The 72,089-nt window shown below is 36.4% G+C and overlaps 2 protein-coding genes, 1 non-coding gene and 1 pseudogene across 4 annotated transcripts; 3 read left to right on the top strand and 1 right to left on the bottom strand.

Moving 5' to 3' along the window:
• The first annotated feature begins 28,696 nt into the window (after positions 1 to 28,696).
• LOC143447025 (b(0,+)-type amino acid transporter 1-like) lies at positions 28,697 to 33,141 on the top strand. The gene is made up of 10 exons (XM_076946933.1): positions 28,697 to 28,818; positions 29,049 to 29,185; positions 29,274 to 29,496; positions 29,561 to 29,743; positions 29,845 to 29,978; positions 30,051 to 30,185; positions 30,587 to 30,787; positions 30,906 to 31,055; positions 31,267 to 31,435; positions 31,687 to 33,141. Exons 1-10 carry the CDS (start codon positions 28,767 to 28,769, stop codon positions 31,746 to 31,748), a joined length of 1,446 nt encoding a protein of 481 aa, XP_076803048.1. The 5' UTR covers positions 28,697 to 28,766; the 3' UTR covers positions 31,749 to 33,141.
• Positions 33,142 to 34,779: 1,638 nt separating this feature from the next.
• Positions 34,780 to 63,784, top strand: LOC143446203 (BCAS3 microtubule associated cell migration factor-like). Of its 2 annotated transcripts, XM_076945736.1 has the most exons (21): positions 34,780 to 36,378; positions 36,666 to 36,720; positions 37,942 to 38,103; positions 38,839 to 38,926; positions 39,123 to 39,189; positions 40,105 to 40,137; positions 40,673 to 40,857; positions 41,119 to 41,195; positions 41,370 to 41,453; positions 42,138 to 42,344; positions 42,624 to 42,881; positions 43,300 to 43,427; positions 43,631 to 43,764; positions 43,941 to 44,192; positions 60,004 to 60,175; positions 60,334 to 60,778; positions 60,912 to 61,024; positions 61,228 to 61,344; positions 61,480 to 61,580; positions 61,941 to 62,153; positions 62,260 to 63,784. In XM_076945736.1, exons 1-21 carry the CDS (start codon positions 36,287 to 36,289, stop codon positions 62,355 to 62,357), a joined length of 3,081 nt encoding a protein of 1,026 aa, XP_076801851.1. In that variant the 5' UTR covers positions 34,780 to 36,286; the 3' UTR covers positions 62,358 to 63,784. The 2 variants fall into 2 exon arrangements, with proteins under 2 accessions (XP_076801851.1, XP_076801852.1); XM_076945737.1 differs by lacking the exon at positions 40,105 to 40,137.
• On the top strand, positions 49,290 to 59,184 carry LOC143446204 (guanine nucleotide-binding protein G(i) subunit alpha pseudogene; annotated as a pseudogene).
• A 1,601-nt stretch (positions 63,785 to 65,385) lies between the features above and the next one.
• On the bottom strand, positions 65,386 to 65,458 carry Trnav-aac (transfer RNA valine (anticodon AAC)). Its single transcript has one exon. It is a non-coding gene; the product is annotated as a tRNA-Val (tRNA).
• Positions 65,459 to 72,089: the final 6,631 nt, after the last annotated feature.

Raw genomic sequence — 72,089 nt, 5'->3', positions numbered from 1 at the left:
TTGTATTTATTCCTATCAACTGGAAAAACTGGAAGATGTTGTTTGATTGGTTGTAACGCCTATAGTACTATATTTTGCAATAGAGTGCACAAAAAGTTCGATCATGATGCCCTACGCTTTAAACGACGATACTAGGAGGAATAAAGTATTTATGTGACTATACTTTATATCAAGACTTCTCAAACGTTTTGGTTCTGCGACCTCATTATAGAAAATAATTTTTTATGCGACCCCTTGAAACGTAGCCTATATGATAAAGATATTAAAACAATAAACACCTAATTACAAATCTCAAGTGGTATTCTGTATCTAGCAAAATCATACAAGTGCACAAAATCCACCGAAGTACAGTGACTGTAGCCTGCAGTAATAAAAGAATCTCGTAATGGAAGCAGTAACGCGAATAAAAAATTAACAAAAAACAAGTCAATTTATAAAAATTAAATTTGTTTCACAACACAAAAATGGCATTTTATGACCCCAAACAGGGTCGCGACCCATGGTTTGACGATCTCTGCTCTATATTATGCATCTTCAGTAAACTTACATACAATGTTGCCATGAAATTCCAGATTTAATTTAAATACCTTAAATATGTTTAGGTAGATATACAACACGATGATAAAAATAAAGCTGACGAGTCTGAATGTCCCAGTATAAAAAGCAACATACTCACGTTTTTCCAAAGAACATACACTGCTTCGTCATGACTGATATTCATCATAATTATTCAAAACATTTAAAAAACGGAATCGAATGGTCGCAACTTATTCCGTGCAAGTTTCTGGAAAACTCGATCAATTGATTACATAAAACTTTTGAAGAAATTATTAGATGTTGGAAAATTACATTTGAAGTTTCTGATCAATGGTATTGGTAGTTGTTGCAAATGTATCGCTGTAAACAACTTTCTATTTCACAACATACAAGTCGTAAAATTCAGAACAGGAAATGGAAAACTGTCTGAAGTTATGTCCTATTCTGGCAAACTTTTAGTCAACTCAATATTTTCAATACTTGTTAAACAGTAAGAATTTCAGAATGTTTACTTCTTCATACATACGGAGCTATAATCGTGACGTATAGTCGATTGAAGTTTCTGAATGCGATCACCATGATGCCAACTTAGAGATACAACTGAAAATGACTGACGATGGCGTAATTGTTAAATTTTCAAAAGCTTTTACACGGTTGTATATGACACGATTACAGGAGTGCAAATTTTCAGTAGATAAATGCAAAATTAAGTTTCTTCAAAATTAAACGAGAAACAGTTATTCACAAGCTGAAAGCAAGCCCGATTAAAAAGTTTGCAAATAGATGACTATACATTTCCCCAAAACAAATTTTTTTATTGCGTAAACAATTGCCTTGACCCTGGATCAACTCAAAAATCACTGCAAAGTATATCATTAGAACTTCAAGTTTAAAAGGAAACTTGTTTCTGCTCTTCCAAACTAAAACAACTGAGTGTTATAATGTGGTCTATGGACGTTGTTAGACAAGTACGAATAAATGTTTCTTTCAAGGTTCAAGTCAATGTGATTTATAAAAATTGAAACATTTTTCATGATTTGAGAATCAAAATTTAGAATCATGATATAATACAGTTATTACTACTAAAATAAATTTGTAGATGAAGAGAATTGCCATACGTGACGTAAAAGTTTCGTGATTTGTTTAAAATAGCGAATTAAGGAAGTTTTAAATCAACATTGCATCATGATATGGACATTTTGTTTAACATTTGTTACCTGAAAATCAGTTGATTTGCTGCTGACCCAAGTGAGATATCATCGCGTATTTTTGGAATTTCAACTGGAAATGTGAAGATTGGTCGGAGTGGACTGATAGAAACAGTTCGCACACCGAACATGTTTCTGCTCTTCTGATATAAAGAATAAATATACTGGCTGCTACTCCAGGATTGACCATGGTTGTTGGATGAGTGTAAATTGTGTTATGCAAGGTTCATGTAAACACGGTCTATTAACGTAACATGCTTTTAAAATTTCGAGAAGATATTTGGTAATCACTTACGTAACGAGCATAAAAGTTAAAACTTAATTAACTTTCATGCTTTTTCCGTCGCTACTATTACCATTAAATAATATCACGCAAAGGTCAATCAATTTGACACATGAACAATCGCGTATCATAGCAAAGAATTGCAGTAAGTTGTTAATGAAGTTGGAAATTTGCGAGAAAAAGCAATATCTTTCAACTCTTCATAGCAGGTTCCGGCGTTGCTCTTACCACTAAAACAAGTTATTACGAGAACAATTGAAGAATTAACTGACTCCAAAGATTATTAAAATAAATAAATATTGAAATAACGAACTTATTATCGTTGAAATAAAATTTAACAGATATTACCAATGAATTATTGTTGTGGTTAAAAGGAATTGCCTATCGATACTTAAAACTTGTTTTAATCGTTTAAAATAACAAATTAAAGAAGTTTCAACTCTCCATAGCAAAAAGATGTAGATACTTTAAGTCAACTGTGAAGTCGATGAAAGTGATAGAACTAAAGAAGTACTTTGCCAGATCAAGCAGCTTTAAACTGCTGCAAGATCAGAGTAAGTTCCAGCTCGTTATCATCAACAAATTCAACATAACTGAGGTAAACACAACATGAGATAAACATATTGAATATTTGGCCTTGCAATGTTATTTGTAAATTTCGACACATGGACTCTTTCAGCTATCCCGGTGACGATAGCGACAGCGAAGACAACTGAGGATGTAGGCTAAATGGTAGATCAAGCTGTATGAAAAAAGCTGCATGATCAAAACAAGTTCCATCTCATTACTGTCATTAAGTCTCCAGAACCGACACAAAAGAAAGTTGGGAACAGCTTGCTAATGGTTGAGTTAACAAAGTTCCGATCTTCTTCAAAATTAAATAAGCAAAAGACAAGCTTGAAAAAGACTACAGGTGAAAATTAGACTTAAACCAGATAAGATCTGATGCGTAAAGAGGATTTAATTGATACGATACTGGTGAGAAATTGTTGTGATCATGGCTGTAATTTCAAATGAAGAAGTAAGAACAGCTCAAAGAGGATTTATATCAACAATCCTATTTATAGCGTGTTCCTGCTCCTCCCAAGAAACACACTAATTTGTCCTACAAAGTGATGAAGGATGTCTTATTCGAGAAATTTAACAGGACAGGTCTAAGGTCGTATAACTTACTTAATTTAAGGGTTTAAGGGTTTAACACGGTTGCAGCTTGTTGAAAGCAAATGCCTCAATGTTGTTGTCGATCGTAATGATTGAAAACTTGCAGGAAACAGTCGTAATAGTGCGACCTACTTCGGGCAAGTTAGATGTCATTGCAATCATTCTACGGAATTACTTTCAAGTGCTTTTCCTACAGAACAACTAGTTAGTTGTCAAATTCAAAACAGGAATTGGATAACTGCCTAACGTCGAGTCCTATTCTGGCAGACTTCCTGTCAACTCAGTATTTTCAATACAAGTTGAATAGAAAGAACTTAAAAATTTTACTTCTAGATACATACCGTGCTATACTCGTGAAGTATAGTCGATTGAGGTTTCTGAACGCCATCACCATGATGCCAACATAGACATTCATATGAAAATGAGCGACGACGACTTAATTGTTAAAATTTCAAAAGTTTTTAGTCCGTTGTTAATAACACAACTGCAGGAGTGCAAATCTTATCATAACATATATAAGTTCAAAATTAACTTTTAGAATTCTTTAACATAACAAATTAAGGTAGTTCCAATTAGTTTTCCAAATCACCATTGCATCATGAAACGGACATTTTGTTTAACATTCATTACGTGAAAATAAGTTGATTTGCTGCTGGACCAAGCGAAAAATCACTGTGTTACTGTACTTTCAACTGGAAAATTAAAGACAGTTCAGATGAGACTGATAGAAACAGTGGTACAGAAGATGTTTGATAATGAACTACGTAACGAGCATAAAAGTTAAAACTTGATTAACTTTTGATACTTGTTCCGTCACTACTATTACCACTGTACAGTACCACGCAAAGATCAACGAAATTGACATTTAAACAATCGCGTATCATATCGAATAATCGTTGTAGGCCTAATTTGGAAATGAACTTCGAAATTTGCGAGAAAAAATAATATCTTTTTACTCTTCAACGCAAGTTCCAACGTTGCTCTTACCATTAAAACAAGTTATTATAAGAAAATTTGATGAATTAACTGAGTCCACAGATTAATAAATTACACAAAGATTGAAATCGTTATTTAACAATGATAAAGGATAAATCTCACGTGAAGAATGTCCCAATGATTGCTACTTATTCAATGTAAGTTTCAGGCGAACACGATTAATTGATTTTATAAACATTTTTTAAAGGGTATTAGATGTGTGACAACTACATTTGGAGTTTATGAACGAAGTAGTTAGTGACATTAACTGTAAGTGAAAGATACCGATTTAACGCAAGTTCCAGAGCTGCTTCTATCAAGAAGTATATAAATACCAAATCAAACAAAAATCTTCTATTAACATATCTACTACTTGATTTTGGAAAATTGAATTAAATTATCGACCTATGGACACTCTCAGCTATCCCAGTGACGATGTCGACAGCGATAGAACTGAGGAAGGACATTGCTAGATCAAGCAGTATGAAAACTGTTGCAAGATCACAGCAAGTTCCAACTCATTACTATCAGTAACTTTTCAGAACCAATGATCATATGAAAACTTTGAGCAGCATGTTAATGGTTAAGTTAACAACCTTCCGATCCTTTTTAAAATTAAATAAGCAAAAGAACAACTTGTTGAGAATTACACGTGGATCTTGAAATAAACCAGACACGATGAATGGCGGAAGAAGCACTTAATTGATGTAATGCTTATGAAAAATCGTTGCAGTTCTTGCTGTAAGTTCAAATGAAGAAGTAAGAACAGCTCAAAGAGGATTTATATATACAATCCTATTTATAGCGTGTTCCTGCTCCTCCCAAGAAACCAACTAATTTGTTCTACAAATTGATAAAGGATGTCCTGTTTCTGAAAGTTAAGACGATAAGACTACGGTCGTATAACTTACTAATTTTAAGCGAAAACACGGTTGCAGATTGTTGAAAGAAAATGCCTTAACATTGTTGTCGATCGTAATGATGGAAAACCTGCAGGAAACAGTCGAACTAGTACGATCTATTTTGGGCAAGTTCAATGACATCATTATAATTTTTGCACGGAAATAATTGTTAAGGTTTTTTTTTTACAGAACAACATACAAGTTGTGAAATTCAGAACAAAAAGTGAGCAACTGTATGAAGTCATGTCCTATTCTGGTAAACTTTTTGTCAATTCAATATTTTCAGTACATTTTAAATTGAAATAACTTAAAAATGTTTAATTCTTGATACATACCGTGCTATAGTCGTGACGTATAATCGATGGAGGTTTCTGGATGCAATCACCATGTCGCCAACAAAGAGATACATTTGAAGATAACCGACAACGAAATAAGTGTTAAATTTTCATAAGCTTTTACTTCGTAGTAAATGACACCTTTACAGGAGTGCACGTCCTACAATACTTTTACAACATATAAATGAAAAAAAATACCTTTCTTCAAAAAGTAAAAAACGACAGTAATTTGCACTTTGAAGGCAAGACACAATACAAAAGTTTGCAAATAAGGGACAATACACTTACGTAGCCAAAAATGGTCTATTGTGTAAATAGTTCCCTTGACCTTGGATAAACTTAAAAATCACAGCAATATATATCGTTGTAATTTCAATCCAAAAAAATCGGGCTCGGGAGGGACTGACAAAAGCAGTCGCAAACAGAAAATGTCCTTATACTTTCAAAGAACCTTCATTCACTGCTTTACAATGGCTGAAGATCGTCTTTGCAAATATTTCATGCAAATTTCAAGTTAAATAGATCTTTAGAAACGCTTTTTAACTCGTGAAGAAATTTGGTAATGAGCTTCGGAACATACAGAAAATGCAGCATTTGTACAATTTTCGAAGCATGTTCCAACGCTGCTTGTACCAACAATAAATATAACTTGGTGGGAAAAGACAATTCTATGGTGGCTGGTAATTGTGATGATTTAAAACTTACAAAGAACAATCGAATGAATACGACTTATCCTGTGCAAGTTTCAAGTCTGCACAATCAGGTAATTTTATAATTCTTCTAAGAATGAAATGTGAAGAAATCTGATAAGAAACTTAGAAAATTGTGAGAAATGGTAACAATAAGTTACCAGTTCAACGTAAGTTCCAGAACTGTTTTACCTAAAAAATATTTTGGAACTAAAAACGTTTTACTCATTCCAGCCAAGTTTCATATCACGACTTTATCGGTATTCCGACATTCTCAGCTAGCGGTGACTTTGTGGACAGCGATAGAATTGAGGATGGACATTGCTAGATCAAGCAATATAAAAACTGCTGCATGATCACAGCAAGTTCCAGCTCGTTACCATCAGTAGGCTTCCAGAACTGATATAGATAAAACAACAATATTAGAGCAGTAACTAAAATGTTGACCTATCTTACAACCTTTGGACAATGTTTGCAATAAAATAAGAATAACCTAGTAAAGTCCAGATTAATAACAGCCTAAATATGATATTTTCCGTCATTTCAAAAGCTCTATCTTCTGTAATAACACTTATGAAAGCTTATAAACTTGTAAAGAAAGAACTTCTTTTAAAACGTTTATGAGGCCTCGCTGTCTACTCGAAACTCTGAATTACACGTTTAAAAACATTTAGTTGTACATAAAAATATAGAAAACTACGATAACGAAATTTTTCAAGCATCCCAACATTGGTTAGTTTGAAATAAGTTTCATAAATCATTTACTTCTACGTTCAGGTTTGCAAACCTCACACGGTCAACTGTCCCAACCACGAACCTTTGCTAACCGCAACTAGGTTTGCTATGTTGGAGTGAAAATTTGGTGCAGTATTTATAGTCCAGAGACCAGTAGGTCTTGTTTGCTAGAAATGCAAAGGTGCAATTGTAATTCGTGTGAGTGCCAGTCTTACACATGGGTTATCTATTTTCTGGATAAAGACAACTACAATGCTCAAAGGTTTAAACAAAATGCTCCAGCAAAGATAAAAAATAAACAGCTGGTGCAAGCGGGCAAACCGACCCCGCGCTATTGTCCACAAATTTTGCACTCGCCGCTGATAATTGCGCAAAACCTTAAGGTTTATCAGTTGGTGACTTTAATTGCTTTTTCAAAGGAGCTATTATTCACTTCTGAGCCTTAGAGACGTTTGTCTGTCGTATTTAATCTTATCAACTGGAAAGGTGTTGTTTGACAGGTTGTAGCGTCTATAGTCCTGTATTTTACAATAGAGTGCACAAAAGGTTCGATCATAATGGCCTTTAAACTACGCCACTAGGAGGAATAAAATGTTTATATGACTATGCTCTGTCTATATCATGCATCTTCAGTAATTTTACATACAATGTTGCCATTGTCATTATGTGATTACATTCTATTGTAAAGTTGGAAATCACTGGTTGGATTGTTTACATTGTGCTGTAAAGCATTTATGAGTGTTAGCACATAGACTTATTGAAAATGGTCATATGCAATACGCAGATCTAAAGACATTTTCTCAGTTTCGAACGGTCTTCAACCGAATATTATTGACTCTTTGCAAAATCTTAGAGGACTGATATAGCCAGTCACATAGCGAAATTTCTCCTGCTCATCCTAAATATAACCATACACTGCTATAACCAATGCCTTTGAAAATATGAGAATTATAACTTTAGATACATGTTACAAGAAAATTGTTACCACTAAAATGAATTTTTGGATGAGGGAATTGCCAAACTTGACGTAAAAATTTCTTATTTGTTTAAAATAACAAATTAAAGATGTTTCAATTCACCATTGCATCATGATATTTTATATTAACTGTGAAGTCGATGAAAGTGGTATAACTGACTAAGGACTTTGCTAGATCCAAGCAGTTTTATTCTGATTCATGATCACCACAAGACCCCGTTCGTTAACATCCAGAAGTGTCTTAACCCATCTGTTAAACTTAAAGAGCTTTTCAAGATCTGAGAAGAAATTTGATAAAAAACTTCGAAGCATGCACAAACTGTGACATTTCTTTGTAACTTTTAAAGCATGTTCAAACTCTGCTATCAACACTAGAACAAAATATTGCTAAATGAATACCATTATCCAGCGTGACATAAAACTTTCTTGAAAAGTTTGAACTCACAATTTATTCAGCATAGATTTACAACACGATGGTAAAGATAAACCTGACGAGAAGCCTCATTGTCCCAGTATGAAAAAGCAACATACTCACGTTGTTCCAAAGAACATAGGAACGAAAATACACTGCTTCGTCATGACTGGTATTCATCATAGTTACTCAAAACATTGAAAAAACATAATAAAATGTTTAAGAAAACAAAAGTGTGTTATTGCGTAAACAATTGCCTTGACCCTAGATCAACTCAAAATTCACAACAAACTATATCGAAAGAACTTCAATTTAAAAATTAAACTTGTTTCTGCTCTTTCAAAATAAAACAATTGAGTGTTATAACGTGGTTTACGGACATTGTTAGACAAGTGCGAATAAATGTTCCTTTCAATTTTCAAGTTAAAGTGATCTACTAAATTTAAAATCTACTGTGCACTAAAAGGCATTTGTCATTTTCATACTAAGATACTATTACTGAATCAAAGTTAGGTCGATACTACAACCAAACTATCAGTGTAATGATGTAACATGGAATTTTTTCTCAAACGCACTTGAATCATCTTACAGTTGGGTCTGTACCAGATGAATTTCTTAAAAAAAACTTTCAAATTCCTAATGCGAATTACCATTCGTCCTATTTATAGATACTCTGCTTGAACTAAGTTTTGTAAAAAAAAATCTTTCAACATGTACATCCTAAAATATCGCACATTTATCTCTTTGACCACCCACCTTTGCTAACCGTAACAAGTTTAGATATGTTGGAATGAAAGAGTGCTGCAGTATTTGTATTCATATGAGTAGTTACTTGTTTTTGGGGAATGCAAAGATGCAAATGTATTGTACCTGAGGTGCCATTTACCTGGATTAAGGCAATTAAAGTGCTTACATTATGAAACAAAATGCTCCAGCGACGATACAATTGTAAATAAACTGGTGCAAGTGGGTAAATCTACCCCACGCCATTATCCAAAAACTACACACTTGCCACTGATAATTGCCCAAAACGAGAAATGTGCTGTTTTTGGTGCTATTTTTCACGTCTCTGTAACTCTGAACATGTTTCGACTCTTACAAAAGTAAACAATAAATTTGACAGTTGACTATTCACCTAGCAAACACCACGAGTTCGACTTATTCTTGGCAAGTTTAAGGTCAGCACGATCATTTAATGAAATTTCTGACACTGCTTGGTACAGTTTTTTCATATTCCCTTATGTGACAGAAGTTCAAGACTGGAATTACGATGAAGCTGCCAAGTGCAAACATACTCCGTTTCATGAAGATCATTAAATGCTTAATAAAAGTAAGCGAATAAATTTTTACTTGTTTAATAATTAATTTAATAATTAACATAATTTAAAAAGTTCTTTACAAGTGATATAAGCTACAAGTAATATCCTATATACCAGACATAACGAAAACATGTCCGAATTCTTGATTTATTCCATTAAATTCATATCACGATGATTATACTGCGAATTCTTGTCCAACAACATCATAAAAGTAAAATTCCATTATTTTAATCATAATCTTTACTTGACTTGCTTAGCGTTTGTCGGGCAACGTGTTATATGAATTAACGATACAGGCTGTTTTAAAATGGATCATTGTACTGGCCGTTTTCACAAAAACATCATATAAAGATCGCAGAAAAAAACTGCGATGAAAGTGCTAGATTTAAAGTTGGAACTTGCTTGAAGACGCAATTCGAGTTTGCGAATTCAAAGCAAATTCAAACGAAAACCAAGCAGGTGAACGTCTGTTGCTTTTCATAACCTAAAGCGAAAGGAATAATGTTGGTAAAGGATTTTTCATGTCGACAATAACTAGTAATGTGAACTCAAATGGCGTGAAAAACATTTGAAGTGATACTGAATCTTTCAAAAATTATGGGAAGGTATCATTGTAGTTTGCAACGGAAAAGTAAGAACATCTCAGAGAATTAGACATCAATCAACAAAACTACTGCATTTCTATAGCATGTGCCATCTTTACCAAAGAAAAGAAGAACTTCTTTTTCGTAATTGACAATCGTAGTTATGTCAAACTAGCCGAGTACAATTGGGCGAGGACGACCAGTTCAACGCAAGTGTAACATAAAAACATTGCTTTTCGAAAATAAAAACCCTTGTGAAAATGAATGCTAACCTTTCTTTGATTTCTGATTTCATTGCCTATTCAAGCTTTCTCAACTTAGTTTTCCCATAACCAACGAGATAAGGGTTTATTCTAAACAGGTTGTGAAGTTGCATAAAAACTGATTCAGCAGGCCTAATTCAAACGTAATTGTAAACGTCAGTGGATAATGTTTACACATGAGAATATTCATTAGCAAAACACGTTCCATCGGAGATCAGCTGCGAACAATTGCAATAGATTTATGTAAAGTGAAAGCAAATTGAAAAGTAGTGAAAGAAGTCAAACTTGCCGAGAATAATCACGAAGAACACTTTTTAACACGATATTTTGAAAACAAGGTTTTTATTTATCTTTGTTTAGACTTCATCAACTCTTCCGAACTGTTTCATTGTATATATTCCGGGTCAACTGGGATATCACTGAAAAGTTTACCACTTAAGTGAGAAAACTAAACTTTTGCTAAAGTCGTGCCTTATCCTGGCTGATGATGATCGTAATGATGTAAAACTCGCAGGGAACATTCTGACAACAACGACATATTCCGGGAAAGTTTCAAATCAACACAATCATTTGGAAAAACTATTACTTCCGTAAAGTATTTTCATCGAGACAATATGCAGGCTAATAAAATTATTATTTGGACATCAGGAGCTAAGAACATGAAGTTTTAATGCTCAAGAAGATTTATCATGCGACCTAATTGGCCAACTTGCTGGATCAACTACCTAATTATAGAAAAGTAATCTTGGAGTCAGTAAGAACAGCTCCAAGTGGATTGATGTGATTTGCCATAATGATGATGTAAAACTTGCCAAAAACAACCTGATTCTGTGCAAATTTTATGTCAATACGATCATTTAAATTTTAAAACAATTGGATTATAATATCAAAGCTTTTTTTTAAAACGTTAGCGCTTAGATAGATATAGATACCAGATATAGCGATAAGACGATGGATCAGCTTGAATACAAGACAGGCGAAACCCCTTCGTTTAAAATTGGCAGCCGTGATTAGAAAAAAAACCTTGTTTCATCAATAGTTTCATCGGAAGAGTTGATGGGACAAATATATATCCTAATAATTCTGCTTCAAAGGCGAATGTACGGTCAGAGATGTCGATTTTTTTTAAGGGAAAGGTATACGAAAATGCAAAATAGAAAGAATTATGCAAAAAGTCAAACAACTAAGATTTTCCGGTTTTTCTGTAATTAATGTTTGGCTGCTATGTCGTCGTTATAGTTAGCTGAGAAAAATATGACTTGTAGAAAAAATATGCTTTTAAAGGTTCAAGTCCATACAACTTATAATACATCTGAAGATTTGAGAGTAAATTAGACTGTACGACTGATCAAATTGTCGATAGCGATAGAACTGAAGATGGACAATGTTTGATCAAGCAGAATAAAAACTGCTGCGTGACCACAGCAAATTCCAGCTCATTACCATGAGGATGTCTCCGGAACAGTTATAGATAAACGAATAATATTGGAGCAGTGTGTTAAAAAATGACCTTCTAACCCTTAACAGGCTTGTTCCGATATTTTTCCAATCTATTCCAAGACTCAAGATATCACTGTATATTATGTAAATTATGGCAAATGCGTTTCTAGGACACAGAGTTTTAAAAACACATTTACTGATAGAGAAGTATAGAAGTAAACTGCTGGAACAAGCGAGCAAACTGAACCCACGAGAAGATTGATGTCAGTTCGATCTTTCGAATATCTAATACTTCTCCAAATTTGTGTAGAAATTTGGTAATGAACTTCGGAGTATACGAAAAATAGTAATTCAATTTACTCTTTAAGTTCCAATGATGCACTTACCACGAAAACACATAACATTAGCTTAATTAAAGCTTTGTTGAATCTACCAAACTCACAGCCTATACAAGTAAGTTTCAAATAATAGCATCATGCGTATAAACTAACCTAACAACGTGGTGAATAAAAGGAACCGTCCTCACACAAGTACAGCAAAGAAATAAGAACATTACTTGAAAAGCAAAGAGCAGTAGAACTTTGGTTCGTGGCTGGCTACCATGGACATTATGGACGTTATTATATATCGTGAGCGGTATGACAGGAAGATAAAAGTACCCAGTAGTCTTAACTCAATCAGACCTGTTCTGCTTCGTTGTTACTGGATCAATGCGACAAAAATTGTTTTATCGTGGTTAACAATCGTAATGGCATATAGATTGTAGAGGAAAGTCTGACAGATGCAACTTATTCTGTGCCTGCTGTACGTTAACAAGATCAATTCATTTCTAATAGTTTTTTAAATGCTTTCGTAGAAATGCAGAAATAAACTTTGGAAATGGTGTGAAAAATAACTAAGTCAGTAAGTTAATTTTCAACTCAATTTCCACGGCTTTTATTCCCAAGAATAATACGATAACGATATACTTTATATAAAGCCTAAATAAAATTGCTGATATCACTGTTTATTCAAGCAAGTTTCAAATTGCGATGTCAATGACATACGGTCAAGCTCAGAGTTTCAGTTAACAGTGTTTCAGTCGACAGCGATAGAACTGAACACGGACTTTGCTAGATCATGCAGTATATCGAACCTGTTGCATGATCACAGCACAATCCAGTTCATTACTACCGGTAAATCACCATGCAGAACCGATAAAAAAGTAATAAGTTGGAGCAGTGTACTAAAGATTGAAGTTAAAACATGTATGTTCTGATGTTAATTGCGCCGATTTTTAGGAAATTTGAAATAAATAATAACATGCAAACAAAAAGGTTATAACTTATAAGGATCCAGTATAGGCCTATTTTATCACAACTTCTACTAAAGATATGTCATACTATCTCCAGCATTATACTAACTAGCAACTAAAAATATTTGTTATTTTTTACTAGGATATTTGCTATTAGTCAGGCGTTTCGATCGATACTAAGCGATGATTATATACAAATAAACCAATATATTAATTATGGTAATGCTCTTCAAACTTACTTCAAGAATCCTACCGCTTGGTCTGTTCCAAATGAGTTTCTTAAAAACTTTTTCAGATGCGAAATCTCAAACACATGTTGCTATTTGTTGCATGGGTTAATTAAAACATTTAAAGTGCTCTAAGCTGCAAACAAATACTCCAACGACGATAAAGAAGTCAACAGCTGGTGCAAGCTCACAAATTAACCCCATGATAAGATTTCGTGTTAAAGCTAACTTTAGATTATGTAATATTTTTCACAGAAATTTGGTAATCAACTTCGGAATTTGCGAAAAATTGTAATAGACCACAATTTACTTTTTAAACGCAAGTTCCATTGCTAACATTTCCACTGAAACGAAATATTGGCCTAATTATAGTTTTGTTGAACTAATTGAACTCAGAATATTCAAATAAGTTTCAGATAATGATCATACGATTTTACGTATAGCCATGACTATAATGACGTGGTGAAATTAGAAGAATCATCTTCAAAGATTAACTATTGCAGTGGTCCAGTTAAAGGCTGGTGTTAACATGATAGTGATAATATAAAAAACTATTCATGATAACTACTCTCCTATCGTGGTTGGCGATCGTGGTGATGCAAAACTTGTTGAGAACAGTCGATCGAACATGACTTATTCCTTGCAAGTTCAAATCAACACAAACATTTGTAAATGTTCTGAATTTCGAGTGCAGTTTACATCGGAATAATTTACAAACTACAAAATTTTTATGCTTGCTCCAGTACTTTTATCAAATAGTATAAACAAGCCTCAAACAGGATGTAGATTGCGACAAACTGGAGTTCGAATTTTAGAGCGGGTGCGGGTTTTGGAATTTGTCGGTAACCGTAGCAGAGCTGTTTTCTAAAGAAGTGCTGTAAGTTGGTGAAAGTAGACTTAACTAGATTTAAAAATTATTTAAAAACAGTTTTAAAATAAACTTCACGGCTGGATCAAGTATGAAACAAATACGTCACATAACGAACATATCTCTGCTGTACTAAACTGAAACTACTGACTTCTCTATCTTCATTAGCTTGCTGAAAACAATCGAACGGTTGCGAAATTTGTCAGGCCAAATCAACACTAGACTAATTTGAACTTATGCTGCCCTTGAAAATTTGGGAGAAAATTTGGCAATGAACTTTGGAAAATGCAAAAAACGGTAAAATTAACTTACCGTTTAATGCACGTTCAAAAGCTGCTGTTACCAACAAAATAATGGATGGATATACTGTGACTTTCTAAACATGACGTAAAAGTTCATTAAAATGGTTGACTTCACTGCCAATGCAATTCAAGTAAAATTCAAAACACGTATTTCATTAACGAATGAAGACACTCTTAACTAAGGGTGACATTGACTACGATGGAACTGAGGAAGACCTTTCTTAGACCAGGCAGTATAAAAACTGGTGCATGATCAAAGCAAGATCCAACTCATTTCTATCAGGTTGAAGTTACTGTATTTTGAACCGGTAGGGTCCGAAATTATTAAAATTTTGTCGCTTTTTACATTGCCAAATGTCTGATTATCTCAGTAGTCAATAATTTTCCAAAAAGATTAAAACAATCCAATTTTGACCAATTATTATGTAACGACATTATAACATAACAATCACATATAACAACAACCTATAACAATCAACGTATAACCACCTTAAACTATAATACGCTACTTTGTATGCTATTTCCAAGACTATATATGTCACATAACGTTATAGTATTTTTTTCTGTGCAAACACTAAAATACATTTTTCGTTTTGTTACCAGGATATTTCTGAATCAAAGTTATCAATATAACATAGAATTGTTCCTCAAACGCACTTGAACGATCTTACCGTCGGGTCTGTGCCAGATGAATTTCTTATAAACGCTCTCAACTTCCTAATGCGAACTCTCATGTGTCCCATTCATATATACTCTAAGTCTGCTTGAACTAAGTTTTATAACAAAGACTTTTCAACATAAACTTTCAAAAAAATGATCACAAATTCACCTGTTTGACCACCTATCTTTGCTAACCGTAACAAAGTCTGATATGTTTGAGTGCAAGAGTGCTGCAGTATTTGTAGTCCTAAGAGCAGTAGGACTAGTTTTTGGGGAATGCAAAGATGCAAATGTATTGTACCTGAGGTGCCATTTACCTGGATTAAGACAATTAAAGTGCTTAAGTTATCAAACAAAATGCTCCAGCGACGATAAAGATGTAAACAGCTGGTGCAAGCGGACAAATCTACCCCACGCCATTATCGAAAAACTACACACCTGCCACTGATAATTGCCTAAAACGACAAATTGTCTGTTGTTGGTGCTATTGTTCACTTCAGTGCTACCCGGGAAATATTCCGGTTCTTTCAAAAGTAAACAATTAAATTGATAGTTGACAATTTCGAAGTAATTAGAATATGAAGTACTACATTTTATTTGAACAAAATGGCTCAGTCTGAATAGTTCGACTCTGAGCTTGTTCGTTGTAATGTTTTGCTATTCCAAACGAAAGCCACAGTTGTCTGCTGCACAGTGGTAAAGCTGACTCCAAATCGACGGAAACTTGCGAACCGTTTTGCAAGTTTCATGTCAACAAACATCTTCGAGTGCTATATATGGTACCAAGAGATGTATTAAAACATTTTATTGTCTAATTTAAAACATGTTTGTTTGTTTAATATGTGTTACCAATAAAAGAAAATCACACGATTGGAAGCTAAATATCTATGGTAAATTTTTTCACAAGATGGCAAACAATGGCAAAACAACTTCTGTTTTAAGTCCATTACATTGCTGCTTCTATGACACATCAAAATCAGTCTAGTTTACTTTCAGTTTTCAGCTTTGTAATTGAAAGAAAAAAGGATCCAAACTTTAAATTCTGCGACGTTGTTGCTTTTCCATAACTTTGATTTGGTTTTACTTTGATGTCACAATTGATTTTTTTTGTTATCTAATATGTTGTGGAAAGAATCAGAGCACAAACTTCGCAAATGTGCAGATTTTTTGTCCGTCAGTTTGAAACAAAAGTCAAGCCTGAGAACGTACGTATACTTCGCGCAGACAATATCAGAGCAACAGATTTTGCTTGCATTTCAAAAAGTTTATTTGGGTAACGGAATTTCCTAGGTTCGCTCTGTTAAGTTTTTTGCTGATTAACGGCTTGTCCTTACAGTTAGATAAAATACACGAAATGTGTTTGCAACAAACGACTGGAATTGTAAGACGGTACTCGTAATTGTAAAACGAAGATCACTATGGTTCAAAAACTACGTATAGCTCAGAACATGACCGTCGTTCGTTCTCTCATACCGTCTCTCTCCCGCTGTTATCTGTGGCCCCAACGAACAACAATCATCATTACTGAATTGCAATCAGCGCTGGAGCATGGTTAAGTCTGGAGCTTGGGCGAAATTAGTGCTTTGGGGGATAAAAAAAATACCATGACAAGACATGTACGCTATTAAAACGCATTTCTAATGCCAAACATTGTGATTGTGAATATTGTGAGTATTTTCTTACAATAAGGGACGAAAACGATAAATTGTGGAATCCACTTATGTTGAATGCAAAACTATAAAAAAAAATGTAATCTATATGTACTCGAATAAGGTGAGATGGTTACTATATATTGAAAACACAAGCTAAAGCTACATTAGAAAACAAAAGCAATATAAAAAAGCGGTATAATTTCACAATAGCACCTTTCACCTTTTACGCAATTGTCGGGGACAAGCGTGAGACAAATTTTTGATAATGGCGTGTGATCGATTTCCCGCTTGCACCAACTATTTACTTTTTTATCATAGCTGGTGCAATTGTTTGCAACTTGGAGCAGTTTAATTATCTTACTACAGGGAAGGGATAAAACAATTTAAAGACTTGTAGATTAAATTCGCACCTTATCAGTTTCAAGAAAGAAGTTCTGCTGCCCGCTGGGCTATAAATACTGTAACCAAGTTTCATTGCAACACATCTTCCTATGTAACCAGCAGCAAAGTTCAGTGGTTAAAACAGTTGATCATGTGATTTTCTCAGGCAGAATTGTAGAGGAAAATGTTGTATTGAAATTTATTTCAATAGGACCGAAACGTGAGGTGCTTTGCAGTAAATGTAAACAACTATTTATAAAACACTGCGTCCTAGAAACGCTTTTGTCATAATTTACAGTGATATCTTGAGGCTTGGAATAAATTGAAAAAATATTGGAACAAGTTTGCTAAGGGTTGGAAGGAAAACTTTTAGCAAACATCTCCAATATTATTCATTTATCTACAACGGTTCTTGAAACTTACTGATAGTAATGAGCTGGAACATGCTGTGATCATGCAGCAGATTTTATACTGCTTGATCTAGCAATGTCCATTCTCAGTTCTATCTCTATCGACAACGTAACTGTTAGCTATTTAGGGATTCGTACATCAATGAAATGGCGATTTTATACTTTCTGAAACAGGCTGTGAAGTCAGCCATTTCTATGATATTTTACTTCACGATTGGTTAATACCTTCATACATTATTATGTTGTTCTACATAGTGGTATTGGAAGCATTGGAACATGCATTAAACAGTAATTATATTTTTACTTTTTTCTGCATTTTCCAAAGCTGCTTACTAAATTCCCTCTCAAAATTAAGTTAAAATGTTGTGTTGGCTTGTGCCTTTAAAAGCATATACTTCGCACACGTCCGATTTTTCTCAACTCGCTATAAGACAATACAGCAGTCAGTCAGTCAATATGAAAGAAAAGAAAATGATAATTGTGTGACATTTCCGCATTTTCGTATTTTATCTCTGGCCGTACATTCACGGTTGATGCAGCCTCTATAGTCTATAGCATATATTGGTTTTTAGATTAGTATTTGACTGATGATATGACGCGTTTGCTGTTGTATAATTGGGTTTTAGAACTTGTTCCCGTCAATTAATTATTCCGATGAAACTTTTCAACATTCTAATCACTGCTTATTTCAGGCTCATGGGTTTAGCCTGTCTTGTGTTCAAGTATATCCATCATCTACATTCTACATGTTATTTCTTGGCAAGTTTTACATCATTGTTTGGTAAATCGAAACATAGGACAGAGGTTCTTCATATCAATCCATTTGGAGCTGTTATTACGTGTTCGTTGGAAGATTCCAAGATTGCTACTCTATGACTACGTAGATGATCCAAAAACCTTGCCAGGTGAGGCTTATGATAAATTTGTTTGGGCGTTCAAACATCATATTGTTAGCTTCTCACGTCCGGGTAAAAAATTTATAGTCTTCCATATTGCCTCGATGAAAAAACCTCTCTGAAGTCATAGTCTTAGTCAAATGATTGTGTTGATTTGAAACTAGCCCGGAATATGTCGCTTTTGTCAGAATGTTCCTTGCCAGTTTTACATCATTACGATCATAATCAGCCACATTAAGGCAGAGTTTTCTCCGAATTTCAAGTTTTCTCACTTTACAGCGATTAACATTTCAGTTACATCGCAACTCACCAAGAATATATAATGAAACAGGTCTGAAGGGTTACAATGTATGGTTATTACAACTTCAAAAGATCGCGTTAACATGGAAGTTATATCATGCCAGGTACCCTATTTACCGTTATTATTCTTGGCAAGTTTTATTTGCTTTCACTACTTTTCACTTTGCTTTCACGCTACATCAATAGACATCTTCAGGCTTGGAATAGGTTGAAAGGTCGTTAAAGGTTGGTTGATCTTTAGCACACTGCTCCAATATTATTCCTAAATCTATAACAGTTCAACAGACTTACTGATGGTAATGAGTTGGAACTTGCTGTGATCATGCAGCCGTTTTTACACTTCTTGATCTAGCAATTTTCATCCTCAATTCTATCACTATCGAAAACGTAACTGTTAGCTATATAGGGATCCGTACATCAATGAAATCGCGATTTTATACTTTATGGAATAACCTTTGAAGTTAGCCATTTCTATGAAGTGTGACTTCACGTTTAGCAAACACATTCATTCATTACAAACCTGCCCTAAATAGTGGTAATGGAAGCATTGGAACATGCATTAAACATTAAATTCTTTTAATTTTAATGCATTTTCCAAAGCTTCTTACCAAATTTCCTCTCAAAATCTTTAAATGCATTATAAGTTCAAAACATTTTATGGATTTTCTCTTTGAAAGCACATACTTCGCACAGGTCAGATTTTTCTCAGCTAACTTTAACGGCGATATAGCCGTGAGTCAGTATATAACAGAAAAGAAAAATATTAGTTGTGTGCCATTGTGCATAATTCTCTTTAATTTTGCATTCTTGTATTTTTTCCTTTAAAATAATGCATATCTCTGGCCGTAAGTTTGCCGTTGATATAGCATTATTAGCATATATTGGTTTTTAGATTCACATTTTCGTTATAATCTGATTCCTGCAGACGTTAAGCTTTCCTTGATCAAAAACTCTTGCCAGGTGAGGCTTATGATAAATGTGCTTGAGCGTTCAAACATCACAGTATTAGGTTTTCACGTCCGGATAATAATGGGATGGGCTTCTATATTGCCTCGATTGAAAACCTCATGGAAGTAATAGTTTTGTCAAATGAATGTGTTGATTAGAAACTTGCCCGGAATATGTCGCTCTTGTCAGAATGCTCCCTGCGAGTTTTACATCATTACAATCATAATCAGCCACATAAAGGCAGAGTTTTCTCCGATTTTCAAATTTTCTTACTTTACAGCGATTTAACTTTCAGTTGACCCGCAATATGTAATGAAACAAGTCTGGAGAGTAGACAAATTCCAAACAACTATAAATAAAAACTTTGACTAAAAAGATTGTATTAACATAGAAAATATACCATGACAGGTATTCCTCGTAATTATTCTCGACAACTTGCTTGCTTTCACTACAATTTGCTTTCATTGCACATCAACGTACATCTCGACGCTTGCAATAGATTGGAAAAATATCGGAACAAGCTTGTTAAGTATTGGAATTCGGAAGGTCCAATCTTTATCACACAGCTCCTAAATTATTCCTTTATCTATTACGGTTCAGGAGATTTACTGCACTGATGGTAATCAGATGGAACTTGCTGTGATCATGCAGCAGTTTTTATACTGCTTGATCTAGCAATGTCCATTCTCAATTCTATCGCTGTCAACAACGTCACTGTTAGGTATATAGGGATCCGTATATCAAAGAAATTGCGATTTTATACTTCATGGAATAGGCTGTGCAGTTAGGTATATCTATGAAGTTTTAGCCTGTCTTGTTGTTTAGCATATTCATCGTCTTTACTGTATTTCTGGCATCTATATTTATGTAAGCGGTATTGTTTTTAAAAAAACTTGTATTAATATTTTGATCCATTTGTTTTCAGCTTTTTCAATGTTTTTAAATGATGGTATTGACATAATATTTGCGCAGAACCAGGTTGTTCTTGGCAAGTTTTACATCATCATTGTGGCCAACCAAATTGTAAAATAGACTTTCCTTATCAATTCCCTTGGAATTGTTCTTACGTGTTCGCTGGTAGACTCCAAGATTACTTTATGTTTTCGAAGTTGTTCCAGCAAGTTGGCCAGGTATGTCGCATGATACATGTTTTGAGAATACAAGCTTTTGTACAGTACAATACAAACTCAGTCTGACAAGAGCGACATAATCCGAGCAATTTTCAAACAAACAGTCATTTGGAAATAATAGAAGTTTCGAGAAGTTTTTTGATGTTAGTTTCTCACCTCAAAATAATTATTTCATTTACCTGTGTGTTTGCCAAATCAAAAAACTTCTCGAAACTTACATTTTTTCCAAATGACTGTTTGTTTGAAAATTGCTCGGATTATGTCGCTCTTGTCAAGACTGTTCCCTGCGAGTTTTACATCATTACGATTGCCATCAGCCACAATAAGACAAGAGTTTTACCCTAACTTAATTTTCTTTACTTAAGTGATATAATTTTCAGTGATTTCGTGGTTAACCCGGAATATACAATGAAACAGGTCTGAAAAGTAGATAAAGTTTAAAAAAAATACAAATAAAATGTTTGCTTTCTGAAGATCGCATCAACATGGAAGTTATACCATGACGGGTATTCCTCGTGATTATTCTCGGCAAGTTTTATTTGCTTTCACTACTTTTAACTTGGCTTTCACTGTACCTTAATGCGGGCATCTTGATTGGAAGAGTATCTAAACAAGCCTGTTAAAGGTTGGATCATGGAAGGCCAACCTTTAGCACGCTGCTCCAATATTATTCCTTTATCTACAACGATTCTGGAGACATCCAAATGGTAATGAGCTGGAACTTGCTTTGAACATGCAACAATTTTAATATTGCTTCATCTAGCAATGTCCATCCTCAATTCTATAACTTTCCACAGCTTAACTGTCAGTCTTACAGGGATCCGTATATCGATCAAATCGAGATTTTAAATTTCTGGAATAGGCTGGGCAGTCAGCCATTTCTATGAAGTTTTACCTCAACTGCAATATTTTGATGGTAACAGCAGCTTTTGAACATGCATTAAACGGTAAACTAATTTTACCTTTTTTGCATTTTCCGAAGTTCGTAACCAAATTTCCTCTCAAAGTTTCAAGTGCAGTGTACATATAAGTTGAAATTAGTTATCATTGTTTGGGGCCTAACACGTTTATCGTCATCAACTTCCAGCACTTTTTAAGAAAATCAACTCTGGCTCCTGTGTTGAATAGATATTTATAAATAATCGACAAATTGCAAAGCTTATTTCCACATTTCTAGTTCGATATTGAAAAGCAATATAAATGAAAATGATTATGTTGATGTGGAACTTGCACAGAATAAGTTGCATTTGTACGACTGTTCACTGCAAGTTTTCGGTCATTATGATCGTCAACCACTACATTGAGCAAGCATTTTGAGTATATGGAAGAACCAGCTGCAAGTTTTTTTTTGTGGATCCTGTTTTGGAATTGGTAATTTCTGCATGTTAGACTTGCACACGCAGTGTGTCTTTTTCCTCGAATTGTTTGTAAAAGTTTCAAATGTAAACTTTGTATTTCCATCAAAATGTCTCTTTTGCACTCGTGTGATAAAGCTTTTTTTTTGAACAAGTAAGATAATCAGCCCTTCGAATAAAACTTCACATGATGTTTGTCGCAATCTATGTCATGTTTGAGGCTTGTTTATATTATTTCTTAAAAGTACTGAAGCATTCATAAAAATTTTATAGATTGTGAATTATTCCGGTGGAAAGTGCACTCGAAATTCAGAACATTTACAAATGTTTGTGTTGATATGAACTTGCACGGAATAATTCACACAATTGTTCGATTGTTTCCTTCAAGTTTTACATCATCCCGATCGTCAACTCCGATAGGGCAGTAGTTTATCACGAATAGTTATTATTTTATCACCATCATGTTAACAAGGTAAGCAGCCTTGAACTGGAATACGGTAATAGTTAATCTTTGAGGATAATTCTTATATTATCACCACGTCATTATAGTTATGTCTATTCCCAGGATGATATGATCATAATTTGAATACTTGAGTAGTCATATTTGGAAAAATATCATATATTCTAAAGATAGCTTTAACACGAATTCTTATCATGGTGTCGATTTGTACGCTTGCACCAGTTGTTTACTTTTGTTTCGTCGCTTGAGCATTTGTTTGCAGCTCGGAGCACTTTAAATGTTTTAATTAACCCATGTAACGGATAGCAAAAGTCGATGGATAAACAGTTAAGTGCGGTGATTTTACATACAGTATATCTAAATGCTTATTATAAAATTTATTTCAGACAGACCGAGGAACATTGTGCTTGAAATTTCGCACCTGAAAATTTTTTAAGAAACTTAATTGGAACAAACCAAGCGGTAGAATTCTTGAAATAAGTTGGAGCAAAATTAACATAACTATATTATATTGTTATATTTGTATATTCATTGCTTAGTATCGATCAAAACATCTGACTAATACAAAATATCCTAGTAAAAATAATAAAAAATAACAAATGTTTTAATTGCTAATAAGTATAATCCTAAAGAGTACATAGGAATGGAGCACATGAGAGTTCGCATCAGGAAGTTGAAAGCGTTTATAAGAAATTCATCTGGCACAGACCCAACGGTAAGATCGTTCAAGTGCGTTTGAGAAACAATACCATGTTATATCATTACACTGATAGTTTGGTTGTAGTATCGACCTAACTTTGATTCAGAAATAACATCAAAGTATTTAGTAGAAAAAAATACTAACTTTAAGTGACATATGTAGTCTTGGAAAAAGCATACAAAGTAACATATTATATTTTAGGTGGTTATACGTTGGTTGTTATATGTTGTTGTTATGTGTGGTTGTTATGTTATAACGTTGTTATATAGCTGGACAAAATTGGATTGTTTTAATATTTTTGAAGCATTATTGTCTACTGGGATAATCATAAGTTTGGTGATGTAAACGTTGAATAAATTGGAATAATGTCAGACCCTGCCGGTTCAAAATACAGTAACTTCAACCTAATAGTAATGATTTGGATCTTGCTGTGATCATGCACCAGTTGCTATACTGCCTGGTATAAGAAAGTTCTTCCTCAGTTCCATCGATGTCAACGCCACCCTTAGTTAGGAGTGTCCGCATATGTTGATGAAATGCGTGTATTGAAATTTACTTGAATTGGCGGTGAAGACCATTCTAATGAAGTTTATCACGTCATGTTTACCAAGTTTCTGAATCCATTATTCTGATGGTAGCAGCAGCTTTTGAACATGCATTAAACGCTAAGCTAAATTTACCGTTTTTGCATTTTCCGAAGTTCGTAACCAAATTTCTTCTTAAACTTGATTAAACTTAAACTGATTCTTGAAATAAGTTTGAGGAAAATTACCATAATTGCCTAATTGTTATATTTGTAGAGTGCTTAGTATCGATCGAAACGTTTAACTAATAATAAATACCCTAGTAAAAAAAATGTTTTTAGTTGCTTGTAGGTATAACCCTGGAGATAGTATAACATCGATTGCGGAAGTAGTAATAAAATTTGCCTATATTGTATATTTTGGTTCCACGACATATGGCCGCGGGAAAGTGGCCGCGAACAAACTCACCGGGGTCAACTGAACGTGACGTAAATTGACCGCAGACAAACTGACTGTGACATAAACTGGCCGGCGATCAAATTAACCGTCGATAAATTGGCCGGCGATCAAATTAACCGACGACAAATTGGCCGTCAAAAGGTCAAAATTCTAATTCACTATCTAGTCACTATCCAGTATGTGTATTGCAGTCAAGGTTGACACTCGTAGAGTTTTTTGGCCCCTTGTACGGTGACCCATATTCTGTTTACTACCGAACAAAGCACAAGAAACATATGAGCGGTTATTTCGCGCAGCGTGGCAACTGATACCAAATGCACATCCAACAAGTTTTTTGGTTGATTTTGAAATGTCTGCAATAAATGCAATTCGGATGGTGTTTGACTATGATGACCTCACAGTAAGTGGTTGCTTTTTTCATTTAAATCAAAATGTCAGGAAGCACATGCAGCAAATCGGACTTCAAAGAAGGTATCAAAATGATCAAGAATTTGCACTACTGCTGCGTCACATACCGGCTTTGGCATTTGTTCCAATACAGCATCTGATTGAGGCTTTTGAAACATTAGAGGAATTTTTGCCTGATGAAATGCTTCCGCTTCTCGACTACTTTGAGCGTACTTACATCGGGCGTCGCTTTCGAACTCAGCTCCGAAGAGACCCGCCATATTCACATGACTTCTGGAACGTCCATGTTCGGGTGTTAAATGGCGAAGCCAGAACCAACAACAAAGTTGAAGGTCACCACAGTCTAATAAACAGGATGTTATCAATGCAACACCCAACCATTTGGAAATTTATAGAAGCTTTAAGGAAATTGCAGAACATAAACAAAAACAAGATTGAGGCGCTCTGTGCCCAAGGGCCTCCTGCCAAAAGGAGAAAATACAAGGATCTGGATGCGCGACTTCAAACCATCGTTGAAGATTTTGCAAACCGTGACATATTAGATTTTCTCAGAGGCATCGCCCACAACCTACAATTTGCGCAATAAACTTCCTTGTTTGTCAAATAACAGCTTGTGTAAATTTTAGTGCCCATATTATGTAGTGTCATATGTGTTTTGCAGTGAACGTCTTTTAATGTTGTTACTCGTATTTCTCGTATTTCCGGAAATATTTCTGTTTATTTCAATAAACGTTTCAATGTGTATTGAAATAAAAAACAATTTTGTTAAAAACAAAGGAAATAGTTACAAACAAATATTTACTTTACATATCATATACTACCGAGTTTAAAATTTTGACCTTTTGACGGCCAATTTGTCGCCGGTTAATTTGATCGCCGGCCAATTTATCGACGGTTAATTTGATCGCCGGCCAGTTTATGTCACAGTCAGTTTGTCTGCGGTCAATTTACGTCACGTTCAGTTGACCCCGGTGAGTTTGTTCGCGGCCACTTTCCCGCGGCCATATGTCGTGCTCCCGTATATTTTAACCTTTTTACGTGTATCTTCCTTGTTAACATAAAACGTTCCTTGTTAACATGCGCAACGAACAATGCAGAGACTCACATTCTTGTGCGTATTTATGTTTTTTTGTTTTGGACAATTTTTAGTCTGACTACTTTCGACCTGTCTAGGAAGCAAAGTTTCTTCCAGTATAAGGTCGAAAGGTCATCGAATAACTCAGGTTTCTCTCTCACGACAAAGTATTCAGTCCATAGAGAAGATCGCTTATACTTAACATGTAGGGTTCCATGACATTTGACCGCGGGAAATCGACCGCGAACAAACTCACCGGGGACAACTGAACGTGACGTAAATTGACCGCGAACAAACTAACCGGGAACAGACTGACCGAAATGAAAATTGACCGGGAGGTAAATTGACCGTGCAAGTGCTGAATTATTGTGTTTAAGTTGATGGTAGTATATGATATGTAAAGTAAATATTTGTTTGTAACTATTTCCTTTGTTTTTAACAAATTTTTTTTTTATTTCAATACACATTGAAACATTTATTGAAATAAACAGAAATATTTCCGGAAATACGAGAAATACGAGTAACAACATTAAAAGAAGTTCACTGCAAAACACATATGACACTACATAATAAGGGCACTAAAATTTACACAAACTGTTATTTGACAAATCAGTCAACCTTGACTGCAATACACATACTTAATTGGCTGAGATTAAAGCTGATGCGCGACTAGATAGTGAATTAGAATTTTGACCTTTTGACGGCCAATTTGTCGCCGGTTAATTTGATCGCCGGCCAATTTATCGACGGTTAATTTGATCGCCGGCCAATTTATCGACGGTTAATTTGATCGCCGGCCAATTTACGTCACGGTTAATTTGATCGCCGGCCAATTTGTTGCCGGTCAGTTGACCACTACCAGTTGTCGCCGGTGAATTTGTTCACGGTCAAATCACGTGATCCCAACATGTAGATATGTATGTGGTCAGTAAAGCATTTGATGTGAAATGCGTAAAAGTTTGCGTGTTATCTGCAGTGCGTGTAATTACAGTAATTCAGTTTATTTCAGTATTTACTGGGAACCTATTTGGCAAGGCAAATTTCATGATAAACGCACCGCAGACTTCACGAAAAACTTTTACATGCCTTTTGCATGCCATGCTGACCACGTAAATTGTTTTGTAGTTATGATAATTGTTACGCAAACGGTAGTTTACAAACGATTAAATAAAATATTCAGCTCTCCCATACTGTTTCTATTTCTATTATTTTATTCTATCTATTTCTGCTATTTCCGACCCACAAAACTTCAAAAACCCAACGCCCAACAAGGTTAAAGGTTAAACTCTGCATTAACCACATCCTTTTCTTGTTGCCCACACGAATGGATCTATTCCTATTTGCCACAAGAACTGCATATTTTTTTCACATTGCTGCAACACAACTGCCACTACTACTATCACGTATGTCGTAATTAGTGCTAAATTAACTTTCTTTGTGATTTGTGAATATACTCTTACTTTTTTCTTCCAGTGTTAAACCATTAAATATTTAAAAAAAAATTTCTGTTAAGAGTACAAGGTAAAATTACTGACAAATCTTTGATTTTCGGTCAAATTGTTTTTGCAGTTGCAATTGCCCATTATTTTAAAGTGCATCCATTATATACATAAGGCTCTCTTACATTCTTTGTGTTTAGTGTTTGTGAGTAGAGCTTACAGTTTTCAACCTTATTGAACAATTTCCTGTTCAGTCTTTTGTAGTGTGCACGTTTTTCCGTTCCATAAACTTATTGTATTTATTAGCCCTTAGGTTTCTCGCCTATCAGTCTAATTTGGACTCCCTTCTATGTATTTTAGATACCATGGATATTTCGAAAGTTTGGGTATTCAACTTTCAGCCTCGTGATGTATTCTCGTTTGCAATAGAATTCAAATGAATCACAATTATTTGCGAATCGAAGCGAACGGCAGTTACGTCATTTATTGCAATTTATACCTTACTTTATTGATTTGGTCACATATGTTTTAGAGGCTACAGTTAACTCCATACATGCTGTTGATCTAATTCCATTTGGCGATGGTCTTTTGTTCAGTATTAGTGATTTCCATTTTGTAATGCTGTTGTTTCCTTTAGGGAATTACCATTATCCAGTTTGAACTGTTTGTTCCATGTTCCAGTTTGAACAATCAGTCGCTTTGAGCACTTGACCTTGGTAAACTATACTAGCAACCAGGGTAAACCCGTTTCTGCGCAACAAGGAAATTAAGAACTCCCTTTATATGCTTACGTTGGCTTTTGTTCAAAATCACTCAGCCGTTGTCTTGACAAAGTAAATATCTAGTCGAATGTTTTGCACGTGTTGTCGCAATGTAATCAGTTTAGCGTAAGCGCACACTTGTGGGTGTTGTAGCTTACTACTGACTGCACATAGACGTTAACAGTCATTTAAGAAAACAGTTTAACAACTTATGAAGTGTATGTAAGCCAATAAGATGTTTCATCAAATATGCACAGCGATAGCACGTAGACGACTGCAGATAGATAGCACAGATAGCATGTAGGCGACTGCAGACTTGATCCTTGCAGAAAATGTATTAAGTCCTATGTGTTTTGTGGTTAAATATTAACTGTTCATATTGCTTTACTCGTCATCTCGGCTTTCGATTATTTTCATACTGTTATAGATATCTATCCTAGACATTTGTCCAAAGATTGCGGAGAATTGTAGCTGTCGATTCCCGAGTGTATAAGGCTGTTCTTTTACTCAGTCTAACACAGGCAGTTGAAACTAGGCTAGTTGCAGGCAGCCTTTGTCGTGTCGTCATGACTTATACTTATACCCTTAGTTGTTGGTTTATTAATATTTAAACGTTCGCGGCAATCCTCTGTTTCCAGAGATAATTGTAACGTTCTTTTGTTTTGAACTTACAGCATAAATAGGCTTAATCATAAAAAATGCCAACTGAACAAGTAGAATGTAGCAGAAGCAGCATCAATGAAAAACCGGGTAGGTTTCTTTCATGCGAGGTAATGTGTGCTACTAGGATTGTTGTTGTTGTGAGTTCCATACTTTACCCTATTACTTTTCTAGTACGTCATTTCTTATTTCACCATACGATTTTTGTGACAACGATAAAGTAGGCCTACCGTTTTTGTCCAAAAAGTGTGAGTTTCGTAGCGTTTATATTTCCTATTTGCGCTTCTGATCTTCCACATTTCTACTCCCCTATTTTATAGACGTGGTCATGTTGAAGCGTCAGGTCGGTTTCATCGGAGGAGTCAGTCTAATAGTTGGCACGATTATTGGTTCAGGCATCTTCATTTCACCGAAAGGAGTTTTCGCGAATGCGGGCTCTTTAGGTACAGGATTGGTGGTAAGTTAATTGGGTTGGAAACTTTTTCTACGTAACGTTTGAGTTTGTTATTGTCAATGTTGTTGTCTAAACCACATGGTGTTTCCAGATATGGTCTGCCTGCGGGGTACTGAGTATGTTTGGAGCTTTGACTTATGCTGAATTAGGAACAATGATACCTAAATCCGGCGGGGAATTCCCCATTTTATTGGAAGCTTATGGCCCAATTCCTGCATATTTGTTTGCTTGGACGGCTACAGTCATGTTGAAACCGTCGTCGCTTTGTCTACTTTCACTGACATTTGCGAAATATGCGCTAGCACCGGCCTACGGTATGGTTGTTTTAAAGCTTGTCCTCAAATCTGTGCATTTCGTTTTAAAGCCGCGCCTTTTTAGGTGACTGTGATGACGTCCCAGAACTTGCCACAAAATTTACTGCTGCGGTTGTCATCTTAACAACGGTGTTTTGCAACTGCATCAGTGTGAAGCTTTCCACAAAGGTTGTGACGGTTTTTGGCATTGGAAAGATTTTAAGTTTGGTGATTATTATTGTTGCGGGAATTGTTCGTTTTTGCCAAGGTAAGATTTCCTATTGTTATTGACCAGTCTATAACCATTTTACAGCTCCTCATTTAGCCGACTCTGCTTCACTTTATGCACTTGCTGCTTTACAATGGCAGGTTATTCCGAAAACTTTTCTAATTCCTTTTCTGGGACAAGTCCTGGAATACGTGAGGTGACCATGGCTTTCTATCAAGGGCTGTGGGCGTTCGACGGCTGGAATCAGCTGAACTACGTCATTGAAGAACTGAAAGTAATTTCAACTTTAACGTCGCGTTTGTTCCTGTTTTGTTACTTAAATATCCACCAAACTTCTTTGCTTTAGGACCCGTACAAAACGCTTCCTCGCGCTTTGGCTGCTTCTATGTTGATTGTTACCGGGCTTTACGTAATGACAAACATCGCTTACTTTACTACGATGACGTTTGACGAACTGCTTGCATCACCAGCTGTTGCTGTCGTACGTTATAGCTGAGTATTTTTAAGTACACAACATCAGTCATATTTTGATAAGAATCTTATGATGTAGTGTGAATACATAGTGACCATTAGGCATTTTTATATCATCCACGTGATTATAAAACCCTACAAAACATTGTGCTGGATTGGCGCATCTTTAAACAAAGTTTTGATGAAAGTATAAACCTAAACCATTGTAAACTTGAATAGAACTTAGTCGCACATAAACAAAACTCAATCTGGGGTAAACGCTTTCATCAGTCTTCTTCGTATTGTCCACAGACCTTTGTTGTTAGATAAGTGTGGAATGCAAAATCATCAGTTTTACTTAAACGTTTGATCAACGCTTTCAAACTCAAATATAACCCTCATGAATCATGTTCTTTCATTTATTATCAACAGACTATGGGCAATGTCGTGTTGGGCGTTATGGTTTGGATTATTCCATTTGCTGTGAGCTGTTCAGTGTTCGGTACTTGTGTTGGCTCGTGTTTCACAGCAGGACGTATTTCATACGCTGCCGCCAGGGAGGGTCATTTCAACCAAGTGTTGTCCATGTTACAAGTTAAACGGTTAACACCTGCGCCAGCTGTCCTGCTGAATGTAAGCTTGCCAATGTTTGCATTTTACTGTATTTTCTGAAATTTTTTCATTAAGTGTTTTCAAACGTTTACGCTTTTGTTTTATGCTCACCACTTTATTATTCTTCAAATATATGCAGGGCTTTATTGCGCTTTTGATGGTCATTCCTAACGATTTCGACACTCTGGTGCAGTACTACAGCTTTGCAACGTGGGCGTTTTATTTCGCCACCTGTTCGGCACTTTTCTACTTTCGAATTAAAATGCCAGATCGCCATCGGCCAGTAAAAGTATATTTCAGTGACACATTTAACATCCATAGGGAACTGCATATTAGAACGTGGATTTATTATATGCAGATATGTATTAAGGGTGTAGGCAATGTTTTCTGTGATAGCTTTTAAGGCTCATTTGACGAATCATTAAATGCTCCTTACACGAAGCGGCTGGCATCTAGGTGCATAAGCATCAAATATTTATCTTTTATCAAAACTTTCACAGGTTCCAATTTTTATCCCCATAATCTTTTCCATCTGTTCACTGTGTCTCGTGTTGGTGCCTATCATAGACAATCCTCAGATTCAGTATTTTATCGCGGTTCTTTCCATTTTGTTTGGGCTTGTTTTCTACTTTCCTTTCGTTCATTACAAACTGAAGAGCAAAAAGATTCGTAAGTCATTTTTTTTCGGCCTGAATCCATTACAGTTGGTTCATTTAATAACGAACCGTTATAAAAATAATTATTACGATATATAAATAGTATACTTATGGCATAACTATATGCACACATACGTTTTGTTTGATAAGCCACGTTATAAATGCATAACGTTTCACAAACGTAGCGAACGTAACAGTTTACCCTAAAGTTGATTATTATTATCATTCTCGATGTTTGTATAATAATATTTTTACTTTGTACAGGAAAATTGAACGAGTTTCTTCAAAAAATGCTCCTTGTGGCTTTGCCAGAAGCGGACTTATAGATTCTATAGCATGAACTACTTTGATTCTCAAGCGTTTGTAATCGTGGCTGTATTGGCCGAAAACGTTTTGCTTTAGATACGTAATCTACTGTGCGATTGAGATTGGTTTTTATTTTTTTATGCAACAACATCTCTAGCCCTATAGGAGAGAGCTGGGTTGGTTGACTTACTTGACGTTATTTTTCTTGTTGCGGCCACAACTCTTGAACACTTCCAATCAAAATTGGTCAAATGAACGCCAAATGGTCAATAACCAAACCTCTTAGATAACCCTAGAAAGCAACTTACTGTCTACAAAAATAATTCTATTACAAGGTCGTATTGAATGACTATTGAAATTGTGTAACCAAGTAAAATACTGAAAATACTGCAAATTGTGAAATTAAAGTTTAATTTCAAACAACAACTAAATAGCTTGAAAACAATGGACGAGACACGCTTCGGGAAGTTATATTACCCATTGATTCAACCAATCTTGTCCTCTATTCGAAGCAGGTGTTATGACTCACCGTTTGAAGTAGTTAACCGTTGTAAAATGAGTTTTGTCCGTATGAACATTGCTATTTGACGTTAACTTTTTTAAAGTTTTCAGTCGTTCTTTTAGTTATCAGTGCTATGATTTTACAGACATTTTAAAGATTTATATAATGATCTTCAAAAGCTGTGCTACTTTTCGATTTCGACTTTACCACTATTTTTTCATTGTTGTATGACTTTTATGGGTGGCAAATTGTTTTCCTTCTATTCTAATTTATTATAGTGTAATCAGCACTGGAAGTTTTTCTCAGTAACCAGCTAAATCTAGGCTTTGTGAAGTTCACCATTTTGTGTCATACAAGACATTATCTAAAAGCCATTCCGATAAGAATGTTTAGCAATTTGTTGTCCAATTTGACCCGAATGATGTTCTCTAAAGTAGGGTGGCTTTGTATCGTACCATTAGCTTTTCGTCAATGTTTATTGGGAGCAAAAGATGAAATAACTTACCATTTTTAATAGTTGGATAAAATAATTGCTCTGCGGACGGGCGCAAAATCATTTAAAGTTGACTTCTATCCAAACTTCGAGCTATACACAAAGAAATGATATGAAATGAAATGATAGCCTGCTGTTGCAGTTGTCATTCACCATCTGGGAATAGCAGTTTTAATTGAGCACATGTTAAAATTTTCTCGTGACGTCACCAGTTGCAGCCTACTGTTTTGGAGTAGCACCTTGCAATTGGTGACGTCAAGTGGTTGATAATAATCTGTATACCACCTTGCTATTGGTGACGTCAATTAGTTGCTGATTAATTATTATTCATTTAGAGAGGCAGGGTCGTATTGTTTAGTTTTCATCGTTGTTTGTGGGGGAACAAAAAATATAATGCTAACCGTTAGTGACATGGTAATCAGAGGCGGTATTGTATTGACTCGAGTCACATTTTTTTACTTAACGTGACTCCAGTCAAATATAGAAAATGGCTTGACTGGAGTCAAAGTTTAAAATGAATCGAATATTAGAACAAATATCAACCAGATTAATTTGAAAACAGCCATGATGTTATGATAACTAATATAACACAACGCAAAAAAGATTTCAAGTTAAACGCCTTGACTTGAGTCACGATTTAAATTGACTCAAGTCCCAATCCAAGTTGACCTGACTCGATTCAGAAAAAAATGACTTGGTTACAACACTGATGAGAAGAACGACTGTTATTGCTGTACAGCGGCTGCTGTTGGTAATGTGTTCTGAACAGCAAACTGTCAATGCTCGAGTGGCACATTAATTGCTGTTGGTTACTGCTTTGTAATTTACCTCACCAACAGCAGCCGGTAAAGTGAGGTAATGAACAGCCGACTGTTATTGCTGGAGTAGCCGCCTTTTGAAAACTGGACAGTTTACAGTTTGTTTAAAGTAAAGGTGTTTGAAACACAACTTGGGTTATCCTTGTCCACACAACCAATCTTTAAATACATTCTTTTCTTAAAACTAATGTATATTTTTCTTGAAAAAAATCTACATCAGCTGCTCACTTAGCTGAAAAATTAAATTGTTATTCATTACGTTATAAACAGTAGACTGTCAGTCACTGAGCAGCAAGCTATTGAAAGGTGGTATTGAAAAACACTGCAGCACCAGCACTTTTGGTAACGACCGCATCTGGGACACAAGCAAATGACGTTAACACATCTTTATAACGGGTTCTTGCTTTTATCCTAACATCAGAATAGTTCATACTCTGTCAGAGGAATCTTAAGCATTGTTAGTGAATGAGCATTAGTTAGCCTACTAACTTATTGCTCAAACTAAGTATAACACTGAAAATTATACGAAAACGTTGGAATTGTCGACAAATTAGCGATCTCTTCTATGGAGAGAATTGCTTATTCCTGTGTAAATATTGATTTGTTGCCGTTATAACGTCGTCACAATTACGTCCAAAGAAATCTCCCAGTACGTGCTGATTTAAGTGCACGAGAAAAGCTTGATATATCGATGAGGTAAGATTTGCCGTTTTCTATTCTGCAGTGTGGAAAACAGCTTAATTTTTCTATTGAGCTTTTCTTCTTCGTTTTGCAGCTGGCTTAAATGTTTATTGATAAGTTGTTTGCAACCGTAAGCTGTTTCGTTCGTTGATCTTAAAATGTCTACGCTATATATAAATTAGGACCTAAATAGCAAACCTTTAAGGGTCTCGCGTGTGTGGCGTATTTTGTGTAAATGTGACGTATATTGTGACTGGTCAGTATCGCTGTTTTTCAGTTCAGTTTCATTGCATCACGGATGTCAATCAATCACAACTAGCCTATAAACCGCTCCCAGTACTCCTAGTGTTTCGTTGTAAATTGAAGTATAAAAAGTATCTTATCAGGCTAAGGACGAACTGAGAACCCGTGATAGTTTTTCCCCTGCCTTGACAACCCCTGTAAAAATTGGCTAAGCGCATTTGGCCTACAGACGGATTTTACACCTTTAGATGTCTATGTTGTATCATTTTGGGTCAAGGGATTCCTCTTTCAAGTTTTTAATTTTCTAGCAAAATTGTAGAAAAGTACCGAAGTAAGCTGGGTTGCCACCAAAAGTTTCAATCTAAGAATTACATAACATAAAAAGCTTGTACAGAGACTGATTTTATTGGACTTACAAGATCGATGCGAATCAATGGTGAAATCTATACCTTTGCCAGCGGTCGCCGCAGCAACAAAGAAAGATCTTGCCAATCAGATATTGCCGTTATTCACGCTTGGTTGCACTCTGTCAAAACAAATGACAATGAAGTCAGCTGATTTTCATACAACTTTTGAGCAATAGGGTTCGTTATTCAGTCTCTCAAAAGGTTTTATTAGGATCTGTTATTATTTTCTCTATTACAGAAGGAACTAGCGCATGTTGCACAGAAATTTTGTTATGGAATTCCAAGTTTTGAGTTCACCTAACTTGCTAGCGTTGTCAGGTTGTTTTGTTTGTTTTGGGTATTAACAGAATTTTACTGCACCTAAAGAAAATGGAAAAGAAATGGAGTTTAGTGCAAAAGTACGAAATTTCTTTACAATTTGGATAGCAAAGATCTTGTATTCAAATTAGTATGGTAAGATAATCGCGTCTAGTACACAAGTGCACAACCAGATGACGTCACAATTTGAGCAGCTGGGGTCTAGTATACAAAGACATCTTGTAGTTGTATACTTGTATACTAGATCCAGATAATCTTTATCCCTGCATTAGTTTGCATGAGTTAAACTCGCGATGATTCGTCATCACTCGAGCCACGCCCAGACTGCTAACTTTGTAATGTGCTCGAAAGATTTTCCACATGCTTTTTCCAATCTCGTATGATTGCTTTGCTTCGCTCAGACGTAATTCATTTACCAGTATTTCTAACTTTTGTATGCTCAATGTAAAAGTATGATACACTGTCGTTTACCATAGATTTCTGTCAAATAGTTTGCATTTGGTCAGAAAACGGCATAGTTTTTACTTTTTAGTTTGTGACTGATTGATTTGATCTGGCTCAAGGCAAGCTATTCTTTTTTATAGATCTATAAGCATACAAATTTTATGTAAGCCGATATTTTGTGCACATTTTGCAAAATTAGTAGTATGGAACTTAGCTGTTGTTAAAATTTGCAAATTTATTGTTATTTGATAGAGTGGAGCCTATGATTAGCAATGCTGTTAAAATGCTGATTAATATTACTCGTATCAATTGTGCAATCGCACCCATAGGCATGACTTATTGAGTGTAATAACCCTGTTATACTAATTTAGATACATATTGTTTTAATTCTAAACGGCTGATTTTTATTTGTCATCAAAACGAAGTGTTTTTCAATTGTATTAAATTAAACTTTGTGTGTGAGTGCTGTTGTATGTGTGTGCAATTCCTAGGAAAACATTAAATTCTGTTTATAGAAAAAAGCTGATGTATAGAGAAGAATGAAAAAGATTTTCAATTGCGTTACACTATTTGATATCATGTATTGCAAATAACTAACGTAGCAAGATTTGTTATAAACTGGGTTTGCCTGGTGTCGCTTGTACGTAACAAGATGTCTGCTTCTGCAGTCAACATGGAAAAGGTAGTTAACAGAAGAAGGTTCGATAGCAATAGTGGACGAGTAGTGACATCAGAACAAGCTGAGTAAGTCGTAATTATAAACTTTATCTTTGGCTCTGATATCAAGAATTTCACCCTTCTTGCAATTTTATAAATAAACTCAAACTTTGGTCACAATCCACTATTTTTTGACCCTTGTTTTATACCAATAGCCTGTATAATATATACAAAAATGATCATATTTGTTTTATATATATACTGCGTTACTGCTGTTGTTACGGTTGGATAAGATTGTGTTTATGTATATGTTTTACAATAACCATGATATTAAATATGATACTTCAATTACTAAGATACCAATTTGTTTTTAGTGGCCAATCGTATTTCCTGGGAGATATAGTTAACATGATCCATGACTTCAGCCAGGTAACCTATTTTCTATGCATGTTTTGCGATCATGTTTTAAGCTGCAATATAATGTTGGTATTGAATGTGAAATTGTTTGCTGCAGTTACATTTAGTGAGTAGTGAAACTTTAACTTGTGTTGATATCACAATTCAGCAGCAGTGCATCTCTGCCGGAAGAAAAAAGTATAACATATCATACCATAAAAAGTTATTTTTCTTGAATATGTAAGCTTTTAGCGTAAGTGATCAGTGTATATCTTTAGAATTGTTGTATACCTTGTGTCCAACCTGTGGCTTGTTTGAAAGTTTTGTGCGGTCTGGAAAGGTATACATTGTTAAGTTTGCACAGCATCCTTTAATGACAACTGTATTATTTGTGATAAGCAGCTTGCAATTGAAGATGTTTTGATATCAACCTAGCATGTTTTTACCATAAAAATGTGGTATACTGTACTTGATTATGTTTCATAAGTTCTATACGTGTAATGTGATAATAAGTGGCCCTCATTTAAACATTTCTGTCATTTTGGGCCCATAACGGCATTCTCAACATTGTCTTCTTACTAATTTTTATAAACAGCAGAACTAGAAATAAAATAAGTTGTTTAAACACACACACTTTTACTGCATTTTGTGTAGTTTCCCAATTTCACTGTGGCAGTTTTAACAAAAATTGGGGATTCCCTCAATTGAATAATCATTTTGCAGTCCTTATCAGTTTTCACATATAGCCTAGGGCCCTAGGCTATAGTAGTGGTAAATATGTACTGTTTAAGTTAATTAAGATCTTAATAACAAAAGTAATCCATAATAGTTTAACACATTTTCAATTCACTCCCTGAAAAAGGTTGGCTGTACTGTTTTATACACCGTAAAACCCGCTTAATGCAGCAACGCTTTATCAAGCAAATCGCTAAGTATTCAGGCAGTTTTGGCTGATACGAAACAAAGCAACTCTGATTTTTGAATTTGATTATTTCCACTTGTTTTAGAGCAGGCACACCGCTTATAATAGTGACTTAACTGTTGACGTTTGTCACAAAAAACATCAAGGAATCGTCCCTGCTGTCAGAGCCTGATAGAACTGTGGATCACGCAACCAAAAGCAAAGTCGAGCCATTAAAACTTAACCAGTTTCATTTTTTCGGAACACTTTTTTCTATATATACTGCGTATATGTTACAGTTTTGATTTTGGTGGTATAGGCTGGAGTGACTTAAGACTGTTTACATCTTGTAGGCATATACCAATACAGCTCCGGTTGAGGACAAGGAGCCAATTGTTTGGGCAAAATATTTCACATACTCAGATGCCTTGGGATATGAAGATATGGAAGATGCTCCTACTCCACTATTACTTCTACTTGGCTATCCAACAGGAATGCAGATGTGGAATTTAATGGTTTGTGAAGTAGTTCTCTTTTAAACAGTTCTGTAATTCGCCATTACACATTAATATAAAATCTGAGTATAACTTGGGGAGAGTTGAAATTGCTAACTATGCAAAATTTTAGCAAGAATGACAACAACTGCAGTGAACTTCATATTTTATTAAATACTGGTCCTTCACCAGATCCAATAAGGTCCAGAATAGGTCTGTATTTGTTAAAATATGAAGTTATCTGCAGTTGTTGTCATTCTTGCAACAGTTTGGTATAATAACATATGAGACAAAAACTTATGAATAATTGAACATACATAGATGGTCTATAATAATATTATTTGTGCAGGTAATAAGTTTATGAGATAGACTAGACATAAGGTTATTAAGATGGATTGGTGTCACTGAAGTGTTTGTGTGATATTATTTTTGCCAAGTTTATTGATATTGAACAAGAAAGCGCCAAGTATTATACTGTACAATACTTCTGTTCTGGTAGAGGATTTATGATAATTATATAGGCTATGTATATAATTGTTTTACATAAGTTTTCTAAATATATTACCTCAAACCACATGATGGCTACATGAAAACATGCAACCTATAATAATATCTCAATATGTGCATCATTGTTGTATTACAATATTGCATCATCATGAATGTAGATAATCATGTTGAATTATTTGATCCCTTCAAGTTTAGTTGTTTCGTTAAACAATCCGTGTGAAATTCAATTCATATTTTTGTTACCATTAGTCAAATGGTGAAGCACAAGAGATGTTTTCTCTTCGTGATGGGCCTGTCAAAACTGCTTGTCTTCTACCTCCCCCACCACCTCTATCAGGTAGTTGTTATAACTATGTATCAAGTAAATAGACCTAATTATTCAGAAAAAATTTCAAAGTTTTTGTGAATGTTCATGGTTATGTTTGTAAGTGAAATCTGATCTAATTGTTCTAATACACAATAAATCAACATTTTTCATCTGTTGTTTATCAGCACCCTTTCTATGATATATGTTTTTGTACTGATGTTTACAGGCTATGAAGCTAATGATATCTTTGCTGACAAGCGTCCGCTTATGGCAATTTGTTTGGCTACAGACAGGTAAACTTTTGTGGAATAGGATGTAGTAATAGATCAAAATTCGGTACATAACTGAACCCCAGAGATGCGCACCATTTGAACAAACTATATTTTTTGTCAGTTTATTTGAACCTTTAGTACAGTGGTGAGCAAACCATTTAGACAAGGGCCACAAAACTTTTTTCCATATTGAGCGCCAAATTAGGACTTTCAAACTATCATAGCATAGTAAATTTTCAGATGAAATTACCTACCCTACCAAAGACGTCAATGCTTTTCGATTTATAGAGGTTGTAAACTACAACATTATCGGTTAACAATGACTAAATCAATAGCTTTTCACAAACAAACAGTTGATGGCAACCATGAAACTGAGATTGGTTAAAAATGTTGAAGCCTTCACCTGCAGTCCTGGTGAAGGGACTCAGTAGCCTGGATTTGGTCCATAGTTTGCCCACCACTGCTTTAGTAAATGAATATTTAAATGCATGACAAGCAAACATTTGGATGCTATTCATGTATGAAAGTACTGTATGATGTTTATTATTTAACTGCATCCTTGTTTTTCACCAGACTGTAGCACTGCATTTGATGTATATAATCTTACACACTAATACTACAACTGATACATATCGTTGAAAGTTTCTTAGTACGGGGTTTGTAACTTGGTAGTAACCACACATTGTTTTGGCATTTTTTTTGTCTGAATGTGATCGCAATGTGTGTAGAGTTTCATCAACATATGTGGTAATTTGGCATTAGAAAAAGATGTTATTGTCACATAGACTTTGTTCCTGCTGCTTTTTTAGCTTGAATTAAACTGTATTATGAGCTTCACATTTTTATTTATATCATAATTATGTAATTTAATGTTTTCATTGTTTGTACAAGTTTGATAAATTACAGCCACCCATGTATTGTTATGATTGTTTTAAGAATGGGTCATGGGCTATCAGCTACTACAAAGTAGTAAGTTATCATATTTAATGTGCTTAAACTGCAATGATTCTCACTGCTTCATCATTTCTAGCATTGTAAAATATTATGTAGATAGTAGCATGGCGCGCATTGTTGGATTAATGTTATTTCTCTGACCCACATTGCCAATTTTAATCATCTGCCTGTTTTCCTTGGTAAATTAGTTGCTAATCATGCTTATAGAAAAGGCTGTTTGAGTATGTAAATTTTTGTGAACTCTTTCTGTGGAAGAATCTTTCCACTGCATGCAGTAATTTCTACTGATGCATCTTTGATTTGGCATGTTTTACACACTTTTTGCACCACTTACACATTTTCCAAAATGTGAAATGCATCCTGTTAATCTTTGTACTAGCCTAGTTTTAACTCTTTAACCATGAAACTTTTCCACCAAACAGCATCAATGATTATTATGAGCTGGAATTGTACTCATAGCACAATTACTCAACGATACCCAGAAGTGTACATAATACTCTGTACTTGTGTGATTTATGCTAAATAAATGTTTGTCTTTCGCTATTTGCAGTAAACAAGTTTTCGCCAGCGTTTCAATTCAATCATTAAGGAATGGAGATCAGGTGAAAAAGCTGAAGTTTTCCAGTGATGTGATCAGCGTACATGCAGGACCCGCGCCTTTGTTTGTTATCACTCTGGTTGACACCATCCACGCTTATGATGCTAATACTTTGGAATGTCTTTACATAATCAATGGTAATGTTATTTCGAGTTTTTGTAATAGATCTTCCCCAATGATACTAACGTTAAGAATTTATAGACAACTAATCATTTTTGTGTAAAGTGAATTAGGCCTACATTTGAAAATGATTTTGCCAGTGATCTAATAGGTGTGGTATGATGATGATTTTTAGTGTTTAAAAAATCTTGAATATTGAAACACTTAAATCGGAAAGTACATGATATATAAAATTTGTTACTGTGGATTAATTTGTTATGTAAACTTATAATTACTAGATTGCTATCCAGGAACAGGATTTATCACAAATCCCATTGCTTTGGGAAGCAGATGGTTGGCCTACTCACCAAGTTTAGTAAGTAGACCTTATTGTAATACTATTATACTAATGTTGAGTATACGTTTGTGATCATGAAGAATATTGTTAGACGAGTATCAATCAATACAGTAGTTCTTGGTATCTTAACTGGTACAATCATACCTTATACACACTTGCTTATTTCATTTGAAATGCGTTTTTATCTCATAGGCTCTCAATAAACTTCAATCAGCAGGAGGTATAACCGGTGCTGGTACACAATCTTATGTGACAACTATGCTTAATGCTGCTAAGGTACATTGCATCAAGTCTAATTAAGCTGACTTTTACAAGTTGAATCTGTTGTTGCCAGTTGAATTTACTACTGCAAGCGTTGTAAAATGGATTTTTTCCACCCTTTCTGATTGTTTTTATTTTCAGTAAATGTAGTCACAGAGAGCTGGTGTATTTTAAATGGTAATTACTAGGGTTTTGCTGCTAGGAAGATTAGGGTAAGGTTAGGATTAGGATTAAGATTATAAGATTACTAGGGTTCGCACGAACCCGAATATCAGGAAGGTCGACACGAACGAATCCCGAATCTATTCGTATTAGAACCAAACAATAAAATTTCATCCAAAAGTTGTCAAGTCTTGCTTGTAAAATGACGTAATCGATAAACAAATTGCTTTCTTTCGAAAAAAAGTGTTTAAAAATCGATTGACAAAGCAAAATCGTTAGGAAAACGACCTTCATTGTAAGTACTGCTGACTCTAGTTTAGCTTTGTCGGGAAACTAGATCATCATTTTTAACAAAAGTCAGTAAATTTATAAGTAATATTGTATTCGGGTTCGCCATTGTTGGTATGCGTGTTCGTCCGAATCTTTCATAAAGGCGATATTCGGCGAATCTATTCGGATTTGGGTTCGTATCGGCCCATCCCTAGTAATTACAGTTTCAAACACTTTTTTTCAATAATACCGCAATTGCTAATGCAGAAAATTGGAAGCGGGATTTCTGTAATCGGTAACACAGTGCAGTGGCTAGCTGAAAAAAGTCACCTAAAGTCGTCAGCAGAAGACACAGCTTCGTCACAGAACCACCGAAGATCAGCCAGTGACTTGGCAGAACAGGAATCGGACAATAGAGTTCCCGGCCTTGTTGCTGTGCTTGATACTTGGAAGATGTTACAGGCTAACAAAAATGTTTGTCTACTTATCTGTTGCTGTTTATGTTGTTTTACAGTCAACTACTTTAACTATTGATTAGTTTGCTATAAATCTTGGAGTTACGAGACTAGAACTGCCAATTTACGCAAATACTTACCACTTGAATATACAGTAGTGCATTTGCTGTACTGTATCTGCCGCGAATAATATGATTAGCGTTTCCTGTCAATGTTGTGTGAGTATATACAGGGTAATTTATCAACGCTGTTTCAAGTCCTGGTAACTAAAAAGCTGACGTAAACTGCTGTTTTGTAGGACAAAAACGGCCGCAAGCAGGTGATAGAGATCGACGCGGAGAAGGACGCCGATGGCATAATTATAGCCCACTTCGTCGCTCACGTGGGCCAGTCCGTCGCGTTTATGGAATGGGGACCAAGCGGAAAATTGCTAGCGACGGCTGATGTCCTTGGTCACGCGTTCCACGTCTTTTCCATACTGCCACATCCAGGTGGTTCTCCGTTTGGGGCTGTACACCACCTTTACACCCTTTGGCGGGGCGAAACTCTTGCTCAGGTATTCAGTTAGACTATATAAAGATAATATAAAACAGTCGCGCTGTTGAAACATTTATATGATGAAGCACATTACGAAGTGCATTGTTATTCTTGAGCTTGAAGTTTTGACTTTGAACTTGCGTTTTAACGTAAAGTTCCCGGTTCACAATCGTCGTTAGCGCTACTGCGAATTATTTAATTAATTAACAACGCAGCTTAGATTAATGTTCCAAGTTTTTTGGCTACATAACATTTTCAATACGTTTAGCTCTGCAGAGTGTAGTCATTGTGTTGGCTTGTGTTTGTGTTTAATCAGAAGTGACGGCATTTTGCAATGACTAATCCTTTGTATATAATGACGAAGTAAAGCGACAGAATATTGCTGTATACAGTGTTGTTGGACATTGACATCTAAGCAGATATTTTTAACGCATTAGGTTCAAGAGCTGCGTTTCAGCTGGGATAGCCGCTGGTTAACTGCCAGCACTCTCCGCGGAACTTGCCATATCTTTCCCATTGCACCATACGGTGGACAACCCAACGTTCGCACTCACACCTCCAACCGGTAATGGCAAAATAATCCTGCTCATGATTTAGAAACTATTATAAGGAAGTTGCAATGACCCGTGGTTTTAGAGTGCTAACAAATATCTGAGTTTCAAAATTTTTTCATTCACCAATATAAGTACTCCGACTGCCATATCGTGTAGGCTGTGATACACAAGACCCCAGCTCTAGGGACTTAACAAACAGAACCACTTTATTCAGGTTGGTTAACCGTGCGAGCACCTTCCATACGAGTGCTGGCTTGAACGACGTTCATTTCGCCGACCTTCACTCGGCCTCATCTCGTTTCACAAACAGTCCTACTCACACCTCCTATGGCGTACTTTCAAGTCAATGTAAGTAGTGATAAGAGAATATCTTGCACAATTAACACCACGGCACAAGAGGTGGTCTACATAACACCGTAACTATACTGAATACAACGGTGAACACAAATTACTTTCAAATGTATATAATCCATCACTACCGAGCATCGACATTGTTTATTGTTGAAAACTATTTAATCCTCCAGCTCATCATTGGAAGAAAGCTGCTCGATCACAAAACCCTCGTTTCCCGCCGTTTCCTTTCCCAGTCAAGCTCCAGGCTTTGGTCAGGCTCGGCCCTAAAGCGTCCGCGAACGTGTCCGGGGTTTTACGCTCCTATTCGCCCACGTCTTCATCCCATGATGCAACTCCTCTTCCCCCAAAAACGGCGGATGTTGCCATAGCAACAAGGTTCCTTCAGACCGGAGAACGCATACAGCGCAAGAAAGATCGGTCAGGTTAGTTGGTTTTATAGGAGGCCAGTGTACGGGGGGGAAGGGGTAAAGCGCGCCAATTGGCCCGGCCCTGCAACATTTTTAGGGGTCTATTATAATTATTTGCAGATCGCATTAACTATCACGCCTCCATAAAGGAAGCATGTAGTTTTTTGTATCTTTATCGATTATTTTCCAACAGCACCGTACCTAATCATCTGTATGTGCCCATGTGGGTAAGATATGTGATGCTTTAACTTTTGTTCTGGTTTACACACAAACTCATTTTGCAGTGCGTAAAAAACTCAAGCTTGAGGGGTTAAAGTTTGGCTAAATAATCTGTATAATCTTCCATACATGTGAAGTCAATGCAAATGAAAGTAAAAACTAACACTCTTATTTAATCAAAATTTTTATTTACACCACGTTATTAACGTCAAATGTTATTAAAACCTTCTTAAGACAATTTTTTGTGAAACATTTACAGTAAGTTATTAACATATAAACAAAGGTCCTTAGTGGGGAGATACAGGATCAGTGATCATCATGTTTCGATTTTTTTGTTTGATTTTTACTCGTACTGGAACAAATGCGTTGTGATTAAAATCTGCATAAAATGCAAATTGACAGTGGTGGCAACTAGTCGTTTATGAATTAAGGGAAATTACGAGCTTGCCTAATTTTTGCAATTGCCCAAATTTGCTTTCTGGACCGGGCCCACATTGTGCTCTTCACGGCCCTGCTTAATAGTATAGAAATTGTGTTCCTTTACATTGCCTTATATATGTGCGGATAACCTTTCATTAATGTGGTTACAGTACACAATGGAAAAAGTAAGAACGGCATATTGAATCGCATTGCAGTATTATCAACGCTATAACGTTTTCATAGTTAGAGCGATTGATATCATTATGCTAGTAACTGCATTGCCACGTACAAACGTGTGATGTTCGTATTGAATTGAAATTTGACGCCACGTGATCTCTATACAAACAAGTTAATTAAACTAGAAAGTCTAGTTTGCGACATAGGTGTTACTTTACCCCGGAAAACATCATGCATTAATAACGAATGGCTAAGTTTCACTTTGTAAGTGAAATGGGCATATAGTTTTACCTATCTCATCGCTGTTTACCAAGCAAAACATAGAACAAATGTACCTAGAAAGGCATACAGCACGTCCACGATTCCACGTACAAACACATAAGCTACAATATACAAAGAATTTGACAGAGATGAATGCCAGCACTGTTTTAAGAAATAATACTGAACAGAAAACTTGGGGAGAGGTGTTGTTATTACTCTATTCTTCGACTGATGATGATGGCGGTGATGTCTCATCGCCTCACATAATTTTCTAAAATTGCCTGTCACCTGTGGTCCATAAGTGGCGTTGTCTGAGACGTCAACTGTCGTGGCGATTTTTTCCCTGACCTGATCAACACGAATGCTCCGTCATACAAACCCCGGGATAAAGATAGATCTAAACCGGTGGTACCCAAACTTTTAAAGTTGCGAGTTACTTTTGCAAAAGCACACCAAAATGATCGACTAAGAATGTAAAAAGTTAACCAAATGCTAATTATATGTACGGTTCTACATACTTGGTTGCTTTTGCATATAAATCGTACAACTACTTTGACTTGAAATGCTTCAAAAAACAAGAGAACGGCTTCCCTGTTTAAAACAAAAATAAAAACTCGATTATGAGTAAATATCCAAATAACTTGATGTGCGATCGACTTGAATACGCTTTGTGATCGATTAATCGACCGCAATCGAAGTACAGGGCACCCCTGCTTTATACATTTCAGCCTTAAATACTTTTGGTTTGTGTCCAGTACCAGAATCAAGTTTAAAACATCATTGTTAATTCTTTAATCGTACAGCCTAGTTTCGTTCAACTGCTGTATTAAGCGTAAATGCGATGTGCTTAACACGTCACGCAGCAGTTTGACTTGCAACTACCAGCAGTTTGACTTGCACTACCAGTAGTTTCAAGCAAGGGCATTATTACAGCCGGAAGTTGATTTATCATGCAACAATTGAAGTGTTTCATTGGCGCCTGCTGAGCGTCATTGAAAATAATATTGCTCGGTTTGATGTTTAAACACTGGGGCTTGATAGCCGTGAGAACGGTCGCGTTTAATTTGATGTGATATTCTATCATTCTTTATTCCATTTATTACACAACTGATGGTGTATTTTTATCGTCGGCGCGCACACATTGCATTGTCCGATCTTTGACTGTGATGTGAGAAATAGCGAACGACGTTTTGCTACTTCGCGCTGAAAAGTGCAAAATATACAAAATTATTGTTTGTTACAGCAAAAACGGTTTTTATATTTTGTTCTGTTTGTTCATTATTCTGCATGATTGCACATTTTCTTAAATCATTTTCTGTTATTCAAGGTTTGCAACTTCACCATTCTAAGGGTCTCTTCATCGTTGTGACCAAGTAGTTGTTCGATAAGCCGTAATAAGCTTCAATGCATTTCTATTCATGCTCATCCCAGTTAAATATGGCACTAAACTTTATAGCAACAACTCGGCACATTTGCAAATGATCAAAAAGTAGAATTTCAAGATGGCAGTTCCATTTATCTTCGTATCACAAAGTGGTTTTCAATTCACTAGTTCCAACAAGCGTCCTTATAATTGACATGATTAATGACAAAGTTTGCATTAGTTGTTTATTGCAATATGCATTTCTTAAGGTGTCATCTTTAAAATATTTGGGTCCATTTTGATGAATTTTAAAGAAAACGCCTGCTTATGTGCTTCATACTTAACCAGTAGCGCAACACACTTCGGAAATGTAAATGTAACAACCACTCAGTTTTGTCAAGTAGTTTAATTTGTCTGACATTGTAAGTTTTTCGCATTTGCAAATATTCTTTAGGAAGATTTTCTTTCTTCAGAATACAAAAAGTGTTTCGGTTGGCGCCAAACACGTCGGAGCTTTATTCAGTTGGCTTCGTTTTATTTTGAGGTTAGGCAATTTGTCTCGTTGTGAAGCTTGTTAATAAGGTTAATTTGTCGCAATATGGCAACTAATTTCAGTGAATGTAGGAACACTGTAGGCATGTTTGCAAGGGTGAATTTTAATTTTGAAGCTCAGGCTAAGATATTTCGCAAGGCTGGAGGTTTATTTAAGATTTTTTTGCTGGAAAGTTTGACATCCAGAAAGCGTAGTCTTGTGTAGTAAAATTTAGAATGTTATTAGCATTCGTGCATTAGTGTGATTTGAGATATTGTAATTTGTAACGTAGTGTTTTTCATTGTTTTCGAATCCAGAAGAAACTGTTATTTAGAGTGATAAATTACCTTATTGGGTTTTGCGTTTTTTTTTATCATTGGCATAATAATACCATCATTGCCATAAGTTCAAATGACCAGTATAATACTATTTGTAATGAATAATTAGGCAATTGATATACAGTAGGAGATCTTCTAACCGTTACATTGCCCATGGCACCGACTAGCTGCGTATCGGGATATAGGGAGATGCGTTTATGACCTTAGGCCAACTCTGTTTAGATGGTTTTGTTTGCGCCATAATTTTACTTGTTTTAAAGTTTTGATATGGCTTTAGCTTGTTTGAATGCTGCTCTGTGTTCTACCACATGCTGGAACATTTTTCATGCACTGGCTTTTATGATGATGATTTTAATTTGTATTGTTTGTGTTTTAATTGTGGACAATTTTATTGAGAACTTTCGACTTGTTTAGGGTAAATGCGAGAAGTTCCAGGAAGATTCGGCGAGGGTTACATTCTGTATTAAGCTATCTATATTCCTGCATACTATTACTGCCCTCTGCATGCGCTATGTTATTGGCATTCGTAACTGATAACTTTTGTTTTCCGTTAACATGAACATAAATATTCTGATTCCTTATCATATTTGGTGGTTGTGTAAAAAGCCACTACCAGGTGTATAAATGCTTGGCTAAACACAACAACCTTCTTTCGTGGTCATACCATGTTGTGTGTCAGAGTTTGTTATTTTTAGCCGTTTGCAAGCGTATAAAATACGCCTTTGTGTTTACGCATCTTTAGTTTCTGCAAAAAAATTCCAGGGCTGCAATTTAACGATAACAAGCCTGAATAGTCGGTGCATGAACAGTCTGTTTAAACTACAAATTCAATATGGCTCAAGATGACTTGAGCAGAGTCAATTATTTTGCCTAGGATCGTCACAATTGATCAACGTTGTGTAAGTTAACAACGTATCTATAGTCAATGCTAACACTAATGCATTGCTAACGTACCATCGTCAAATCTTTAGTTGCTTATGGTTAAAGTTAAGATAACTTCGGAAAACAGGGTGATTTTATACCACACCGCAAAAACAACAACCAAAATGTGCGTGTACAACTTCTTAACTGCACCATCTTACAAAAACATTTCTTCGAAGTCATAATTTCTAAAGCTAACTGCGCGATTCTTCTACAGAAGTAGAAAACGTTCGGCCAACCCAAGGCCACCTCACTGGTTCTTCGGCTTATTTGGTGCCAGCATAAACAAAATATCGCTTTTTCATAATGCGTTTCCGCCAGATTGTCGAAATTTAAGCTCCCTATCCTAGCTATACGTCATCTCCATTCTATAAATATTTTTTGTAGCGTAAGATTCTTTCATAATTAAAAGTACGCCAGTTATCACTATCAGATGCGATTTGCTTTGGTAGGGGAATATCGTATTAATCATAGAAAAATAAACCCAGTCCTTGACATTGATGTACAGGACAATTCGGGAGATCTAGGTTTCCCTATTTTCGTGAACTCAGCTCTGAAGAAAACGCTCAATGAATGAATGAATGAAACAGAAACAATGAGCACTTTTAATAGCTCCACGAATTAATTTACTTCCATGTAAGATAGCAAATAGACATACAAATCTCACGATAAACCTGTTTGGTCTCGAACATTCTGGTTCCAACTAATTCATATATCCTTAATGGCGCGGCTAATCCTTGTTGTCAATTTGCTGACATCTTTGATTAAGTTCAACAAAGCCATTAATTTAATTAGACGGCGTACCCGTTAGAAATGTCGTATTCTTGACGTATTGCTTGCCACTTGGGCACAGAGAGGGGAGAAATGCTTGTTTAGTGTTGCCACAACCGGTGCTGTGAATATTGATGTAGATAACTACAGAGAGATGAGAAGTCGAAACGGAAGGCAACATGATCCCTTGGGTGATGCCCTTGGCAAAAGAATCAACTTGCGTTCTTGTCACTTAGTTCTGTTTAAGATCAATTCCGACTCGGTCGGTTGCTTTTCTTGACCGATGTCATACGTGTTAGTTAGATTCATTTTATTGACAGGATTGATGTAGATCATGTATAAGCTGCTTTATGGAGATAGTAAGGTTTATATTGGTATGCTTGTTATAACCGTCTTTGTGTATTTATTTGGTTGAAATCTCCATTCGGTCTCATAGATACACTAAATTTGTAAAGTTAATAATAGTAAAGGCAATATTTCGAAATCATGTTTTATCACTAAAATAGCTGGAGTTTAATTGATTATTTGTTGTTTTTTACTGTTTCTAAAAATGACTCACTGACTGAATATGGATTTACGGACTCAAAACTCAAACAAAGGCGCCTGTTTTACCAATTCGCTTCTTTTCAGCTATTTGTCTAGGGAGGAACACTTGTAGATCGTCTTGTCGTCATGGCCAATCAAGCGATAAAATTTTATGGTATACACTTATGGTATACTATACAGTACTCGTGGATAGCTGAGTAATCTAGCCAGTTTGACTACAGCCTTTTCACTGTATTGAATCTTACAGTTAGTTATCTTGTGTTTAGCTATGGTTTGTGTTTCGAAGCAGCAGCTCACGTTATGTATTTGTGTAATAGATTGACGTTAGTTCGAATTCAGTTAAGGTGAACAAGTGCAGCGATCAGTTATATCGCAGTTTTAGGAAAACAAGCCGTCAGCCTTCCTAATTTAACGAATGCGTTGTTTACGTTTTGTCGTTTACGACTATGTTTATATTAACGGGCGTGCAGTTTTTTGTTTGTTTACAGTGCTTGGTCGACGTCTGAGTAGCAGTGGACAGGCTTACGGCTTACGCCCTTTTCCATGTTGCTAGTGTAGTACACCGTGAAAACTTACTTCTTTCAACAGTTTCCAATTAGATGTTTTTGGTCAGGGGATTCCCTCGTAACTGTTGTCGGAGAACTTCTTTAATCTCAGCACTACAGTTCACCACTACACACCCGTACCATTTCGACGAAATTTTACTGGGCTATAGTTATTAGAAAATTTATCTTAGATTAATTAACCGTTGTTACACGAAATACAACTAATTACTGGATCCGAAACTTTCTTCCGTTGCTAATTTTACCCATTTTGAAGCGTGTAATTTACTGTTAAAAGACGGAAAGTGGCCGTACAACATGATAATTCCATAAACTACAACATTACCCACAACCTATTTTTGTCATGTAAATACCGGTTTTGTTGCCGTGAAAAATGACCGTAATTTCGTAATTCGTGATTTAACTATCGCCTTGCACAAACTACTAATTATTTGCTCAATGGTTCAACGTTTAACTAGAGGTTGAGCTAAGGTTCACTTTTCCTTCCATGGCTTGTTTAATTTGACAAAACAGTGGTCTGCTTAAATGCTGACTTGTGATAACCATATCAAGCATGTAGTAACCGTTCCAGGTTGATCTGAGTTTAAGAGACAGAGCGTTTCACCGGTTTTAGACGAACCGTAATTCAACTACTCTTTCTCCATTGCTATTCTATAAAATTTTATGATGGCAGTAAATGTCATCTGCAGTCCATGCCCTGTAGGCTTAATGAAGGCAGTGTCAACAATCTTCGGATATTTGAACTGGAATTCGTGGCAGAATTTGCACCAACGGAAGGTAAGTCATAGAGGAGCAATTGGTGTGTATTTTTGCTCTGCTATGACAATTGGAGTCGCCAGTGCTTGCTTTTAAATTCAGTCTATCAATACCCCAGCTCAAACAGTCTGTAGAAATTTTAAAGTTTGCCATTTTAAAATCAATTTTAGCGTGGCATTAAAACGTTTCTGGCCATATATGGTGGCTGTAGAAGAATAGGGATGACCCCAGGTCGATTTGGTAGGGCTACAGGAAGACAAGTTACAGAGTACTGTCTGGTATATGGCAGGAAAATTTAGCTAATGTTATGATCATTTGTTCTCGTTAAACCATTCGTGACTTCTGTTTTCAGTTGCGGACTATCATCATTGAAATGGAATCACCCATCTTCATTTAACGGGAATAACAACACTACTGTATATGAATAGCTATGGTTGTTGGAAAGAGTTTGTCGAAATTATGTTTTCTGAGTTTAAGGAAAATAGTTTTTAAGACAGCTAATTGTGTGGAACAAAGTGTGTGAAACATGCTATGTAACGCCTATTACACTCTGAATACCGTTTTGAGGGGCGCCCGGACAAGCAGTTTAACTATTGCTGGATTGATGTTAAATGAAAGGATTGAGCGAGTTGTAAGATTTAACCGTGACACACACCTTTGTTAAAACGATGTAACTGATGGTCAGTTTAGTGATTTTTTCTGGTTGTTTTCCATTGCAGACCAGACCATATTTTCGAATCGATGTTATATCTCTTTGTGATTTCGACTACGTCGGATATGAACCATTGATCAGAGATTCACAATATGCGTTTATGTAGACAGTGGATCATCCCAAACGATTCCGTTTGATCGTGTATTCACCGTTATCATGCGATCGATTTCAGCAATAATTTCACATACTTTTTTACAATTTCGGCCTGAGCTTACATTTTAAATAAAATGCACACTATCTAGGCAAATGCAACATCTCATTGAGTTTGTTGACAGTATACTGAAGCAACGTATAAGGCCGAATTTACCGTGTAGTTGGATCAGTGATCATGGATCGAAATCGCCAGTACCTTTCTTCGCAGTTGGCGAAACTCGTTTTATCAAGAATTAAATTCGCCTTTGCATTCCGGCCTTTTCTACTTTGTCTGTCCTATTTGAATAATTCATAACGTTTCACTTTTTTTTTGCGTAGCATTGATACCCCCGCTACATCTAAGCGATCAACCACGGTACAGAGCAGGTGTGTTTGCTGTTAATATCATAGAACGTTTAAATAATAAAATCGATCTCGGCACGCGCGTTGACAGCTTAGTACTTTTGTTGTAGTTGTTTGATGTACAGCGGTATTGCTTCACTGCAGAGTGGTGTTTTCCTCAAATGCCTTTTCGCACCGGTGCTTGGCGTTGCCGTTAAACAGGTTGAAGTGATTTACGACTTTGTCGTTATAACTTATAAGTTCTGCATTGGAAGTTTATGTATCGAGTTATGTGCTATTTTCTCTGATGTGCAATCTCTTCCAATTAGCCAACGCTCAAAACGGTGGAAAGATTATTATCGATTACCATTTCAGAGTCATTCTTGGGTATACAGTATCTTTAACTCAGTTTACTGTGCACAAAAAGTGAACGTAAGATTTAGACTTGGATGCAATTGAATATCTCATTGTGTTTTGTCTGCGCCCTTCGATGGATTTGGTACAGATCATACGTTGATTAGTAAAAAGATGAGTATTAGTATAAGATGCGTTTTGTAGTTGTTTATTACTGCTAGCGCCTCAGTCTGCCACTGCTATTAATAATTTAACACCAGCAATCTGCTAAGTGTTTTAGCGTGTTTCCAGTTGTTTTATTCTCTGTAATATGTGAAGGTAATCGCAGTGTGTGACGTGATTCCACAAAGGTCATTTCGTCCTCTTGTATTTTTTTACCCTCGCGCTTACTTTCGCAGAATTTGTTTTCCGTGTAAAATGCTTTTGTCGGTGCCTTGCTCATAAAAACACTGGATCTACTATTGCTTTAGACTTACTATAGCCTTGGGATGTAAATTTCATTGCAGGATTGTTCTCTGCTTATAATGTTGTTTTTATTGCTTTGCTCGTAAAAATACGTAAATTTATTATTACTTTAAAACCTTGTGGCGCGAACTTCTTGTACATCATAAAGGAACTAAAAATTTATGGCGAGGTATATATAGACCGGTTTGGTATATCTGTGGATAGGTAGCGTCTTCACATCACACATTAGGCTTGTTTTGCTGTTTCCGCATATTTCTGGACGTACATAAAGTTGTGTTGGTTTTATATCTGCGTCAATTGCTGCCTGTAAACCAAATTAACTTGTTTTGAGCAAGAAGCAGTAGGCTATACTTAGACACAAGGCTGACCTGAAGTAGAACAGGTTGCGTTACAAAGCAGCAGCTAAATGAGGACGTAACAGAATTCACACGAGGAGGCGAAACTGGTATTTTATTGATCCGTGGGAATGTTTGATAAAGAGTTGGAGCAGCAAGCCTTGTTTCTTTCTATTTCCACTTCCATACGTTCCCATCTGTAGTAGATAATTTGCAGGTGCATGCCACGTTCTACTATGCTATTTATCGGATTTTCTATCGGTTATAAGAGACCAGTAAGCGATGGATTTAGGTTGGTGCCGCGTAGCGCTAAAAAATGGAACCGTTTCCTAGAGCAATGATTCATTTATAAAAGCAAAGTTATAGTTCTTACTTGCAGTGAAGTAATTAATCGTAGTGCAGATCAAATGACCGCAGCTGGTTACAGGAAGTTTGTAAACAAGGGTGCGATGGAAAACATTACTCGTTTAAACAACTCGAACATAGACGAGGCTACTTCATGCGCTAAGTGTGAAAAGTTTCTGCTTATTTTGCAGCTTGTTTGTAAGACGGTCATTGTTTCAAATAACTAACTTACATTTGCTTTTTTTGATATCATTCGATTTAACATTGATTTTACGATGCGAAAGTCTGACAAAAGTATGTAAATTTATGCGGGTTTTATAAGTCAACTTAAACTTGAATGCTGCCGACTTTTCTGTGAGTGCAAATGGTAATTTCTTGGCGCTCTGTAACAATACAATCTCCTTAAATCACATCAGTCATTTCGCGAAAAGTTCGATTTGAGTGCAAGAATTCAGTCTTATGAAAATAAGAGGTTGTGGTCGATAGAGTCGTGAGATTTGTCAAGTGGTATTTACGCAAGCGCGTTCGTACTACCTGGAAAATTAAATACCACGAGGTTATTTTTGAACAATTTTTACGCAAGTCTCAAAACAGTTTCAAGCCTTCGTATAAACCCCAGCTCACGCGGACAGTTGTTTTGCTCAGCCTATAATGTGGTCACGTTGCTGTAGCTGGGAAACTTCCTTATGCATATTCCATGTTACATGAGGAAGTAGGGGTAAAATCTATTCGGAGATTCATCAGACGTCCATCTCTTTGTCACGTGGGCAAGTTATTTATAACGTGCCTCGCGTCACTCAAAATATGACGTCATTTCCGCTCCCATAAAGCTCGACTTGTGATGAACATTTGACGGAAACAAGTAAAACCACAGTCTTCTGTTTTGTTACTTTAGACTAGAGTCGACAAGCTCGTTTCTCTGAGCTGATTAGAAGGAACCGCCGATTAAAGACGTCACTATTTACTTAGATGTGCATGTGTAAGCAGCTTGTGTGTGCATAGATTATATTCTTGCTGCATGAGTCAATTGATTTAGTGGCGTTTTGACTAAGTTCTTCTACTGTGCGGTGTGCATCACTTTTAAGGTAACGAAATACTAGGAAGCTCTTAAACAGTTTTAGTTACTTGGAAGGATTTTATGCAGTAACCATCGACGCGAATGCCCCGATTTTCCAGAAATAACCGAAACCACTTTTGTTCAACATATACTGGCAACGCCTAAACAGCCAGCAAGTGTATTGTCTACTACACGCTCATAACATCTTCATATCTAACACTGCCAAAACAGGCAGTGGTGTTGTAATGAATGAAACTAGCTTTGAAGGTCAAAGAACTAAATCTTAGTTCCTGTACAACGCCTGTAGACTATACAAATGTGAAAATAGCGAATATGATTGGCAAGCGAAAGTCTGGCATTTCAAAAAAGTTGCTATAGTCTTAAAAATTTCGGAAATTGCAACAGCAAAAATGTATGTATGTATGTAAAATTCTGCGTGAATCTTAACAAATTTCCTCGTCAGACTAAAAGTTGGTGAACGTTGTATAACATCTTTTTATGTGAATTGTAAAGACGATTTACTTTTTGCGTTGTTTTTTAAGGCATGGAGTGCCATTTATCTTTCTGTACCGTTTACTTTACATGACCGTCTATGCTGTTTTATGCCCATTTTTCACCATTTGGCACACTTGGATGTCACAATATATGCAGTAAGATGAACGTACGTTTGCAATTACAAATAGGATTAACATAAAAAAAATACTATAAGACGTAAGTATTTCAGCCGGGGTTTCATATAGCGTATCATAACGCATGATAAAGTTGATAAAGCTTAGTAAATGTTTTTTTCAGGCTAAGCAGTAAGTGCAATCTTTAAAAAGTGCTTGTACATTGGATAATGGCGTTACGTAAACGCTGTATTTACTTTTTGAATTTAACTCATCGAACCAATAAGCTTTCTTAAGTTTTACAAAGTAGTCTGGCAAGCCGACACGTAACGCGTTCAACTACAACCATTTAAGTTTGTCATTTTTTGGTCGGCTTTTGCTCATTTATTGTTCAGTTGTTCACAAACAGCCAGTTAGAAGAAAGTTCCCGCTTGTCACTAATATGTACTTACGGTGAAATCATCCACACACGGCTTCGTAAAATCGGTGCAATCACTCGATCGCACGGCTCGTTGCCACTTGGATATGCGTGAGGAGAGTAGTCACGGTCCGAATGCTGGAAGAGTATGGAGCGTGAATACCAGCAGGTTTGTAACGCTTCACTACGTAATGGTTAGCCTTTTTCTTCCTTATTTTGATGCGCAGCCCTGTGTATAGTTACCCTCGCAGTTAACAGTTTCCCGTTTGTATGTTGGCCTGAATATGGCGAGAGCGCATGTTTAGTTTTCGTTTTCGTGCTGTTACGGTATGATAGGTTATTCGAACAATCCTAAGCCGGAGTGTTGCGGCAGTAGTCCCTCGTATCATGTCTCGATTTTCATATGGCAAATTGTCATAAAAGTACAACGATTCCGGAGTAGGTCGGGGAGAGTGGAAAAGTGGATTTTTACTTGGCGGATGTTTTTCATACGCTGCGGTACGCAAGATGAATTACGTCATTGTATGGCCACTAATCTTTATAAGAATGAAGAAAGAACTTGAAAAGCTGCAGGAACAACAAAAAACGTCCACAGTTGAGCAGTGAGGCGTGATAAATCAACGGCGCAGTGATACAAGCCAGCAACTATTGAGTACGTAGCCGCGTGATGCATAGTACAGGAAGTGGTAGAGAGGGAAGTAGCGCGCTCGCGTGTGTGTGCTAGAGGGCACGTGCATACGTACAATGCATAATCATATCAGCGCGTGTGCATGTGCGCCTTTCTGCATCGATGTTTTGTGACTATGATGTGGTGAAAATAGGGCGGTGTTCACTAGACAGCTGTACAGCTTGCCCCGGCTTTAGCTGGTACGTCACCTTCATTTTAAAAGGAAGTCGACGCTAAGCCAGCATTAGGTTAATCAATTTTCAAACTGGAAATAACATTACCTTTTATTCCGAACAGATTGTTTTCACTTTAAGTCGTATAAGATTTTGCTCTTGGTTAACCCAGCAATCTTTTTGGACTGGTTTTCTTGAAACGCTCTTCTCAACTCAAGGACTTTTCGCATCTTGCAATTGTTGTCCTGGTAGTAGTCAAAGATGGGTTGTGCATCTGGTAAGCCAGTTGATAAAGGCGCAAAGGATCAGTCGGATCAGATCGATAAGCAGCTGAAAAGAGATAGAGAAGCATCAAGAAAACAAGTTAAACTCCTTCTCTTGGGAGCAGGAGAGTCCGGTAAAAGTACCATCGCCAAGCAGATGAAGATTCTTCACCAGGATGGCTTTTCGGAAGACGAAAGGAGAACTTTTAAACCGGTTGTATATGCCAACACTGTGCAGTCGATGGTTGCCATTTTAAAGGCAATGGAATCGCTCAACATAGCTTTCACTAATCCCAGCTGTGCGGATGATGGAAAAAAACTCCGGGCAGCTGCAAGTCAAATGGAGGATATTGATTTATCGACCGACATCGGTGAGTCCCTCAAGGATCTCTGGGCAGACGGAGGAATACAGGAGTGCTATAGCAGATCGAGAGAATACCAACTTAACGACTCTGCCTCTTATTACATGGATGCCCTGGATCGCCTCTGTATTTCATCGTACGTTCCATCTGAACAGGATGTCCTCCGTACTCGAGTGAAGACAACCGGCATCATTGAGACCTCTTTTGACTATAAAAATCTCAACTTCACTCTTATTGACGTTGGAGGTCAGCGATCGGAACGAAAGAAATGGATCCATTGCTTCCAGGATGTAACAGCGATTATATTTTGTGTCGGGATGTCGGCCTATGACCAGGTCCTTATTGAGGATGAGGAGACAAACCGGATGAGGGAGAGCTTGAAGCTATTTGAGTCGATTTGCAACAACCCCTTCTTCCAGAAAACCTCCATGATCCTCTTCCTTAACAAAAAGGATTTGTTCGAGGAGAAAATAAAGAAGTCACCTCTCAAGATCTGCTTCCCGGAATATGAAGGTGAAAATGATTACACGGCTGCGTCCGAGTACATCCGGGATCAATTCGAGTTGCAAAACAAGTACGGGGAATCAAAAGAGATCTACACCCACTTCACTTGTGCCACAGACACCACGAACGTGCGCTTCGTTTTCGACGCAGTCTCGGACGTTTTAATGCGAAAAATCTTGGATACAGTCTTCGGGTCCGGATAAATCGAATCAAAATCGGCCCTAATACACACTAAAGATGCAACTGAGCCAAGGGGAGACTGAGTATGCCCCAAATCGTACACGCGGGTTCACCCATTGCATTGACTAGAAAGTCGATCTCTCGATTTCAAGTGGACGTAATTTTTGCGGAATGTCGTTTTAAATTTTGCTGTGGGCTCGCTTTAGGCTGTGACGTCATCATCAAAGTCTGACAATTGTGCTTTCCGACTGCATGATCGTTGTGTAAGTGTAAACTTGTATTTGCCTGCATTGTGCGGTGTATATTTGTACGTGCATGGAGGTTCTTGGAATGTTGTTTGCGCCATTAGGACCCGTTTTTTCTGTGATTATCTATAGCAGATATAGAACTGCTCAGATTCCTTTACTGCTGGATTCTCTGGCTTGCGTATTAGTACCGGATGTATATTTATAGTAAAGTAAGCCGCTCGTTAATTATTTATACACTGTTTAAAAGTCAATGAACACTATACTGCCCGTAGTTCCTTACATAATCACTTTTACGAGGAAATTCCAAATGCTTTGCCAACACTGCAAATCGTTTTTTGGATATACCGACTTATTCAATGAATGTACAGTTTGTTTAGTGATAATTTTCTCTTATTTGTCGTCATTGTCATTGCAGCCTAGGAAAAGTATAGTAACAGTCCAGTGTGATTTTTTTAACAAGCTCATACACAGTATGGTAATAAATTTTGATCTTGTATTTTTACGTCATATTATTGAAATTTTTTGTATTTAGACCGAGTCATAATGATTAATGACACCGCCATATCTTTATATTGCTCTGTGTTATATAATACTGAAACACCAATGAACGACTGGTGTGAAGAGATGTTTATAAATTATCTTAAATGTTGAATCATGAAATGCAGTATTTTAAAATGTTTCAGTTTTGCAATAATTTTATACCACGGTTGCCGACTATTACAGGAAGCAGTCGTTTGCGTCATTATTTCGCCCCACCATATCCTGCGAATTGCATGATATAGGTTTGTGTCATACAGAACCGGTCTTTGAGATTGCGTCCAAGTTGACTTTTGTATTTTTTTCTTTTCGGATGTTATGTTTGATCAGTAGCGTTTATACAAACGTGTATTAGTGGCTTTAAAATGTGAATGAACTTGATAAAGGTTTTGTTTTATTTTGTTCGTTATTAAGCACAATATAATGATCCAGTCGAAATCGTGTTCTTCTTAAATTGAGGTTAGCTTATAAGGGCCAATGCGCCCCACACAACTGCAAGGAATAGGTTTTATGTTATGTTACCAGCGGTTTGTACGCTTGAGATATTTCAGTGCTCTTCTGTGTTCAAAAAGGCTTAGACTTACGGCCGCCAACCTTCAGTTCGTTAGCACTGGTATTTCCATTAGTTTGCTTTGACAAATCTTGGGCGTATGACATCTCCCAAAACGTTTACGGAATAAATCTGTTATGTAAGCTTCTGGTCAAATTTGTCGTGGTCTTATAGTTCTAAAGTTGGCTACTGTCATTTTTTTCGCTCTCAATGCAACAAACGTCACTTCCGGTCGAGAGACAGTACACTATTTGCTTTATCGGTCTTAGCACTGTACTTGTGCAAGCGAAATGTATTGCGTTATCTTTGGAATTTCACCATTGGCGTGAAATAAACTCTGGTATTGATTTTCCCATAATGAACAACTCTTGACAGCCTGTCTGGGCATTTCACACATGCAGTTTGTGATGAAATACTACTGTCAAACTAAGAGTATCGGAAATGTAAATGTGCAGCACTGTAGCATTTCATTTTCCCGTTGCTATTTTGCTGACGCATTATTCGTTAGGCCGGCGTTAAGGACTAACGTTAAGCTACTTGGTTGACAACGTTCGAATTGCTGTATAAGCAAAAACCGGGCTCCTGCAGTATGAAAGGAAGCGATATTTAAGCATAAGGTGAAGGCTACTTTCAAAAAGCAGCACGAAACCTCAGAAAATAATTATTTCCCATAAGATTAACTTCCGGATGTGTATGGTATCCTGCAGGAACAAGATCGAATTCCTCTTTGGGCGGATCCCACCGTATCCTCATCATCAGTTCTTCTGGATATCTGACAGAGTATCTCTTAGAGCCTCGACCCGCCTACGGCACAGAGGTGGCGGAGGACACCCCTGTGGAGTTGCAATACACCCCGCAAGTTCGCTGGCCCCTGCAAAGGTGAGAAGTACATAAATCCTGTGTCTTATTTTTCCCGCCTGTTGCTTTCGGCGTCATTCTCGATATTGTTATGCTATGGCATTGTGATTGTTGGTATTAACATTGTGTGATATTGATTAGCTGTTAGTTTTAATTTACGCTTTCTTTGTTTTCCTAAGGCAAGCGTCCTGGCCTACAGTTCCTCTCAACCTCTCGCCTGGCAACCCGTTGATTTCAGCCGCTAATCTATGTCGTGCTCACTACATCCGCTGCAGGGACAAACGTCCAATCGTGTTGGAGAACGGCGCGAAATCCGCACCCATTCCACTGGACCGAAACGTGCGTAGTGAGCAACCCAAGTCCCGCGGAAAGTCAACGTCCAATACCCGGGTTTCGTTCCCCGGTGGCGCGACACCTCGGAATCAGAAGTACGGCGACAAACCCAAAAAATCCTCGTCCTGCACGACAAACCCCGCTCCTCCCGTTGCGAACAGAATGCTACGTAATGGAAAAAATCATGACGAAAATTCAAGGTTGCCGTCTAGCGGAGATGAAATTGATTTATCATGCCCTGCAAACGATATATCTCATAAATTACATACTTCAGACGAATGGCTATCGCAGGTGCTCATACTTATGTAGCTTGAACATTGAAATTTATTAACATTTTCCAGTAAACAACACAACTGTCTCTGCAAAACTTAATTTAAAGTCTTAAGTCTTATTAAAGTTATCCCTAAATTTTAATCTTTTTTAGGTAGAAATGGTGACCCACGAAGGGCCATCTAGGCGCTTGTGGATGGGACCACAATTTTGCTTTAAACACCTTGTATCCACCGGCAGCACTCACGTTCTGTCGTCGGTTTCAAGGTGCCAGTTTTACTGACTAACTTGTTTTGTTTATTCAGCTTGTTATTCACTGACATTACACCTGGTCGATATAGGCTTTGTTTCGGTACATTTCTATTTCACTAATATTGGTCAAGCGGAAAATGAAATAGTATTTTTATTTCAAATAATAATGATGATTCCAATAATGCAAAGCTTAAAAAATATCAAAAACAATTTTCTAGTGCACTTCTCTCGAATCAGCAGCGCCCGCTAGTGGACGGGGAGACGGCTGGAAACACAAATGACATTTACGGCGAAGAGCTTGATATTCAGCTTGTCGAGATCTCTAGTCCTGCTCAGTTAGTATTAATTTAGTAAATAGTTACAGTAACTTATAAACCAGATTTTACTCTTTCGTAGGCTTATGCCTATTTGACTAGAGTATTGGGAAAATTGATAAATTGCAAATGTACAACTTGCTTTTTCTCGAACAGCATGCAGTCCCAGCCAGTACCTACGCCAGCCCCACGATACAACGACATTCCTGTTGAATCGGAAAGCTCTATAGGCTGTTGTGTCATAGAAGCCGGTTCAGGTGCATATAGGACTTATAGTTCTTTGTGATAACTTGTCGTTAAGCTTAACGTGAGCTTGACTAAAACATCAAATTTGAAAATAAAAACTGCAGGCATGTTGATGGTAACTTGGTCTAAGTTACTCGCACAATAAGATGAGCAAAAACAATCGGAGCCGATCCGTAGAAAGCTGGAGAACTTAGCGTTTAGATTAAGTTTGAAAGTTGCGTTTTCTGAAATATTTGCATTATCTGCAAAAAAAATTTACAAAAATAGCACACTGAGTCGTTTTAACTGTAAGAAGATCGTTTTTAGTTTATCAAGTTAATCGATCAAATTTTGTTCTCCCACACATCAAGTAAGTTATATGTTTTTAAAAGGAAATTTTGACCGCGCTGCCCACATGCTTGAGATTACTTCATATGGTTCGCTTGGGGACCGATGCGCTGGACCTTACGTCAACCTCCGCAGTCTTATTGCGGAGGCGATGGAGGAATACAACGGAAATGTCCAGCCCAGCAATATGTTGTCTTCATCACCGCCGTTTGCATCAACCGTATCGCCGAATAAGAAGCTGGGGAGGACCAAGTCAGGTGAGCTGAAGTTGTGCCAGGATTGATAGAAAAGTTTAGCGTCATAACGTTGGTGTAGTTGTGGAAGTGCGCGCATGCATGGTGTATGACTGTCTACACTGCGCAGATTCAAACGATTTCGAGTCAATTCCGCTCACTCCTGATAGTTTTGACGTAATGGGCGATGACGAACGAAGTTCTATTCAGTTGACCACCAATAATTGACGTCATGCTGCACCAATGGGTCGCGGTTTTTGTTGGACGAATATTTTCTTATTTGCGTCACTGTGACATCACAAACTGTTACGTCTGCTTTGTAGTGATGTCATCAAGCCTTGAAGATAAGAGATATATTTTCTTTGTTGTGCAATAGGTACTAATGTGCTTCACAAAACCTCCATAGAAAAAACAAGTTAGTTTACTTCACTGATATTTGTACATAGACTTGTTAAGTAATCTAGAACTGTGCTGCATGCGGCTACAAATGTTCCTAAAAAATTATTTTCACTGAAATTTAAATGACGTAACGTCAAATGCCAAAACTGTAATCTTTGCCCATCCAGCAGCTTCGCTAACTTTGCTTTCTCCATATATTTCTCGGTTAACTGCTGAATTTTTTGTTAAAAGTTAGGTTTGATAACAGCTGGTAGCTTTTTACTCATTTATTGCTATTTTGAACGCACTACATTTTGTTTTCCACGGATACAAGTGGTATTTTTGTATATATCTTTTATCAACATGTATTCAGATGTATGAATTTATTTGCAGCAATGAAATCCACTAATCATCGAATCTCAACAAAAAAATTGTATAAATAGTTATAAAAATTGTATAAACATTCATTTCGGCTGTCGACCTCTCATCCCAATATTTTCTGTGTGAAAAGAATTCATAAGTTTTGGTGCAAAATATAGAACCATGTCACTGATTTTACCTACATTATATTATTTACTAAAAAGTGGGCTGCTTTTCTAGTAATATGAAAAACATTATTGTTGCTTTTCTCTGCCCGTGTGTAAAAGCATTTCGTTGCAGGTACAGTACGGTGCCTTCTGTTATTTCAACTGCGTTTTATTTTGATTCTTTTGGTGGTGGTTTTGTTGCAGTGGTCTTGATAGCTCGACGATGTGAGGCAACGTGATCGCTTACTCCCGTCTAATTCTCTAACTGCATGCGGATTTTGTTATATTCTGTCATCTTGTAGACGTGTATAATCGTTGGCGACATCGTGTACGACAATTTAGATTTGTTTAAGCATGATATATGCATCATGAGAAGTACCACAGGCTTAACCACTGCCAAAAAATTCATTCCCAAATCGGGGGTTTCCATCAAAAAAGTGTTCGCTCTGAGTACGCGAATCAACAAAAAGTACCTCAAAACCAAACAGGAGTCATAGCCAGTCAAATTTCCTATGTGCGGTTGTATGTGTTGTGCTTATCATCCGTAAAACATATTTAGACTTGTGGGTTAAACTATGTTTGTGTTCTATGTATTTTTCAATTCTAACGTTCTACTTGGTGGGCTCTATTATTTGGGGGCTTTGACGTATGTATTGTTCAGTATTTCACTATTGCATGGAAACAATTGTACGTGAGTTTATCTATGTTTCTCAATACTTGGTCAATAAAATTATCTTTTATAAAACACAAGTTTGCTTTAGCTTTGCTTCCCATAGAAAAAAAATATAGAAAATGGAGTAAAAAAGGGCCCATTGTCCATCGAAAGCGTAATGTGCTTCCATGTATGAATGCCAGTATAACAGCAAATGATATGCTGTATGAAGTAAAACATATTTTTCCGACTTCGACAGTTTCCCACTTCTGTACAAACGACAAGTGCAGCTCTAACGCGGTTTAGCATTGAAAATGTTGCTCGTTTTTCAAGCAGGGTTTGGTGCCTAAATGCAGTCCAATGAGAGACAGATTGTGGTCACTTGGCATTTAGGCTACACACGTTGCTTGTAGTTATCATACTATTGTAAGGTTTATATAAAAGATAGTGTAGACTGTAGAGTAATTAAGCTGTTGTTGTTTGCAGATTATTGTTTACTGGTAAGAATGCTTTGCAGAAAAACTTGCGACCGTACCGACTTTTCTTAACTGCCTTCAAATGAACATTTTGTTGAAAATATTTTTGTCATTCTTTTTCTTACGAATACCTTTTTGTGAGAAACAGATCTTGAACAGAAGTTTTCTTATATTTCATGGACATACTTTGATTTTTAACAAAACGTGATAAATGGGTACAGTCTTTTGTGATAACCGGTTTTATTAGGGATCACGTTTTAGAAACGATTATCTATGAAAACCGCAAGAGAGCAGAAAAGAGTATTTAAGTAGATCTTTAGCTTAATTCTTTTAACTTATAAAAATGACTTAAAAAGCGCAATTATGAAAAACTGAAACATTCATCAATATATTAGATGGATTTGTCTCACCAAGATAGAAATGTGCATAAGCAAAATCCGAGCTGTGGCCATATTTTTGCATGAAGTTTTTGCTGGAAAGCTTTTTGCCGAGTAGCCTCACACCAATTTAAGTTTTTTACATAAACTGTGCTATGTCATCATAGACGTAGTTGAGGTTTCCAAACTCGTCAATCAACGTACGTAATAACTACCTACCGAATGCAAAGCGACGTCTTACGTGAATGCAGGAATCCAAGGTGGGCTTATTATAATGGCGGCTGAGGATGGTCCTATGTGAGAGGGCTGGTCTTGCTCTTTCGTTCTCGTGTTGACAGCTGACTTCATACTTCAACACTGTTGGTATAAGAACATGTCAGGCTGCTTACGTATTTTATTAACTAACACCTAATCGGTACACTCGGGTGATAACAATATGTAGGCCTATGACATAGCTGCTGTGGTGGCCTTATAGATTTAGGGGGAAGGGTTGATGCGAGGTATGGCGCCACTTAAGTTATGGGACCCCAAAATTTCCGGAGACGTAGCATTCTATCCTAGGTGGATCCGAGGGCTTGCACTCCCGTGAAATTTTGAATTTACATGGTACTTTAAAACGCATCAAACTTTGCTTTTCGTTCAAAAAAACAAACTGCCTGAGATGCAATGTTTGTTTTTTTAGAGCGCGTATACAAAAAGAGGGGAGGGAACGAAGAATGTCACTTCTGAGTATACCGCAAATCAAAATCGGCCGGGCTTGTTGTAAAAAAATAAACCAGAAATATGCGGTCAAACGCGCACCGAGAAAGTCTAAATAGTTCCACAACAAATAAAACCGAAATAGCTTGTTTCCGCCCGGGCTCGAACCGGGGACCTTTCGCGTGTTAGGCGAACGTGATAACCACTACACTACGGAAACTTCGACAGCATGATTGGCATGGTCCTTGACATTACCATATTCAGTTTAATAGTATTCCACTAGCTCGATGGGCAATGGGGAACTTAACAAGGGTAAACTTGCTTCAAATACGATTTTATCTTGTCCAGCAGAGAAAACAACTTTTTCTTCCTATTGGTATTGTCGTATTGTCTAAAGTCACGTGAGCGTTTGAGCATCAAGCTATATGAAAGTAATCTCAAAGCAAAAGGGGACCGATTCACACAGAAGTTCGATTTACACAACTTTCTCCTATTCTGATTACAGCTCATACAGCTAATTAGCATGAACCAGTGCGACTAGTTAAAAATAATGTCCGTATGCAATGTTTGTTTTTTAGAGCGCGTGTACAGAAATAACTTCTCCTCGGTCGCCCCAACCTAAAGCTACTACTGCATAGCCATATCGTGAAACCATTATATTTTCTAAATTTTTGTTCAATCATAGATCATGAATCGGAACCTGTTAACTGCAGGTTACTGTGCTAGATTTGGGGGCACAGCAAGATGTCGGGTCAAGCAGCCACTGCATCGTGCTGTTATCCAAAAGCAGCACACCATGTATTCCGCGAAGGAGAGTATGTGATAGAAGTAGAACGGTTGCATATAATTAGATGTACTTTTTGCTCCTCCACACAACACTAACAAGTCGCAAGACAACTCACAAAAAAGATGGAGCACGATAGCTCTTTGGGTCCTCTAGCGGCTTCTGAGACTTAGAAATTGCGACAACAAAAGCTCTTCTCAAAATTTTGGGGGTTTGCGGTGCGACAAGCAGGATTAACAATGACGTCTAGTGTCAATATACATGTAGTTTTTGATTAATATATACAGTAATATGTATATATCGTATATGAACTGGTTTCAACCCGAAGTCACAGCAGCTCCTCCGAGATGGTCAAAACACTCATGCTATCTGTGAGACATGCTCTTAAAAGTGCCAAATACGGCCTAAACAACACATTCTGGCCACTATATCCTAAAAAAGTGCTTAACCCTATAATCTTATAGGAAAAAATCTTCCGACGTCTTTGTGCCATACAGCGAATAAGTTGTAAGAAAGAAGATCGATGCAAAACAATTGTAGGAAACATTTTGTTTTGTATACTAAAATCGTTTTCAACAGTGGATATAACCGTTGCTTTATTTTCGGATTTCGGACAGATCAAAATTTGTAAAATGATAGTGTAATTGCTATATGAAAACCTTATACGTCATATATGATAATAGTATATTTTCTGTACCTATTACAATGGAGCTAAAGATAATCTCAGGAAAACGATCGACGTTACGACATTTAGATAAAGGTAGTTTTCTACAGTAAATTGACAAATTTTCGAAACAAAGCCTTGTTCTCGGAAATGATTTCTTTTGAATGTGATCCAATGTATATGTGCCAAAGGGTCAATTAAATTCTTTTCACTTATTAGTGCGTATGCTCCGGGGAATATCTTTTCACCCGGACGAAGACAAAAAATGTTCAAAAATTGTCATTTTGGAACCGGAACTACACATTTTTTAAAAACGACGTGCCAACTACATTAAGTAAGTGACGAAATAGTTAATTATGAGTCAAGCTCCAACTACATATATAAGGTATATGCTAAATATATTCCAGCGTGGGTTAAAAGCACAAGTCTTTAGTGCCTGAAGATTACATGTTTGGAAACAGATTCAACAAATCTGCCGACAACCTCAGTTCCCTACGTCTTCACACAGTCTCATACCCTATTGCACGTGAAACTTCGTCAATAAATGTGAGTTGCAAACATCCTTCATTAGCGTTTTATAACCAAACGCCATAAATGAATGGTGAGATTTGGGAACCATTAGAGCTGCTGTCAAAAATCTATGACAGCAACACGTATTTGGCTTACAGTGCTAATCGGTCCTAACTCACTCACGAGAGTTTTTCCCCTTGGGATTTTTCAATTATTAATGCAGTTTTCTTTATATTGAACTTGGCAGACAACAAGAAATGCTGTCAAAATACGCACGTCTGTTTTGCAAATAACTCAGAAAGATTTCAGTGAAAATGCTCAATTTCATGCCGCTCTTTCAGAACACTGCTTAATGTGTCCAGAAAGCTTTGGAATGTTGCATAAGTACTTTTGCGTGTTGGGGTGATTGGCGCTTTATAAGATGTTTGTGCCAAATATGTTTTGCATATTTCGAGAAACACGCTTCAGAATTTGTCTTCCCACAGAAGGGTGTTTACATTAAAATTTTTTATAGTTTTATCGACAAGCTTTAATATCATAAAAGTAAATGTCTGAAAATTCTCAGACCGCAAAATGTTCAAGTGGCTTCTTCCAGAAGAAAATGTTTTTTACAAAATTCTCAGGCAGTTTTACATAAAAGCTGCAAAAAGCAGAAAAACAATTTCATAAAAATTTTCGACCAGATACACTTGGCTAATGATGACGTCAGAACTAACGTTTAAAACTAATTAGCAAAAAAAACACAGCAGATAATCATGCTTAATTATATCAAACAGCGTTTGATCTGATAAAATTGTGCTGTGTTACGTGCTATGACTTTCACTGACCGGCTTATGACCCGTTATTTAGTTCTTTTAAAGATGTTTTTAAACAATTTGGTCAAAATATATACCTTTAAGTACATGAGTTCTTTTCCCATGCGCACGCTTTGTAAAAGTCATTTTACAACCAATAAACCGTTCAGAGTATATACTATCTATCCCAAATGATCACGACAACGATGGAAACGTTTAACATTGTTGTTCTCTTGTCCGGAACAAATTTGGTCTTAGATGAATTTAAGACTTGGTAAATAAACGCATGCTATCAAACGCCTCTGTCGTAAAAGCTGGCGTTAACGAGCTCGTAACTGGCCATTGGTCTCCATCGCTCCATCGTAAAAGAACGATAACACTTCACTGGGTCTTTATATTATATTATATTCCACTACAATGGAAACGCGAGATTTATGGCTATGGCCGTTTACACCAAAGGCCACAAAACGCATTAAGCCGACAATCGCAATATTTACCCCATCAGCAAGATAATTACAGCGAGAATTTTAAACAGTTCGTAAGTTTTACGACATTTTGGGCGTAGTTTGCTAAAGCTCGTCTCAATTTCAGAAGCGTCATAAACACGATAAAACATGTCGAAGGCAAATAAGGATGACCCAAATTTCAGTTTTAAACTTTAAGGTTACAAAAGAGAAACATTTTTCAAACGTTGCAATGATGTTGTTTGCGGCAAGACCAGCTGTATAGGCTTGCACAATATTCTACAAACCGTAGGAAGCCGTAAAGATTTTATATTTTTAATACAAACTTTATTACGACCTATTTAAGGTGCCTGGATTTCTTGTCCTTGACACAAGTGTCGGGTTTATTTGCTGTCATTTAGACCACACGCTAAAACATAGAAACAGGGAAATAAGAAATGTGAAGCCATTTGTAAAAAAAGATACTTAAACAAAGATAAATATACAGCTGATAATCTCACAAAAATCTTACAACTTCTGCTTGAAATATCAATAAAACAGTTAATATCGTGCGTGTTTACCCAAAGTATACTTAAAAATTAATTTACAATGCTGTTTCAATCGTTTTTCGCCATTCAAAGTAAAAATTTTTTGACAGTGATTTTACACGTAAATTTATTACTGCACTTTTCATGCGAAGTGCCTCAAATAGCAGCGCTGTGCAAATTGAAGTAATTAGGGCTTGGAAATTCCTTTCAAAAAAAATTTGCTTTAAGTAATGCGTGAAATCGCCTAATGACTCACTTCTCTTGTTCGTCAGGTTTATTTGGTAAACTTCAGAAAGGTATAATTAAAACATGCTATGTACAAGAGACACACGTACACGTACTTTCGTGTTTTTATAAGATGCTGTTGGTACGTGGACTGAGACTTTTCTGCATTTTCACCGGAGAAATTAAAACCAGAAAATAGTCCTGTTTGCATTATTGTACATCCTCACTCGCTGGAACGAGGTACCATGCAGTAAAATGTTGTAAGATCGGATTAAAGGGCCAAAAATGAACGCCTCAGACACTGTAAATATCGGGGAGATTAATCCGCGATTAAATGACCTTTAGAATAGAAGCTTGTTATCACCAAAATCGAATCTAACCTGAAGGATTTTTGGCGCCACAGACGATTAGAGCTCATTTCACGCGTGGTTGATATTTGGCCAAGTTCACAACAAACGTCACGAAGATATTGTGTTGTCATAATAGGTATTAGAGATAACAAAAAGCATCGCGGCAGCCAAAATCCCATTTTACGGAAGTAGGATAAAATAGGCTGGTAGTTGAGGCCTTTCAGCTTATCTCCGCCTCGTTAAATACAGTGTCTGAATAGGATATTAGGCTTTGTTTGTAACCGTTTCCATGTTTTTGTGTAAAGTTTGAAAAAAGGCAACTTTGTTTCATAAACTTGTATCACTCATGTTTATCGCAAAAAAATAAATTTGAAATAAACCATAAACGTTAGGTGGAGGTAGAGAAACAAGGCCTGGATGAAACCTTTGTCTCGACAGCTACAAATTTGAATTATGAAACGTGGTTTCAGTACACTTTTATGCCAAATATCCGATAAAAAAATGAAAATTAGAATGTTTTTATTGACTTAAGCAAACCATTGTAGCCTCATTTCACTAAATTATTCCTTTGTAGCCAAAACATGTGTAAATCTCAGTGTTTCGTTCTCCCTATACGCGGTATGGCAGTGCAAGAGTCTGTATTTCATTATATGACCAATTCATAAACGATCGGTTATTTATTATCATTGGATCAGTAAAGTAAACTGTTACAAGTAAGAAGCCAAGCTGTTAAAAAAGCAGTGGTTTTTCCAGAAAATCAATTTAGAAAGCATTTAGACAGGCAGAGTTTACTCCAAGATGGCTAAAAACGCTTAAGCAACTTTGAATCGAAACATTAAAATTGTAAAAGGCATTTAACCTATGTAATCTTAAAAGACGTGGATTTACACATGATTTATAAATCACGCCTTTTACGATCGTTTTGATGTGAACATAATAGAAATTTTCCTTTGAAGTTTTTTGTCCATCTCTTATCGTGATATTCGTTGGCGACATTGGATATTTGTCCGACTTTACAGTGGGCATTGTCCGAAGAGATGTCTGAGGTGTCAGTTGACTTGTAAATTGTTTTAACCCATTGTTGCCTATCACAACAGTTCATTCAAACTGGCATGTAGTTTTGACAAGCTAAATTCACAGCATCAAAGAAACTAAGAATCGTTTATCACATGAAGGGATGTGAGTTTATGTAGGAGGTTCGGAGTTTCACAAGCATTAAGACATATATCAAGTCATCCTTGCTCCAGTAAATGTCAATTTAATTTTATTGTAACATTGGTGTGAAAGGTGAATTCCTAATTTATTCACGACCATATCATTGCGGAAATCTTCGCGCAAACAGGTGTTTATGACACCCGTCTGACACAATAACGTATCCTATAAGCATTCCTCTTCGGTAGAGCGTTACAGAAATTACAAATTGCTTGAGCGTTTATTTCTGATTCCACGATCGCCGTAGGGTTTTCATAAACTCAGGGAAAGGTGTTGATTTATGGCCCTTTGTAAGTTACTCCAACCGAAACAAAGACAGGAGAGTTTGGCGATAGATTTTCACACCTTGGGCCGCCTACCTGTCGGCGTGGTTATCACAGAGACGAACTTAAACAAACCGAGCACTCAAAAAGACAAAACGGACGAAACAAGAGCGACACTTTCCACAATGAAGATTTGATAAGAATGTGTTAGGAGACGCCTTCTCCCGACAGACTGTATACACAGGAAGAGAAACAAGAGAAAAATAAACAGCGGTAATTATTTTTCGCTGTTTTCGCTCTCACATCATTATTTGCGAAGTTTTGTACAGCGACAAAGGAGTTTAATCAATTTGAAATAAAATCTTTGATAGAACAAGCTATGAGTAAACTAAGTCTAATGTTTTACTTAAAACGTTTTCTAAAAATATTCCTGAATGTCCTAAATGTATGGAAGTATTACATATTAGTAAGATGGTGACACTTGATTAGCCCAATACAGGAAAAACACCTTAACATACAACCTTTTTATTTTTTTTGTGTATAGTAATATTTCCAAAATCGATAAGGTGAACAAAGGCCCAAAATTGCAGAGTGACGTAAATAAATACGTAATCATGCGTCTTTGGAGAATGAAAAATAGAAAAAGAAAAAATACTTTTCTGTGAAAAAAATGTGCTTTTGTTTCCAAAGTATTTTTGGTTAACCAAAATGTTTTGAAGAAAACTTATGAAATAGCAGACTAACCAGCAATGGCTGTGTATCAAAATATTACTTTCTTTTTCCTAATTTTTAAACACTTTAGCAGGGATTAATGTTAATGCATAGGCCAGAAATCTTAGATTTAGTTTGAAAAATGTATTTAGGTCAAAACAATTGGGTGACAGTGCTTGATTGTCACCCACATTTACACCCAAGGCTCTCACGGCGCGAGGAATTTATTTGGGGCCTGCGGGTAAGCGTTTCCGGTTGCAGATGCCCTTCGAAACCCAGGTCATGTTACGGTCATGAGTAAGTCCTGGCGCCATTCGCCCCGAAATCGCGTCGCCGCCTTTTAACAA

The sequence above is a fragment of the Clavelina lepadiformis genome, chromosome 2 (assembly GCF_947623445.1).
Source record: "Clavelina lepadiformis chromosome 2, kaClaLepa1.1, whole genome shotgun sequence".
Taxonomy (NCBI): Eukaryota; Metazoa; Chordata; class Ascidiacea; order Aplousobranchia; family Clavelinidae; genus Clavelina; species Clavelina lepadiformis.
Note: the sequence above shows the minus strand (reverse complement) of the source record. Positions and strands in the feature narration are given on the sequence as shown.

What these genes read in the sequence shown, in the direction of transcription:
- LOC143446203 (XM_076945736.1), top strand. Translation starts at nt 36,287, where the DNA reads ATGTCTGCTTCTGCAGTCAACATGGAAAAGGTAGTTAACAGAAGAAGG. An exon ending in GGGGCGAAACTCTTGCTCAG is followed by an intron (nt 42,882 to 43,299) that starts GTATTCAGTTAG and finishes TTAACGCATTAG; the next exon opens with GTTCAAGAGCTGCGTTTCAG. An exon ending in GAGATCTCTAGTCCTGCTCA is followed by an intron (nt 61,345 to 61,479) that starts GTTAGTATTAAT and finishes TTTCTCGAACAG; the next exon opens with CATGCAGTCCCAGCCAGTAC.
- LOC143447025 (XM_076946933.1), top strand. Translation starts at nt 28,767, where the DNA reads ATGCCAACTGAACAAGTAGAATGTAGCAGAAGCAGCATCAATGAAAAA. An exon ending in TGCGCTAGCACCGGCCTACG is followed by an intron (nt 29,497 to 29,560) that starts GTATGGTTGTTT and finishes GCGCCTTTTTAG; the next exon opens with GTGACTGTGATGACGTCCCA. An exon ending in AATTGTTCGTTTTTGCCAAG is followed by an intron (nt 29,744 to 29,844) that starts GTAAGATTTCCT and finishes TTACAATGGCAG; the next exon opens with GTTATTCCGAAAACTTTTCT.